General features: G+C 44.4%; 2 protein-coding genes across 2 annotated transcripts; one reads left to right on the top strand and one right to left on the bottom strand.

The window, feature by feature from the left end:
• Positions 1 to 20,353: 20,353 nt before the first annotated feature.
• On the bottom strand, positions 20,354 to 43,305 carry Nsfl1c (NSFL1 cofactor). Its single transcript, XM_075962441.1, has 9 exons — positions 43,124 to 43,305; positions 40,846 to 40,943; positions 34,691 to 34,765; positions 32,066 to 32,231; positions 30,736 to 30,828; positions 29,440 to 29,549; positions 28,463 to 28,600; positions 21,886 to 22,050; positions 20,354 to 20,748 (listed from the first exon to the last, which is right to left on the bottom strand). The coding sequence occupies exons 1-9, from the start codon at positions 43,226 to 43,228 to the stop codon at positions 20,586 to 20,588; spliced, it is 1,113 nt and encodes a 370-aa protein (XP_075818556.1). The 5' UTR covers positions 43,229 to 43,305; the 3' UTR covers positions 20,354 to 20,585.
• Positions 43,306 to 43,335: 30 nt separating this feature from the next.
• On the top strand, positions 43,336 to 54,009 carry LOC142844396 (sperm motility kinase X-like). Its single transcript, XM_075962818.1, is given in 8 exon segments — positions 43,336 to 43,444; positions 51,124 to 51,772; positions 51,775 to 51,881; positions 51,883 to 52,056; positions 52,058 to 52,174; positions 52,176 to 52,437; positions 52,440 to 52,816; positions 53,869 to 54,009. Coding segments are annotated over 7 exon segments (1,800 nt in total). The 5' UTR covers positions 43,336 to 43,444; positions 51,124 to 51,150.
• Positions 54,010 to 70,705: the final 16,696 nt, after the last annotated feature.

The raw sequence follows: 70,705 nt of genomic DNA, 5'->3' as shown, positions 1-70,705 counted from the left end.
TAGAAAGTTTGGCAGGGAGGTGGAAGAAAGGACATCATTAATATTTTAAGGCTTCATAACTAAATGGCTGGAAGACAGTTCAATGTGCTGAGTATACTTAATAAGTATACCCATTGTGTGAATACTTGAACACAACAGGTTTATTTCTCTGTCTTAGAGCACTGGGGCCAGTGCGCCATCCCGGCAGGTGGGTGCTACATTCTGTGTGACTACTCAGGGAGCCAGACTGCTTCTGAACGCATAGTCTTGTGACTTTGGGTTCAAGGACAGAAGAAAAGGGAACTTGGGAGGCTTTCCTGGCCAGGCCTGGCATGACATCAGCTCTTCCATTGGCCAACTAGCCATACTCAACTGCAAGGGAAGCTGGGAGGTGTGCCCAGCAAGGACAGGAGACCAGAGCTGAGTGGTCACGTGGTGGCCTCTGTTGTAGAAGGTGTGTTTAAGAGCCCCCCTCAACTAGACTTTTTTAGGGAACTTCAAGATTGTGTGGACAATCTTCAACTTGAAACCTTGTTTCCCGAGTCAGAGGCAGTAGCATACAGTGACAGTTGGCTACTACTGTTGACTGCTTGGTTCTGACTCAATATTTACAAAGAAACCTCACAGTTGGCATTCCATCCAGAGTCTTGTGGGACTTGTGGGAGAGAATTTGAGGCAGTGAGCAGGGCTGTTTGATTGGCTAGTCAGGGCTACAAGACACTGCCCTCTTCTCCGGAGCATCCTGCTTCTTCCTCACGACTAGTTTTTAAATTGTGTAGATGTGTGTTTGTATGTGTGGGTGTGTGTACAGGAGAAGTGCAGGGGCCTCTGGAGGCCAGAGGCCGGACACCCTGAAGCTGAAGCTAGAAGCAACTGTGGTCCACTCAGTGTGCATGTTAGAAATCAAAAGCAGTACTCTTTTACCTGCTGAGCCCTAGCTCCAGCCCCCAGAATCAGACTTTGCTCAAAGCACTGCACAGCTTGCAAAGTCCCCATCCAGGGCTTCTCCCCCTCCTCCTGTGTGTGGGCTCCTTTGCTGCTAGAGGTTGCCATGTGAACAGCTCCAGCTGACTGGGGCTCTGAAGAAAGCCATTGTATCCCTGTGTAAGGGAAAAGAGAAACCCAGGTGCAGGGGCTCACTCGTGTGCTCGGACTTGGAAATCAGAGGCAGGAAGGTTGCCTCAAATTCAGGCCTGTATGGCTACAGAGTGCGGCCTTGTCTCAAGAGAGATGGTGGAAGAGGGGAGAAAGGAAAGAACACAATAGGAAGAGAGGGTGGGAATTTGGTAGTCTGCTCAGCATTTCACCTGGTACCTTTTTCTTACCGAGGACATAGTCCCTGTGGAATGCAGCAGCCAGACTTGGGACTGTAGAAGGCCTCGCTCCTTAACAGTGTTACTGTCACTGCCCTAAACTGGATGGCCTCCTTCCAAATGTGTATAAGAAAATAAATCCCGGGCTGGAGAGATGGCTCAGTGGTTAAGAGCATTGCCTGCTCTTCCAAAGGTCCTGAGTTCAATTCCCGGCAACCACATGGTGGCTCACAACCATCTGGAATGAGGTCTGGTGCCCTCTTCTGGCCTGCAGACATACATACAGACAGAATATTGTATACATAATAAATAAATAAATAAATATTAAAAAAAAAAATCCCTTATCTGGCTATTCCACTGTCCCTTACTCAAACCTCAAGCAGCTGAAGAGTTTCGCTTTACAGCCTTGGCTGGCCTGGAACTCCCTCCGAAATCAGGCTGACCTTGAACTCACAGAGATCCACCTGCCCTGCCTCTCCCAAAGCCGCGGGCCAGTACCACCCGTCTGCTAAATAGACTTCTAACAGGTGCAGGTTCTTCCTGAAAATTAAACAGCACTGCCTTGGCTTATATGTTAGTCTCTGCTACATTTAATTTTGATGGATCTGTCTCCAAAGATGGTTCCTATTCCTGTTGAACAGTTGAATTTTTAAAAATTTTGTCTTCCTATCTGTATCAAGATTTGAGGGTAGAGGATACCTGAGACCTTGTCTCAAAATTAGTTAAAATTTTAATCCCGTCGTCGTAATTCTACATAGTCCGGGGTTCAGTGTGACGTTTCAGTAGGGGGGCACACGTACACGGATACGATCAAGGCCACGGCATATCCTGCTCAACGCTTTGTCCTCTCTCACCTTCTACCAGTCGCTTGGAAACGCACGGTTAATCACCGAGCTGTGAAACAGAACATCGGAAGTTGTTCCTCCGACCCAGTTGTTCCCCTGTGCCCACCCCCATCTTCATGTCCCCTCCCCTCCCCAAATCCTTCCTCTCCTCTTAGACTTTCTGCTTCTCAGAATCAATGCTTTTGGTTCTCATATTGGCATGAAAACACATGGTATTTGTATCTCTGTGCTTGGGTTATTTGACTTACCATAGTGCCCTCCAGGCTTGCGTGTGCTGCCACAGAAGACAGGATTGCATAGATTTAAACACACTGCACACCGTGTTTTCTCTACTCATCCACCAGTGGGCATTCACACGGCATCCACACTCCTGTTGTTGTGATCGGTGTCACATTACCCCTGGGACGCACACCTGTCTTTGACTTGTTGCTGGTAGGCCTGGAGGTGGGATGGCTGGCACACATGCCATTCTAGTTTTGGTTTTCTTAAGCGAATCCATGCTCTTTTCCACAGTGCCTGGTTTGCCTTCCCTCCAACAGAACTTGTGAGTGCTTCTCTCTCCCAGCTTCACCAACATTATTTCTCATCTTTTTAAATAATGGCTGTGCTAATCAGCTTTCCCTGCCACCACTCATAATAGTCAGGGTAATAGGAAGAGATATCTATTTTGGTTCATTGTTTCAGAAGTTGCTTTGGGCCTGTGACAAAACAGGACAGCATGGTGGGGAGCTCACGAGGAGGACATGGTCTGTGTAGTTTAGGGTGGCCAGAAAGCAGAGAAAGGAAGAGGCTGGGGTCCCAGTACCAATTCCAGGACAAGTTTCCAGTGGCCTTTTTTGTCCTCTGGCCCACCTTCTCATCCTCATAAGCTCCCAGCAGGCTGTAGCCTGGCACTAGGCTCCTAGCACATTTGCCTTGATGGGACGAGATCTAAAGCAGAGAATATTCATTTTAACTGAGATGGTCGCTGTCGTTTGATCTGTTTCTCTCTTGACTCTGACACTGAGCAGTTCTGCCATATACTTGTTGGCCACTTGTATATCTTCTTTTGAGAAATGCCTACTTAGATAGTTTGCCATTTTTAGATTGTATGATTTGTTTTTATGCTTTTTCTGCTGGGCTGTTTGAGATCCTTATATATCCCAAATATTAATCCACTTGCAGAGGATTAATTTACAAATATTTTTCTTATGCTGTAAGTTGTCCCTTAACTAAAATTCCCTTTGTTGTGCCAAAGATACATATGGCAACAGCACAGTGGGGCCCATTGCTTACATGCTAACATAAAATTTTCAAGCATCCTTATGGACCAAGCAAAGTAACTGTCACCCAGAGAGAGGAACATTCTAAAAACAGACTATACTTCTCAGAGCCCTGAGTAGAAATGAGGACTCTGACCTACTGGAAAGATTCCCAGTTCAAGGTCTTTCCAAAGTACACAAATGGCACTTCCTGAAAGGACAGTAACAACGGTGGATTGCAGCACTTCTCATCCCGTGTATGTAAGCCAGGGAACTGAAGGCACTCCTCAAAGCAACAGTGAAAATGAGCCGCATAGGCCTTCCTAACTCACTGGGAAACTAGGAAATTAGGGAATAAGGAATTAAAAATTCTTTTTATTTTCTTGGTTTTTCGAGACAGGGTTTCTCTGTGGCTTTGGAGCCTGTCCTGGAACTAGCTCTTGTAGACCAGGCTGGTCTTGAACTCACAGAGATCCGCCTGCCTCTGCCTCCCGAGTGCTGGGATTTAAAAATTCTTGTGTGTTTACTATCTGACCAGCTAATCAATTACTCCAGGTCACCAATGACGAAGAAATGATAAGATTAAAGCCACCATGCTGCATTGATTCAAAGCTTATATAACAAAGAAATGTTGCTAATTCTACATAATTGCCAGTGAAAACAGAAACACAAAATGTGACTGTCCACTGAAGTGCACAATGGCCTTGCCAAAAAAAAAACTATAAAACAAAAACAAAACAAAACAAAAACCTCAAAAGCCTAAACTTGAGCATGCTCGTTCCTCCTGGAAAATTCTGGAAAATCTGGCAGTCCTTTACAGTGCTTGCCTGTCTAGGCTCTACCTGCAGCCTGAGTTTTACATGCATTACAAGTTCATCACATGAAGTGTGCCTGTGGTCCCTGCTATTCAGAAAGTTGAGGCAAAAGAATCACTTGAGTTCAGTAGTTTAAGACCAACCTCAGAAACATAGCAAGAACCCCCTTCTAAAAAAAAATGTGAGTTTCTGGACAGATCCGAAAGCAAAAAAAAAAAAAAAAAAAGAAAAAAAAAGAAAAGAAAGAAAGAAAGACCCACCACCAACAACAACAACACAAAGTTCAAAAACCAAGAAAATTGGCAGTGTAAAATAAGTCCCCTCATATCTGACTCTCAGCTATCCAGGTGTTCCCTCCCGAAACCACAATTATTCTTTAATGTTTCTTTTCAGAATGCTACTTGCATAGCTAGAAGCAGATATAGCTTTATAAACATTTTGCTTTGTATAAACAGAAGTGACCACACAAATTTTTTCTGCCCCCTCATCCCTGTTGTGGAATATTAATTTAAGATGTGTTACATTTGTTTATGCTGTGGAACATGTTTTTAATGATGCAAAGATGTGTAGCATTCTCCTGTTACATTTAAGTCTGTAAAGCTGTGTTACTTTGCCTGTATAAAACACTTGATTGGTCTAATAAAGAGCTTGAATGGCCAATAGCAAGGCAGGAGAGAGAAGTAGGTGGGGCTGGCAGGCAGAATAAATAGGAGAAATATGGGAGGAGGAAGATGAAGGATCAAGAGGATTCCAGGGGCCAACGGCCCAGCTACAAAGCCACACACAGTAAGGAGTAAAGAAAAGATACACAGAAATAGAGAAAGGTAAAAGGCCCAGAGGCAAAAGGCAGAGGGGATAATTTAAGAAAAGCTGGCTGGAAACAAGCCAAAGCAGGGATTTATAAGTAAGACTAAGTCTCTATGTGTATTTATTTGGGAGCTGGGTGGCTGGCCCCCAAAGACCCAAAGAGTAAAAGAATAAAAACAAACAAAAAACAAAAACAAACAACAACAACAAAAAGCTGTTGGGGCTAGAGAGATGATGTCTCAATGGTTAAAAGCACTGGTTGCTTTTCCAGAGGACCTGGGTTCAATTCCCAGCACCCACGTGGCAGCTCACAAGTGTCTGTAACTGATGGAGGTGGGTCATATATCAATCTGTTGATTTCATTTGTTAAGCAATAAAGAAACTGCTTGGCCCTCATAGGTTAAAACATAGGTGGGAGGAGTAAACAGAATAGAAGGCTGGGAGAAAGAAGCTGAGTCAGAGAGTTGCCATGATTCTCCCACTCCAGGTTAAGGTCATTCCTGGTAAGCCAGCTCATGGGCTAAACAGATTATTAGAAATGGGTTAGATCGATATGTAAGAGCTAGCCAATAAGAAACTAGATATAATGGGTCAAGCAGTGTTTAAAAGAATACAGTTTCTGTGTAATTATTTCGGGCATAAGCTAGCAGGCAGCCAGGTGCCGGGGACGCAGCCCGCCGCTCTTATTACTACATGTAACTCCAGTCCAGAGAATCTGACACCTTTACACCAATGCACTTAAAGTAAGTTAAATACATTGAAAAAACAACAACATCCCCCGTACCCCCTACCCCACGAGAGGGAAGAATATCAAGCATTTGAGAACACAGGTCCTCAACTTTGCATCCACAACCCATGTCTAATTTCTTTAGTGGGTTTTAGTGTGAAAGAAACCAAGGAAAAGCTGAACAAACTCCAAGACCCTCCCCCATGCCCTCTTGGGAAGCAGGTGGGAGCTCGGGTCTCACATACTCTCACACCTCATGAATAAATCTTTTCTTTGGCCAAACTTGTCGTTTGTGACTGGCATACTGCAGGGCAGGCAAACAGCCCAGCTTTTGTTTCCTGAGGATTCTGAGGTACTATCCCTAAGGCACTTGAATAGACCATAACACAGGTCGGCTGGACTCCTAGTATCTCCTCACTACTGTAGGACAGCTTCCATATTCACACACCAAACCTCTGTCCTTTATGAATGGACGCACTGTATTCTACTGCAGATATGTATCCTATGTTGCGTAAGCACCTTGGATGACAGACATTTCAGTTTGGCTGGGATTTTTTTTATTACAGACCACAGCGGGACTCCTCTTCATGCAAGTCCCACTCAGCTCCCAGGTGTCTGACTCTCTCCACCCTCTTGGTCTTTGCACCTGCTCTTCCCAGAACATTCTTCCTCCATTCTTCAACTATCTGGCTCCCCTCCCAGGTCCTGACTCAGGGTCTTCTCCTTGGGGAGGTCATGCCTGCATATGAGGATCTTTCTCTTGCTCTCACTACCTTGCTGTTCCCACTATTGTCTCCCTGCAGATCATACAGAAATGGCTCATTGTGCACTCTTGGCTCTGGTACGGGACAGGAAGTCATCAACCCTTGTTGACTGATGGATACCCTGGAGTCCATTTCTCTTACTTGTTTTAGTATCCTAAGTCTTACAAGAGACCCTGATGTATGTGTCTGTCTGTCTGTCTGTCTGTCTCTCTCTCTCTCTCTCTCTCTCTCTCTCTCTCTCTCTCTCTCTGTGTGTGTGTGTGTGTGTGTGTGAGTTTGTGGGTGTATGCAAATGTGCAAGCTCATTCACGTGAGTAGAGCTGGAGGTCAAAAGTCAATCCCAATGTCTTCCTCTATCACTCCCCACTTTTTGTTTCTTTGAGACAGGGTCTCTCACTAAACCTGGAGTTCAATGTTTCGACTAGACTGGCAGGCCAGTGAGTGCCCAGGCTTGGCCTGTAGACTCTGCTCACCCCCAGCCCAGAGTACTGAGGGTCAGATGCATGCACTGTGTCAACCTTTGACATGAGTGCTGAGGATCAGGTCCCCATGCGGCAAGCAGTTTGCCCAATGAGCCCAGAAGAGAACTGCATTAGAAAAACTGTCTTTCTTTTGTGTCCAATCTCCCAGCTGCCTTGGGCAAGCTCTTTGAGCATCAGAGCCCACTCACCTCCTGTTCCCTTGGGGAATGCTCTGGTACAAGCTACTTTCTGTTTGGTTAAATTCTCACAGAAAAGCTCTGCATTGGAAATGAGGGCATAAAGGTTCAGAGAGGAGAGCTGCTTGTCTAAAGACAGCAGCCAGCAAGGTGGGGACAGATTTGGGGGTACTCAAATCCAGATGCGGCTGAGAAGCATGGGTTGTCTGCTTGTCACTTCTTTTTTTTTCGTTTTTCCGGACAGGGTTTCTCTGTAGCTTTGGAACTGTCCTGGAACTAGCTCTTGTAGACCAGGCTGACTTCAAACTTACAGAGATCCACCTGTCTCTCTGTCTCCCAAGTGCTGGGATTACAAGCATGCGCCATCACCACCCGGCCTACTGGTCACTTCTATCTGTACTCTTGGGGTCCTGTGTTGTTGGTTATTGTGATAACACTCTTGGACCTTCTCCCAAACTCCACTTCTACATCCCGCCCTCTGGTGGGGAAACTGAAGGAGCCCACATGGCCATTCTCTTTTGGTCACTGGTGAATACTGGTGACTTGGAGGTCTGTTAGCCTGCATTTATGTTTGGATCAAGAGGTTGCTGATCAACCAACTAGTAAGAGCTATGTGTGCCTCAGCTAGAAAGACTATACCCTCCGGTCCCTGATCCAAAATCATCTGGTAGAGAATGAAGCTCTGGCCCAGGGGTACAGGGTGCTGCTATGGGCTCCCTGAGTTGACTCAAACATTAGTATGTCCCTGAACACACCCCCACCCTACTCCCCCCCCCCCGCAACCTATGGGGTACTCAAGGCCTCCCTAGAGCTGGAATGTAATCACCAAAGCTGCCAGGCCTGGCTGATCTTGGCATACAGGAGCTGACAGACACAGAAAACTGTTACTGGGTGTTAAGGCAGGGTGCTGGAGGTTAAGCTTGTTGATCCCTTTAATTCCACTCAGAGCCCATTTTACAAATGGGCAGAGGATGTGAGGGATTGAGGCCTAAGGTTGCCCAGCTCCTTCCCTGAAGACTTTCTCACCAGCCCTGCTTCCTGGAAGTCATGCGAGAGCAGCAGGAATGCAGTTTTCATGAGTCATTACCCATGCTGGGTGGGCTATCAGCGATGCAGCTCCCTTTAAGTTCCCCATGCTCCTGTAAGTCCAATAAGCTCATTCATTCACTAACCTAGACTCAGGTAAAGACAGTTTCTTATCTGGGGCTACTAGACATTTGTTTGTAGTAAGAGGAGCAGGTTGCTTGTTTGTCCCGGCCACCCAACTATCATAACCCCCAAAATAATCATACAGAAACTATTCATTTAAACGCTGCCTGGCCCATTAGCTCTAACTTCTTATTAGCTAACTCTTACATCTTGATTTAGCCCATTTCTTTTAATCTGTGTACCACCACGAGGTCATGGCTTAATGGGAAAGAGTCTAATCAGCATCCATCTCAGGCAGGAGAATCATGGTGTCTGCCACACTGCCCTTCTTCCCAGCATTCAGTTCTGTCTTCTCCGCCTACCTAAGTTCTGACCTATCAGGCCCAAAGCAGTTTCTTTATTCATTAGCAAATGAAAGCAAGACATAAACAGAAGAACCTTCTACACCATTTGTTCTTGTCTCCCTAGGAAAAGCCACACAATATCAACTCTATTTGACAGATGAGAAGTTAAGGTTCAGAGAGGAAAGGTCACTTACCCAAGATCATACAGTGTGTCGGTGTTAGAATGAAAACCTGTTCACAGGACTTTTGAACCTGCTTTGTAATGTGGGTACCTATGGTGAGTAATTGCAGTCAGGAAAGGGGTTCAAGGTCAATAGGAGCCTCACTTGGAACTGGCTTACCCAGCTTTGCAGCCTTCTCACGTCTCCCTGACCATCTCCAACTGTCTGTAGAGTGTATGGTCACAGCCAAGGACTCAGTGAGGGCCAGAATCCACAACCTCCCTGTATCTCTCCCAGGAACTGTATTCCTAGCAGCCTAAAGGACATTCCTGGGTGCTCCAAATCCCCTAACCACATGGAAGCTTGCCTAGTTGGAGGCTCAAGCAGTGGGACTGGTGAATTTGTTGCTTTTTTAAATTTAGGGCTATCATCCACTCATCCCTGTGCAAACACTGAATCCCACAATTTGGGGCCAGTGTTAGGAAAAAATCCTAAGAGGCTCAGCTGGTGCAAAGAAATCCAATTAGGTCAGATCAAACCAAATTAAAATGCCCATTGTTTTATCAAATATGATGCTCTCAGTGGCTGAGTGCAGTTTGGGGAGACAGGAAAACAGGGAGCACATGCAAACCCGGAACCATGTGTCTCTCCTCTGGGAGCCCACTTAAATTACCCTGTGGGAATGGTCAGGACTCGCCGCCCCCCCCCCAGGGGGAGGGTCAGGACCTGGCATACTGGGATTTGGAGTCCAGACCAATGCAACTCCCAGGCCAGGGGGCTGGGATGGATGCCAGGGGTTGGGGCTACAGCTCCAGACTTAACAGTCAGTTCAAAGCTTTGTGGGCAGTTGACTTCAGGTTCCCTGGGACCTTAGACCATACAGCCTCCTCTCAGACCTAGTTCAGTGATTCACCAACATGACTGTCTAGCCATAAGTGAATACTTGTGGGGCCATCACACACTCACCCACACACCTCCTGCATCTCGAGTGCACTATGGTACCATAGCAGTGCCTGGCTGAGAACCAACAGTAACATGTTGGGTGGAAGGATGAGGCTTGGAGAGGGTGATGTCATGCTAGGAGGCAACTCACTGGGCCTAACCAGTTCAGGAGTCTGTCCTGGAGGGTTCTGATCCTGACAGGGTTCATGGGAGGAAATGGAGAAGCAGAACTCTATCTCAATTTGTTGAAGCCCTTGTGCCTGACCCGATTGATGGCCATTGCTTCCTCACTGCTGCCCTAGTTCTTCCAGGGCTGGCCTCCAGCTCATATGTCTTGTTCTGTGATATTGGTTCCTCGTCTGGGCTCTGTTCCCAGGTGTTCCTGACTTCTGACCTAGATTGTTGTCTCTGAGCCACAGCTGGGGGCCAGGTGCTGTGTTCAGCACTTATAATGACCCCTCAGGACTTCATAGAGTTTGGAATGTTAGATGCTGCTACCCCACCCCCATTCGATTTGAACCCAGGAAACAGACAGTTTACTCACAACTTGCAAAGCAGTGAGAGTTTGACATCTTTTCCAATTTGTATCCCCTTGATCTCCCTTTGGTGTCTTATCGCTCTAGGTAGGACCTCAAGAACTATATTGAATAGATATGGAGACAGGGGACAACCTTGTCTTGTTCCTGATTTCAGTGAAATCGCTGGGAGTTTCTCTTCATTTAGTTTGATGTTGGCTGTTAGCTTGCTGTATATTGCCTTAATTATGTTTAGGTATGTTCCTTTTATCCCTGCTGTCTCCAAGACCTTTTTCATGAAGGGATGTTGTATTTTGTCAAATGCTTTTTTGGCATCTAATGAGATGATCATGTGGTTTTTATTTTTCAGTTTGTTTATATGGTGACAGATTTTCGTAAGTTGAATCATCCCTGCATCTGTGGGATGAAGCCGACTTGGTCATGGTGGATGATGGTTCTGGTGTGTTCTTGGATTTGATTTGCTAGTATTTTATTTAGTATTTTTGCATCAATGTTCATGAGTGAGATTGGTCTGTAATTCTCTTTCTTAGTATTGTCTTTCTTTGGTTTGGGTATCAGGATAATTGTAGCCTCATAAAAAGAGTGGAAATGTTCCCTCTGTTTCTATCATGTGGAATAATTTGAGGAGTATTGGTATTAGTTCTTCTTTGAAAGTCTTGTAGAATTCTGAGCTGAAACCATCTGGTCCTGGACTTTTTTTGGTTGGGAGACTTTTGATGACTGTTTCTGTTTCTTCAGCAGTTATAGGTCTGTTTAATTTGCTTATCTGGTCTTGATTTAATTTTGTTTTTTTTTTTTTTTTTTTTTTTTTGGTTTTTCGAGACAGGGTTTCTCTGTGGTTTTGGAGCCTGTCCTGGAACTAGCTCTGTAGACCAGGCTGGTCTCGAACTCACAGAGATCCGCCTACCTCTGCCTCCCGAGTGCTGGGATTAAAGGCGTGCGCCACCACCGCCCGGCTTGATTTAATTTTGTTAAGTGATATTTATCCAGAAAGTTGTCCATTTCCTTTAAGTTTCCCAATTTTGTGGAGTACAGGTTTTCAAAATATGACATGATGATCCTCTGGATTTCCTCCGTGTCTGTTATGTCCTCCTTTTCATTTCTGATTTTGTTAATTTGGATATTCTCTCTCTGCCCTTTGGTTAGTTTGGATAAAGGTTTGTCTATTTTGTTGATTTTCTCGAAGAACCAACTCTTTGTCTCATTGATTTTTTGTATTGTTTTCTTTGTCTCTATTTTGTTTTCAGCTTTCAATTTGATTATTTCCTGCCATCTAGTTCTCTTAGGTGAGTTTGCTTCTTTTTGTTCTAAAGATTTCAAATGTTCTGTTAATTCACTAGTGTGGGATTTTTCCAGCTTCTTTATGTAGGCATTTAGTGCTATGAACTTGCCTCTTGGCACTGCTTTCACCGTGTCCCATAAATTTGGGTATGTTGTGTAGTCATTTTCACTGAATTTTAGGAAGTCTTTAATTTCCCCCTTTATTTCTTCCTTGACCCATGGATGATTCATGTGAGCATTGTTTAGTTTCCATGTGTTTGTGGGTTTTCTGGAATTAGTATTGCTGTTGACTTCTAGTTTTATACCATGGTGATCTGACAAGGAACATTGGGTTATTCCGATTTTTTTTTGTATTTGTTGAGTTTTGTTTTGTTACCAAGTATGTGGTCAATTTTTGAGAAGGTTCCATGAGGTGCTGAGAAGACAGTATATTCTTTTCTGTTTGGGTGGAATATTCTATAGATGTCTGTTAAGTCCATTTGGGTCATAACATCTGTTAGTTCTCTTATTTCTCTGTTCTTTTTTTATCTGATTAACCTGTCCAGTGGTGAGAGGGGAGCATTGAAGTCTCCCACTATTAGTCTGTGGGGTTTAATGTATGATTTAAGCTTTTGAAGTGTTTCTTTGACATATGAGGGTGCCCTTGTATTTGGGACATAGATATTCAGTACTGAAATTTCCTCTTGATGGATTTTTCCTGTGACTAATATGAAATGTCCTTCTTTGTCTCTTTTGACTGATTTGTTAGATATTAGGATAGCTACAGTAACTTGTTTCTTAGGTCCATTTGATTGGTATATTTTTCCCAATCTTTTACTCTGAGACGATGTCTGTCTTTGAGGTTGAGATGCGTTTCTTGTATGCAGAAGAAAGATGGATTCTGTTTTCTTATCCAGTCTGTTAGCCTGTGCCTTTTTATAGGTGAGTTGAGTCCATTTACATTAAGGGATATTAATGATCAGTGGTTGCTATCTCCTGTTAATTTAGTTTTCATCGTTGGTGATGTTAATTTACGATTTTTTTCCTTTTTTTGGGATTTGCTGTAATGAGATCATCAATTGTCTATGTTTTTGTTGGTGTAGCCATCTCCCTTGGGTTGGAATTTTCCTTCTAGTATTTTGTGTAGGGCTGGGTTTGTGGCTAGGTATTGGTGAAATCTAGATTTGTCATGGAATATCTTGTTTTGTCCTTGTATGGTGATTGACAGTTTTGCTGGGTATAGTAGTCTGGGCTGGCATCCGTGGTTTCTTAATATCTGCATAATGCTTGACCATGATATTCTGGCTTTCATTGTCTCCACTGAGAAGTCAGGTGTAATTCTGATAGGTCTACCTTTATATGTTACTTGGCCTTTTTCTTTCGCAGCTCTTAATATTCTTTCTTTACTCTGTATGTTTAGTGTTTTGATTATTATGTGGTGAGAGGAGGACTTTTTTTTTGGATACAGTCTATTTGGTGTTCTGTAAGCTTCTTGTATCTTCATATGCATATCTTTCTTTAGGTAGGAAAAGTTTTCTTCTATGATTTTCTGTGCCTTTGAGTTGAACTTCTTCTTCTATTCCTATTATTCTAAGATTTGGCCTTTTTATGGTGTCCCGTATTTCATGGATATTTTGGGTTAAGCTTTTGTTAGATTTAATGTTTTCTTTAACTGATGAGTCTATTTCCTCTATTGTATCTTCGGCGCTTGAGATTCTCTCTTCCATTTCTTATATTCTGCTGTTCATGCTTGCATTTGTGGTTCCTGATCTTTCTCTCATAATTTCTGTTTCTATAATTCCTTCGGCTTGTGTTTTCTTTAGCATTTCTCAGTTTTCAAGTCCTGAATAGTTTATGTTTTATTTCTTTTCTTTTCTTTTTTTTGGGGGGGGGTTCTTGAAGTGATTTGCTGATATCTTCCAATTTTTTGTTTGTTTTTTTCCTCCATTTCTTTAAGGGAATTTCTCATTTCATATTTAAAAATTTCAAACATTCTCTTGAGGTTATTTTTTAGATAATTTTCTTCTGGTTCATGCATATTTGGCTGTTCAGGTCTTGCTGTTGTAGAGTCTTTAGGTTTTACTGGTATTGTGTTGTAGCATGTGATCGTACCTTTTCTACTCATCTTTTCCTCTAATAGGTGTGGTTGGGGCTGTCTGAGACTCTGTTGAGTAATCTAGGTGCCAGTGAATCTAGGTGCAGATATAAGACTTCTAGAGGAAGCTTTCTACGTAGAGACTAGCCAAATCAGTGAGGAATTGCTCTACCCTACAGTATATGGCTCATTTCATAGTTACTCCATGATGATATGAATAATCTAGGAGATCTTTTTGAAAAAAGGATAGCACATGCTATAAAAGCTGCAAATTTTGTAGTTGGGAGGATAATTCAACAGGAAAAAGAATCTGGCAGAGAGATTTCCTGGGAGCAACATGACCAACAGAGCTTACCACTGATCTAAGTCACCCCTATCAATCATAGAATATATGTAGATTTGCTACATTTGTGTCTTACAGATTGTTTTGGAATCAATTCTAATTGCTGGGATTATGACTTATCCTATTGGGGAAATATACTCTTTTTCTCCCCATTTCCTGGGACTCACTAGCATAGAATCCAGGACAGTTGAGGGACACTGGACCATTTCCTTAGTGAATCAGCATGTTAACTTCACCACCAGTATGAGTACATCAAACAGCAGACAGCTTGCCACAAATATAACTAAGACACTAATGACAAGTGTTTTATATGTATATATGTATATATACACACACCCCCCACACATACACATGCATATATAGAGAGAGGATGTTATATCATCCTTTCTGTAACAGTGAGCTGTTTCCCGTTACATGTGTAAATACCAGATAAGTCTCGTTTTCCTGTATGTAGCATCCCTCTGGATATTTGGAGTTAGTTACTGTATTGTGAGGTTGAAAACATCCTTACTTCATTTATTTGTATTTGTTCCAGAAATATTTAATAATTCTAAAAGAAAAAGTTCTTTGTCACAGGTTTGGTCTGAGGATGGGATAAGATCATGTAGGGGAGGAATGGGCTTATGGAATGCACGGAAGACTGCAACAAATGGCTTCTTTATTGTGTTTATCTGCACAAGCAAAACTACCGGAGGAGTGCACTTTCACCTACTAGACTGTCCCGAACCACAGCGCACCCTGCTGGTACATTTGTGGGAAACATTCTCCACCCACTGCCTCTGGCCTTAGCTCTTGTCTGCACTGGCAAATACACACTGTCCACTGCAGCACTGTTTGCAATAGAAAAAACACCAGGGATACCAACAAGTCCGTCACAAGGAGTGCTCTACCAAATCTAGTGTTCAATGGAAAGAGACGCAATGGGCAGGCTGTCATTTGTAAACTAGAACCACTGCAGATTCACTCACGACATCGTCAACTTATGTAACATTATAAAAGACAGACCATTGTTTATTAACTGGCACACAGATTAAAATTTTATACTTGAGAGCTTGTTTATTCTGGCAAGAATTTGTCTATCAATTTTGGGGACAGACAAAAAAGGAAAAATATGGGTGGAATAAGTAGGGTAAGGTTTTTGGTGACACCATGACTTCCTGATTGCATAATGCATTCTAATTTCATAGGTTTGTTAAGATGTACAAAGTTTTCTATCTTAGGGTGGACAGTGGGTATTGGTTTGTACTTAGCAAGTCTAGAAAAATAAATAAAAAGCCTTGTGGTGAGGAGGAAAAGATTATCTCAAATAGGAGATCAGGTAGAGAGGAGGGATGTGTGTGTGTGTGTGTGTGTGTAATTTTCTAAAAAAAAAGTTTATGAATATATGCCTGATTAAAGAAACAAAACAGCTGGACAGTGGTGGCATACACCTTTAATGCCTGGGGCAGCGGCAGGCGGATCTCTTAAATTCTGGGCCATCCTGGCATACAGAGTTCTAGGACAGCCAGGGACACATAAAGAAATCCTGTCTCAAACAAACACATAAATAAATAAATAAATAAATAAATAAATAAATAAATAAATAAATAAATAAATAAATAAGATAAAATAAAACCAACCAACAAAACAGAATCTGGAGATTGGCTCAGTTAAGTCTCTTCCATTCCTAGCAGCCAATGGCTCCCAGCTATTACCTCCATTTCCAGATGATCCAACACCTTCTCCTGGCCTCTGTGGGCACTGCACATATGTGGAGCGCACACACACAGGCAAAACACCTACACACAGTAAATAAAAAAAATAAATTAAAAAATAGAATGAAAACATTCATCAATGAAAAGAGAAAACTTCCAGGTCATAGTCAAGAGCGCACAGGTTCGCTCTGTCAGTGCCCTGGTCACAGGAAAGGTGAGGGGCAGGAAGGGCTTACTGGCTCCCAGAAATAGGCCAGTGCTCTGAACTCCTCTTCAGAGACACAGGGCTCTTTGGGTCTTGATCTGGGAACATGTGCCTATAGACCTTGGAGAAGGCTGATTGTTTCTCCTTTATTCTTCAGTCCAAGGTCAGTCTTTCACACAGGCCTCTCAGTCCCTACAGCAGTTCCCTGGGGTCCAGCCCAGCTGTCTATGGACCACCTCCTAGCCCTCGGGAGGCCCCATAGACGCCTGCAATCTCACTCACACTAACTGTGTGAGGCAGACACCTATCACTAACATCACCTCGAAGTTCTCCAGCTGTCTCTTGGAGATCCTACTTCCTGGCAGAGGGGAAGAAAGCTTGTTCCCCTTATTTGGAGACTTAATGCATTTCCACAACTTTGTTTAAAGAAGATTCTTCAACAATTTAACCTTTGTTATTGCGGGATAAGAAAATCACATAACTCTTTTGATCTCTCTGCATGTTTCATGTGTAAACAGAATCTTACCTTGGGCTGTAGGGAGGCTGGGCCCCCTATTGTCTCAGGGACCCAGTTTTATCAGTTTACCATCGTGGGGCATCACACTGAGCAGCTCCCGCAGTCTGCTCAGCTGATACTTTCCTTGAGGCATGAAAGTCTGCTCAGGGCAGACACAGGGATGGATGTGTCTGATCCTTGGTTTGAGTCTTAGCTCTGCTATTACAGATGGGTCCTTGGAAAGCTTTCACTTTTCTGACTCGCCTGCCCAGCGCTCTCAGGGCCTGGCTCTAGTAAGGGCATAACAGATGGTGGCTGTACTCTTCAGAAAGTTCTTCCTAGAATCAAACGCTTCAGATACCACTGGTCCCCACAGCATGCGATGAAGGACTACTACTTCTCTAATGGGTGAGAAACAAAGACTCAGAGAAGCTTAGGTGACTGCTTTAAGGTCACACCTAGCAGAAAATGGAACCTAAGCTCAAAGGCAGATCTGCCTGTCCATACTACCTGTCTGCTAGATCTGGCTCTTGAGGAAACAGTCCCCCTACCATCCTTCTTTTTTGAGACAGGGTCTCTTTACATAGCCCTCGCTGACTTGGAACTCACTATGTAGACCAAACTGGCCTCAAACTTAAAAGAGACCCGCCTGTCTGTGCCTCAGAGTGCTGGATTAAAGGTGAGCACCACCAAGCCTGGTGGTTTCACCTCTTTCAAAGAACCAATCCCCAGTCATCCTTCATCACCCAACTCACAGGTGCTCTCTTCTGCTGACTTCTACACATTCTTGCCATCCCTACCACCTCTGTTCTTGGGTCTTTTTCACAGCAGAAAAGCCTTGAGGTCAAGGGCCATGGTTTTTGCAGTCCAGCAGTGAGTGGCTCAAATGTAGTTTTTCATTGGCATCATCTTCCATAAAAGGGTCACCATGGTTGGTACCTCTGAGTGCTGACAAACTAAACGAGGTAAAGTACAAAGTTAGTGCTCAAATAGTAGCAAGAGCTGGCATTATTGGTGATGGCTAAAGTCCTGGTCCTGGCACCAACCCCACGTTCTCAGTAGGCAGTGACTGGCAGGCCACATGCTAGAGTGTTCTCTTTACAGCATGCCCCATCTCATGAGTACATTTGGTTCTGATCTGCACAGGAAGAAGCAAAAGAGACCAATGTCCTGCAAAAAGCTACCTTTTCAGGCCGAGAGCCTACTGGGGAGATTGGGGTAGGGGTAGGAACTGTAGCTACCATGTACTTGCATCCTTCAGGTAAGAATCTCAACTCCACTTCAGTTTCATCTGCCCTACTATTGCTGAACAGTGGGTGAAGAACACAGAACACCCTGCCCTGGTAGAACTTAGGATCTAGTAAGGGCCAAAGTAAACACACACACACACACACACACACACACACACACACACACACACACAAATGAAGAGCATATGCTGTACCAGACAGGAAGTAAAAAACAAGGCCAAAAATGACAGAGAACAGTGGGCAGGGGCCAATCTTACAAGGTTCCTTAGTTGCCAGGCAGAATCAAAAGCACCAGAGGGTGTTAGGGAGCAAGTCTGCAACAAACAGTTTACGTGGCGAAAGGAGCTCTCTGCTGGCTGGCTGTGACAACACTGCTGGTCAAGGGGCAAAATCAGGGAGCCGTGGAATTACTGCAGACTGCATGTGAGGGATGGAAGCTGGCCAGGCAGCTATGGGGGAGGGATGGCACTGAGGGATAAAACTGCTGAGACTGATCATATGCTGGAGCTGGCCCAGACCCGGGGAGCAGGTTAGATGCTTTAACCATGTGCTCTACCCTGCTTCTCAGGCTTGACCCTCCAAGGAGTGTGGCTGGAAGGAGATGGAGGTCAGAGTCAGACCCTAAGACAGAGCCACATGTGTCTGCAAGAAGACCTTTTATTTGGGCCCCAAGACAGCAGATGTCTTGAATCTGGTGGTTAGAACAGAGAGGGCAGCAGGGAGCCTGAAAGTCTGCACCAACTGCTTCTCATGAATTCCAAGTCACAGTGAAAGGTCTGGCAGGGGAAGGGCATCTCTGTAGTGTTGGTGGCAGGAAATAGCTTATGACACTCTGGAAGAACTGTGCAGTATCATCTAAAGCCAAGAATGTGCCCGATCCCTGCCCATACGTTCCGTCCTTCCATCATCTCTAAGGAAGCAATCAGGTGCACCCCACCCCACCTGTAAGTCGTCTGATGCAGTCAGGAAGACCAAGTGTGTTCCAGTGGACAAGCTTGAACTGCATTTGTTAGAAAAGGCACCATGGAGCCTGTTATCCCTAGGCGAAATCTAAGTTCAACGGTAGCCTAGTTTGCATAGTAACTTCTAGAACAGACAGATGTGACATTGGAACCCTGACACAAAAAAAGAAAATAACAACAAAAACAGGCATCATAATGAACTTACCTTTACTCTGGTGAATATGAGGTATCCTTCAACAGATCAAGACACGTCCAGGCATTGTAACAAATGCTTTGCACGGCCCATTTAATTTTAAGTCATTCCCCTACTTTCCATGCAATGTTGGTGATGACCCAAAATGCTCCAGTTGAGAACAACTGCCCTGAGTTCAACAGCCCAGGATTCATGGCTGGAGTGTCCTATAAAAGTCCATCTGGGTGGACAGATGTTTCCATCTGAGCCTCCACAACAAAAGTCTGAAGCTGCTTCGAAGCAGCCTTCCTGGGCATGGAGCCCATTTTATGTGATCCCTCTGGCCTTTGACTGATACAGGACTGGGGCAAGTTCAAGCAGCTGCCACCTATACTCACTTCATGGGTGGGGGAGAGTGGAGGGTGGGGGGAGACGGCGACCAAGGACCCCCCCACCCCACAAACCACTCGAGGATGCAGGCTGTAACCAGGTGTTGGAAGAGGCCTGAATGAAGCAGAAAGGTCTGGGCATTAGAGCATGATCTTTGGAATTTTGCCCATGGCACTCCAAGACCTGGTCCCCATGAGGCGCTAATAGGGGTACTGCTAACTTCCTTCCAAGTGCCTCAATAGAAAGAACAAACTCTGTTGTCCTCATTCTGGTTTTAAATGGCCAATTTTGTTTTCCAGACCTTTGTTTGTGGTTACCTTCACATGCTAGAGACCATACCATGGTAGATGCAGCAGCCACAGCAGGGCATTGTTTGCCAAGGCCCTGGCTCAGGGCAAGGCACAGCAGGAAAGAACATAGTATAGTCAGGGAGGCAGAAGAGTTCTAGCCAAGGTCCCTACTATCCTCCTTACACCTTCAAGGGTAGAGGCCTTTGTCAAGGCTGGGATGTAGCTCAGGCTGCTGTAAGTCGTGGTCAACAGGGCAAAGAATAAGTGTGAAACAGAACTTATGATCCAAAGCCATATGCTGACATTAACTACATATAACCAAAGAAAATTTGCTTAAGACTCTTGCAGTTACCACCACAGTTAAAGGCACTCCAGACACGAGACACTTATCCCCATACCTGGATCTGCCATTAACATTAATAACACTTTGATTTTGTTTTTCTCTTTAGACAAAGACATCCTAACTAAATCACTTAGACTGGCATGCACCATATCCCAATAGGAAAAAAATGGACCACACAAGACCGCTGATAAGAAGCAGGCCTCTCCAAGGAGACCAGTGTGGGTGATGAGGGTGCTGAGAAAGTACTCATCTCCAGTGGAAGTAGTTTCGTGCATCCAGCTCTAGCCCCAGATGCTGACTCCTACCTAGTTTCTCCGGGACAAGTGAGATGTCCTCATGGAAGGGAGTGGCTGCAGTCTCTTCCTGCATGTCCCCTTCCTTCTCTATGAAGAAGAAATCCTTCACACAACCATCTGCAGCAGGAGGAACACACCAGATGACTAGTGTGTCACAGTGACTTTATGCAGAGGATAAAAGCAAAGTCCCCTTACTATGCCCCATGATAAGATTTTCTAACAATCAAATACAGCTCAATGGGAGTTTCTGGACAATAGGATTGGTGGTATTCCATCGACTTTTTTGGTTGTTTTTATTTTTTTTCTTTAAAGTCCATTGATCACCACAAAAACCCAGGAAATACAACTAAAGAGAAAACAAATGTCCAACTGAAGTCTAAGAGCCCAGAGCTACGGATGAGACGTGGCACTGGAAGGGGTGGGTGTGTACAGGGGCAGGAGGGTGATCCCCATGGGCATGGCTGCAGTCATGGGAGACACAAAGGGAGGTGTGGCAGCAGCTGGGCGGTTATGTTAACCGCTGCACGATGACAGCATTGAGAAGGTTGGCTTCCTTCAGGGTCTGGTTCTCATCAGCCAACTCTTTGTTAGGGAAGGTAGTCATAAGGACAAAGCTGGTGGCAGCCATGGCTGGCCGGGCATCCACGATGAAGAGCCGGATGTCGCTGATCCTAGAGGAGTAGGGTAAATGAGAGGTGATGAGTAGGGTTCTTGGCTGATGCCCCTGACTCTTGGGAAGAGGGTCTGGAGGCTCCTTCTCACCATGCCTGCCTCCTTTCTCTACAGACCAAAGCTATCACCTGGAAGCACATCCATCAGTCCTTCCCCTTTCCACCTAAAGCTCTCTGTTCATGAAGTCCTAAAGCCTGCACTATTCTGCTCTCCTTCCTTGTCCTTATTTCTCTTTTCTTCTCTCCCCACCTCCCTCACACACTCTGCCTTTTTTCATTATCCTATTCCATTTCAGAACTCTTCGTAAGGCTGCCTCCTATTGGCCCCAATCTTGCCATAGCACTGGCTGTAAGCACACACTTCTGAGACTATCATCTGACTACTGCCTACAGACTGTGAATCCCAGCAGGGCAGACATGTCACAGAAGGCACTTCTCAACCATGTCAGCAACTCCTTAGTCTTAGGAATTTCTCCTCCAGGCACCATCCTGCGCCTTGGAGTCAATGGAACCAGCATTTTTTTCTCTAGATGCCATCAACAGAAGCTTCTTTCTGCCACTATGCAGTGGTGACCCATGAGAGTACATCACACGAGATGAGCCAAGACCTCCTCATCCACACTCCACAGGTTGTCACCCGGGTGGGGCTAATCAGTGAGGTAACACTAAAGTAGTAACTGGTTGGTGAAACAGATCCCAACTCTCTCAGAGGAAAACACCAACATTAGGCACATCTTGGAAGAATCCAGGAAGATCTTTGGGCTTGCTTTATACCTTTATCCTATAGACACATCGGGTTAGACTCAAGGATTGCTAGACTACTCACTGGCCCACACCTGGCTTAGCTGACCCACCACAGATGAATCTTGGAGAAAGGAGCTGCCAAGTATCTTCACTATTAACAGCCCCTGGCACCTCTCCTGATAGTCTCTTCTTCATTCTATGGTGCCTCAGTTTCCCTATCTTTAAAACCACAGCGGTACTTCCTTTGAATACAGAGCCTGGTGGTTTAAACCTGATGATGAGGAATGAGACCTACAGATGGCAGAAATAGACAGACCCCACTGCCTGCTTCCCATAAGTCTATGCTGGACTCAAGGACATGCTCGCAAAAAGTAGTCCACATAGTGCAAGTACCTGTGGCTGTGGTTAAATTTCTGCACCAGCCTCCCACCATCTGCAAGCCGGATTTGGATGTTCGTGGTAGGTTCTGCCTCATTGATTAAGATGGAGGAGCTGGCTTTGGCTTCATTTTCTGCTTGCTGGGCTGGAGAGCTGGTGTTCAATACCTGGGGAGCAGTGCTGAAGAGAATGGAGCACATTAGGGCAGTGCAGAAACAAAGCCTTCAGAGGCAGAAATCTCTGCATTCTCACTGAGCAACTGTTATGCCCAGAGCCTGTTCCTGATGCTGTTGTCAGTGGCTAAGAAAGGCAGAATCCTGCCACCTTGGACCTAATATATTTACCTCAGACTCCAGCCAACAACTACTCAGGTCAGGTGCTCAACGTTGGTGTCCTATTTGACAAAGGCTAGAAAGAGGACAGCCTGTGGTAGCAGAGAAGAGACTGCTGAGAGGCTAACGAACCCACAATCAGGGTGTCTCCGTGAAGTGGTACTTGGAGGACTCAGTACGAGACTGTGACTAAGGCAGTCTTGGCATAGCCTGACAAGCAACTGGTTGTGTTATGTTTTTCAGGCAGGCATCCTCTAATATGAACTCACAAGTACATTTCATATGTTCCAGCTATGATGGTGGAGGAGTAAGGACTCCTAAAGGTCAGCTACAAGCTAGGTACTGTGTAGATTAATTATATAGTAACAGAAAGAGCATCTGCCAGTTATTAGTACTCATCCTAAGAAAGAGATCCAGGGTCCAAATTCACCCACTAGCTATGTGGCCTTGGGCAAATCAAATTTCATTTCTTGTTTTTATTGAGACAGGCTCTCACTACATAGCTCAGGCTGGCCTGGAACTCACTATGTAGTCTGGGCGGGCCTGGGGCACGTGGCAATCTTCCTGCCACAGCCTCCATAGTGGTAGGATTACAAGAATGTACTACCATGCCCAGCTTTCAATACAGGACTTTTAACAGGACTTCCAGTAGCAAGGACTTTTAACAAGAATCACACATGCTTGCCTTGCTAAGTTTTATTGGGGATTAAAGAGAGAATTACATAATGTACTCAATGTGACTAACAAATACAACACACATAGGGTTTCCACTTCTCCACAACCATCTGGAGCTCTCCTGCTTTCTGAATTGCCCACCAGCTCAGCCTTTCTCTTAGATGACTTAGCCTGATCTCTGCAAAGAAGAAAGACCACTAGGTAAAAGCTTATTGATCTCAGCACAAAGCTTCCAATTAGTCAGTTCTCAAACCTTACCCTCCCTCTCCTCTTTATAGCCTAAAAAACAAATAAGAGGGGGCTCGAGAGACAGCTCAGAAGTTAAAAGCACATACTGCTCTTGCAAAGCACTTGAGCTCAGTTCCTAGCTCACAATCACCCTTAACTCCAGGGGATCCAACACCTCTGGCTTCCATAGGCATTCACACACACATGCCCCCACACAGATACACACAAGTACACATAACTAAAAATAATCAAGAGTACCCACAGAAAGTCTAACTGAAAGTACTCTCCAATATTCCTGTGACAGATCTGTGAAGTTCAGGAAATGCAACATTCCTGGCCACTAACCTATGAAAGATGCTGAGACTGAGCAAAGGCAAAGACACTCAGTTTCAGGACCTTCTACATGTTACACTTGTCAACTTCTTACAGGAAAAAAAGCACTATTTAGGAAACATCACCCAGACACAAACATAGCAAAAATGACCAAGAAGTGAGCATCCTCTTCTGTGAAGAGATAGGGGCTAAGAGAATTAAAGGTGGATTTCAGAGAGTATCAACCATGCTTACATGGGAGAGAGGAGCTGCTTTTATGTCAGATTCCTGGCCTTAACAGCCACGCCTGGGACAGTGGCATCATGCCACCTGTCCAGTAGCCCTTCTCTGACTGCTATGAGCAATATCTCTGCCTGACATTCCTACAGAGGATGCTGCTCACTAGAAGCTGCAGTCATATCTAAACCTGACATAAAGAGAGTGCTATTCCAGAAGCTGGTGTCTATTTACTTGCCTGGGGCCATTGAAAATGGCACCTCCACTCACTCTATGCTGCTGTTGCCTATGCACTGGGCTGTGCAGCCACAACTTCCCTGAATCATTTTAAATACAGTTTGAGATAGAAAACCTCCATCTTCTAGAAAGAAAAGAGAAACATGTGCTGCAGACTAGGCTACAAAGCTTTCTCCCTCAAAACTATGTGTATCACACCAGCCAAGCTTACAGAAGTAACAGTCACTAAAAATCCTTTCTCAGGCTGACCAGATGGTAATATCTCAAGGCTAGCTTGTGCTAAAGTCATAACTTGCTTTAAAAACTAAAACAAAGGGGCTGGAGAGATGGCTCAAAGGTTAAGAGCACTGACTATTCTTCCGGAGGTCCTGAGTTCAATTCCCAGCAACCACATGGTGGCTCACAACCATCTGTAATGAGATCTGGTGCCCTCTTCTGGCCTGCAGGCACACATGGAGGCTGAACACTGCGCACATACTAAATAAATAAATAAATAAACAAACAAACAAATAAATAAATCTTAAAAAAAAAAACTAAAACAAAACCTTCAAAAGGACTTGGGGGTGGGAATGGGAGTCATCCTTTGATCTTCTTTCCAAATCTTTTCTGCCTTCCATTAAAAAAAAAAAAAGACAAAAGAAAAATGAAAGCGGTTGCGTGAACTGAGGTAAAAAAAATCTCAAGCTGGGCGGTGGTGGCGCACGCCTTTAATCACAGCACTCGGAAGGCAGAGGCAGGCAGATCTTTGTGAGTTCGAGGCCAGCCTGGTCTAGAAGAGCTAGTTCCAGGACAGGAACCAAAAGCTAAGGAGAAACCCTGTCTCGAAAATTAAAAAAAACAAAAAACAAAACAAAAAAAAAAACAAACTCAAGCACTGATCTGAGTCAGAAGACCCAAGGTATAATTCTAGCATCTGGGTCTAGCCTGTTCTCTTAATACGGAGCCAGGCCTTGGGTTTGATGGTTTAAGAGAGAAAACAAGAATGAAAGATAAAGTTATGTAGGTAAGTAGGGGTGAAGTTGGGAGAGGAAAGATGAGTATGATCAAAATATAAGATGTAAAATTTTCAAATTAATAAAAACTGTTGGGGGACAAAGAGTAAACAGGCATGGTATTTCATGACCCAGGAGTCTGAGGCCACCCTGGGTGACAAAGTGAGACCCTATCTTAAAAAGTTGAAAAAAAAAAAAAAGAGAAAACAATTGGTGTGGGAGAATTGTCTGTAATGTGTCAATCATATTATAAATAAACGTTGAAATATAGGTGGGAAAGCCAGACAGAAAGAAGAAATGATGTAATGAGAGCAGGAGAATTCTGGGAAGGAGGAAGTCGATTCTTCCCACTCCTGCCCAGACCACCGAAGCAGCCAGGATGTGATCTGCCCCACTGAAAAAAGGTACAGAGCCACATGGCTAACATAGATCAGAAAAATGGGTTAATCAAGATGTGAGAGTTAGCCAGTGAGAGGCTAGAGCAAATGGGCCAATCAGCTTATAATTTATAGAGATCTTTGTGTGATTTTCTTTGGACTAAACAGTTGTGGGGTACTGGGCGGGACAAAAACAACAAACAAGCAGGCCTGACCCGTTCATGTTATAAACAATAAAACAAAAAAGATTTAAGTAAGATTTCCCAGAACACTGAGAAAGCAGCTCAAAAGACATATTGCACTTGGCATATACTAGTGGTACAAACACCTATGTGCCTGTAAAAAACTATCTAGGACTCTATAGTATCCCCCATAAGAACAGACACTAGAAGGAGCCCAGTCTGGCACTGGCTAGCACTGTGGCTTTAGGGAAGGCCTGACTCTCCAAGCAATGGTTCTTTGTTTTTCGAGACAGGGTTTCTCTGTCTTGTAACTAGCTCTTGTAGACCAGGCTGGCCTCAAACTTACAGAGATCCAACTGCCTCTGCCTCCCGAGGGCTGGGATTAAAGGCGTGTGCCACCACCACCCAGCAAGCAATGGTTCTTTTATGTAGACTAGGCACCAAAGGATGGTTAAAGTCACTAAGTATGAAAATGCTTAATACAACACACACCAAACACTGCATGCTACTATTATTCAAGGTCACCAGAATCCTGGACCAAAATCACTTAAGAGACACTATGGTCTAGTCATGAGCTTTTCCAGTAAAGATGGGAGAAAAGCAGACACTCTAACCCCGAGCCTCACATGATTCTTTAAGGAGAGCGACATGCTCCGAGAATGTTAGCTCCACCCACACCATGAACTAGCAGAGCAGCTATGAACCTCCCCTCACTGGATAGGCCTGCTGCCTGATCCTCCCAGGACAGCTGTTCACTTATGCAGCGGAACTTCAGACAGGGCAGAGAAGGTAAGTGATGACCTCTCTAACCAGCTTTTTAATTAAGAGTTAAGTCCTTCAACTGCCTATCACCTTCTCACTGGATGGACTGGTACTAAGTACTTCCTCTGACAACTACAACCTGAGACTCAGTCCTGTCCCTCAGACTCATCACTGTTGAAGGGAGTGGCAAGACTCCTCAGACTCATCTCCAGCCACAGCGCTAGGCACTCTTGGTGTTCACAACTCACGCTGAAATATGTGCAGTCTTTACTAAACTGTGAGGTAAACGGCTCAAATGAATGGATGAAAAGCCTAAAATCTCCACAATTAGGGCAGGAGATAGAGGACCCGGGTTCAATTCCCAGCATCCACATGACAGCTAACAACTGTCTACTACTTCAAGATCTGATACTCTCACACAGACATACATTCAGGCAAAACACCAATGCACATAAAATAAAAATAAATTATCAAAAAACCCACAAATATTCAGCACAACTCAAAATTTTTTCAGTGCCTTCAAACTGAGAAAAATGACCCATTTACTATACAATTTCATTTTTTATATATAACCAGAAAAACAAAACACCCAAATCTCAGATCTGTTTTATTTTTGAGGTAAACTTGAAAAAAAAATTTCTTGAGCCTATGGCTTCTAATTATTTTGTGTCGAGGTGGCACATGCTTCTAATCTCAGCACTTTGAAGAGGCAGGATGATCCTGAATTTGAGGTCAGTTGGGAGAACAGAGTTTCAGTCTTATCTGGGCTACACATTAAAAACTTCATTTCCAAAGGGAGATAGTGGGAAATTGAGTAGCACCTATGGGAGAAACAACTAAAGCTGTCCACTTGCACCTGACTCAATCTCAGAAAATGAACTCCCACGTAACTTGGCTACATAAAACCTTTTGTCTTTTTTTGAAGTTTAGTCTTCATACGCAAGTTAAAAATGAAGATGTACTTACAGAGACTTGCACTGCAATCTCCTAAATGTTAAATTACAGGATAGCAAATCATACAAGCATTAGAAATTAAAGAGTAAAAATACATGCAACCACACTCCACTGATTAGGCCAAAAGCATTAGGCCAGAAGTAGAAGGAAAATGGTATGTATGGACATTACCTTAATGTATATCCCTACTTTAACCTAACCAGTGAAGTACGGCTATCATTATGTATCATTTCTGTATTTTTATTTCAAACATAATTTTCTGTCGGGGTGAGGTTAGGTACAGGTCATGAAACTTGAAAGGAGAACATGAGAGGGGTAAAGGTGTTGAGGAAAAGTAGGGAGGGCAATAGGACACAAATGACATGAAAATTGCAAGGTGGCTATGGGTGAGTGAGTGGGAGGGTTTGGGGTGGGGAAGAAAAGTAGGGATAAAGAGCATACGTACTAGTCAGTCTCTCATCACTGTAACAGTACTTGAGGTAATGAACTCACAAAGACTTTATGCACCTCAGTTTTAGAGAGTCTGTTTCCAGAGCAGGAATGGCAAATGGCAGAGCAAACTGCTTGCATCTCATGGTCAAGAAGTAAAAGATAGGAAGTGAAAAGGTTTCAGAGTCCTTTCTAAAGGGCATGTCTCCAATGAACTAAGGAGCATCCATGAGCGTGTGCAAACACATTATACAAATATCTAAGAGTAGAATGGCATATTTTTTCTGATACTAATTGGATATTTCTCGATGTTAGTGTTAGGCAGTACCAAAAAACTCCTAAGAGCTGCCAGGACATGGAATAGCAGCCTTTCCAAGGGAAATAATGTCCAAGGGCTTCTGTGCATACTGAGAAATACTCCTGGGAGGCCATGCTGGATAAGTAAGTTAGAAGTTCCTTAACCCCAGCATGCTCATTCTAGGCTTAGCAACCAGGAGATCACAGTTTCCCCAACACTCCGACTCTGCGTCAAAGCAGCAGTTTTATATACTACACTTACTGCTCATGCCAGGCAGTTCTACATGCATCGGCTCCTTTATTCCTCCCAACAATAATCCTGTGGAATAAGGACTCTTATCAATCCTAATTTATAGCTGAGGAAACTGAGGCTATGCAATCTAAGGACCACACAACTATAAAGTGAAATAGGATAGAGACTTAACTTGGGTCTTTAGACTCCACAACCCACACTCTCCTTTCTCTTACTCTCCTGAAACAAACTCAACTACTCTGTAAGCAACGAGGAGTCTTCACAGTGAGCACACAGGATTGGCTGGTGGAACTGACAGCCTAGTCCCCGAGACACCACTTCTCACCTGCCCAGTTTCTGGCCCTCGCCAGTGAAGGCTTTGAAAGCTCCCTTGGGCTTCACAAAGTCCTCGTCCCGATGGTCCTCCATATCCAAGTTCACCTGCCCACCGTGAGCTAACCTCCGAAGCTCTGCAGGCACCTCCCTGAGGGAAAAGGCAATGTTGAGGTTCACTGCGAGCAGGATGAACATACTAGCAACGGGGATGTCCTGGTTAAGTTTTTATTGTCAACTTGATACGACCTAGAGTCATGTGGGAAGAGGAAACCTCAAATAAAGAACTGCTTTGCCCAGCTTGGCCTGTGGCCATGTCTCTCTCTGAGAGATGGTCTTCACTGGCAAGTGATGTGGGAGGGCGCAGCCCAGTGAGGACCACACCATCTCTAGGCAGGTGAATCTGGCTATATAAGAAAAATAGCCAAGCAGGAGTCAGTGAGCAGACTAATAAGTAGTTTATTACCTGAGGGTGTAAGCTGAAACAAGCCCCTTTCTCCCTTAAGTTGCCTTTAGTTATGTTTATCCATAGCAACAGAAAGCAAAATAGAACAGTGCACAAAGTAAGAACAAACTTTCAGTCCCTTTGCTTTCTCAAGACCTTCTCTCTCCTCTTTGTCTCTCCAGCTCTGTCTACCTTCTACTTCCCTCAGAGCTTTCATGAGGAGAGGAACTGGGACCCCACCCCAACAGCTGCCACAGCACCTCACACCCAACAGCCTGAGGGAGACATCATGGTAGTCACCAGGGTCTGGCTATGTAAGTGACTACCTGCCTGCCTTGACTTTCCCCACCTGCTCAATCACAGCACAGTCCACTTAGCTCTACCTCAGAGCAAAGGCAAAAAAAATGGACAAAAGTTCTTAAAGTAACCTTTACATCAACTGTGAAAAATCTGCTTCAATAATTTTACTTTTCAAATGCTGTTTCTTCTTTCCCACCTGACATCTCATTCACTAAAGTGAGACTAACGTGGACTTTTCTACTTACCCTCTACGGATAGACTCTAGAAACTGGGCATTGGATGGGTCTTGGTAACTTCTGAGTTCACCATTGTCAAGGCTAAATCCAGTTTTCCAGAGCTTTAGCACTACATGAACCTGTGACAAGAAGAGATGAGAAGTTAGTTACATTGGCAGAAACCTAGAAAATGCACTTTGAACTTGCAAATGACTGGGCTTTCCTATTTCACCACATTACTATAAAAACAGCAACAGTCAGACAGAATGAATGAATGAAAAGGAGCACCAACCTAAATGAGGAACATGTAATGACACAGATTAAAATGGACACCGTTTTAAGGAGACTTGGCTCGCATGGGGACTGTGCAGTGGATGACTCAACCACACCTGGGCTCCCTAACTGCAGGGCTGCCAATGCGCTTCATGTATAGCCTGTGCTACATTCAACTCCAGTCCCACATCTACTCCTGACCTATTTTGCAGTTATTAAAAAATGATACCTGGGGTTGGAGCGATGGCTCAGTGGTCAAGAGCATGCTGTGCTCTTGCAGAGGACCCAAGTTTGGTTCCCAGTTCCATGCCAGGTAGCTCACAAATTCAGCTTCTGAAGATCAAACACCCTCTTCTGGCCTCTGTACTCAACGTACCTATCCCATGCCCCCACCACATAAGTATCAAGAAAAAAGAAATGTACAATTTATCAACAACGCCCTATCAATCACACTTAGAAAAAGGGTCTGGAAGGCTGACAACCAGTGCACTGGTGACTTTGGTCACAAGTCTATAAAAGTTCTATTCTCTTCCTGCTTGACTTTATTTTGGAATAATACTTAAATTATTTAAATTAAAAAATGGACACAAAGCTACACTGAAGTATTTTGTAGCATGTTTAAAAAATTTAAAAAACTCAAAATTATATAGTATCATCAGATGGAGTATGTGTGTGAATGTACATGGAAAATATAACTCAAACAAAATGAAACAGAACAAAGGCCATCTATATTTCAGGCCTTCTCTGGCATTTTTTTTCAAACATGCCCCAATGACCAGAGGCACCCACACACTGCCCCTCTGCCTGTGATCCAGAGTGTTCAGAAACCTTCCTATGTTCATCCTCTTCCCTACCCTTGGCCCTAGGCCTCTGCCCACCAAGAGAAAACTGTTTCATTTTTATGGTAAGTCCCTGTCTAGACCACAGAAAGAACACTGTTTCTGCAGGCGCCTCTTTCAGAGGTTGCCTGTTCATATACTTGTGACCAATCCCTACTAAAAATGGGCCCAATGAACAGCTCACACGTAGCTACTAAGGAAAACAGACACTTACATCTTGGCCCGAATGTCGCCTCCTTTCTCCTGCCACATATGCAGACTCTTCCTCTGGTGCTGCTCCAAGGCGGTAGCCCCCTCCTGCAAATGGCTGTAAAGGACAAGTTCATAAACACTTGGTGGTGAAGTTACTCAAGTACAAAGACACACTGGGATGAGGCAGAGGGGTAAGACTCTGATTAAGCTTGTTAACTTCTGGCCATTGATAAGAAATGAAAGCTGGAATTTCCAGCTAAAGGGAACAGCCACCACTAACCTCTCAGTAACAATGGCTATGCAGGAATTTTGGTATATCATAACACCAATGATTTTTTGATTTTCCTAAGGACAAAAATTTTTACATAAACTGGCAGTGAATTTAATTACAGTGAAATAAAGGAAAACATTAAGTTGGTAAAATTGGATAGGTGTTTCTAAGATCTGATATAAAACACAGGTAACATTAGTCTTTGACATAAGAGAATAAGTAGCTAAGAAGAAAAGAAAAAAAAAGCCATAACAGCAAAGAAGCAGATACATTAGCAAGCGAGTGCAAGCTAAAGTGTTACGCCTGTAACTGTAGGCAAGATTTTCTGGCCTTTTATCTAAATTGATGATTCCTACAAGCTCGAGGCCTTTTTCATATATGTAGAATCATCTTTTCAGTTGTCACAACTCTGAGTGGGGGAGGGCAGTGTTATTGCCATCTAATGGGTACAAGCCAGGGTGTTCTAAACATCTTACAAAGCACAGGACAGCTCTCCAGCAGAGAATCCCACAACTCCAAATCCTAATTCCTATTGAAATCCAGGAAGAGGTGGGAGAAATGGCTCAGTGCACTTCTTATGGAAGACCTGAGTTTGAACTCCCAGAACCACATGAAGCAAGGTGCCATAGTGCTCTCTGTCATCCCACTGAGAGATGGGAGGCAGAGACGGGAGAATCTCCATACACTTGCGAACCTGCTGGCCTGGTGTGAGCAGAAAGTAACAATGAAGAAGAGACTGTGGTGCTGTAGGAGGACCTGCAGCTTGTGATTACCCGCCTACTGGGGCGTGGCCTCTTATACTTTATATGCTGCTGTAGAACCTGCCTCTGTCCCTTTCTTCCTTCCTCCTTTCCACTGGCTGCTCATTTGGATTGTGGGATTCAAACGGTCAAGCAGAGGATTCTGATTTGTGAGTTTACCCCTAAATAAATATCTATTTCTCATTTCTGAGAAAGAGAGAGAGAGAAAAAGAATAAGTAGCTAAGTGAGAAAAAAAAAACTAGTCACTGCTGGAGGGAAACAGGTCTCATTCGCGACTGTGGCACTCAATTCCTTCAGGCACAAGAATGCTGATGCTCACTCTCGGTTTACTGGTCTCTCCAGGGCTCTTGGTCACTCGCTCCACAGCTACAGCCCCATGCTCTTTGGCACCCTTAAATAGATCATCCACCAGCTCGTTGGGACTCTTCTTCCGGGGAGGGCCAACAATCTGCTGTCCACTTCTCTCTGAGCCCCCAGCATAAAACCTATGTAGAAAATACAAACATACCAGAAAATGAACAGAAGACGCACCAGGTTATGGGCCCACTAAAGCAAAGGGTACAATGCCTCTTGTCTTTAAGGGCCTTATTGGCTAGCAATGAACATTAGGTAAGGATGCAGGCAGGTATGATGCAATGTGAGCAGCGATGAAGTCAGTAAGGGTCTCTAACACAATCGGGGAGGGGGAAATAGGGATGACAGCCAAGGCTGCCTAGATATTTCCTGGATCCTTTTGAGGATGACATTATCAGGTGAAGAGATGGGGAAAGAACATTCCAGGCATGCACAACGACACGTCAGCACAGGAGAGTTTCAGCAGGGATCATTCATCTGGAGGCCCCTTTCCAGAAGGCAGCAGCTATGGTCCAAGTCAGAAGCATCTAACTCTAAGAGCTCTGGATTAATAGTAGTGATGTAGTTAAGTTAGTACAAGCAGCTAGGATCCAGTCCTGGCTTGACAACTGTGTGACCTAAGTAATAAGCCAGTGCATTGCTTGCACATTTTTTTGCTTTGAAATGAGACAAGGATTCCATGCCCTACCTACCTGCTCCTTAAGTCAGGGTCGTGAGGTTCAAATCAGCAGATGTATGCAAAAGAACAAGCAGAGCAATGCACACATGTGAGGCAGACTGACACCACACCAACAACTCCCCCAAGACTCGTTCGTTTCACCCGCCAAGTTTATGACGTATACTGGGAGCCTCAGGAGACAAGTGAAAACCCAGGGGAGCTCCAATCTCAAAAATAAGCTTCCAGATACCTACATCAAGTATTCTAGTGGTTCAAGACCAGCTTGAGATTAAGTTAGTACTTTTCGACTAATCTGGATCTAAGCATGAGTTGTCATGTAGCTGATTCTTCTTCTTCTTTTTTTTTTTTTTGGTTTTTCTCTGTGTAGCCCTGCCTGTTCTGGAACTTGCTTTGTAGATCAGGTTGGCCTCAATCTAACTCACAGTGATCTGCCTGCCTCTGCCTCCCAAGTGCTGGGATTAAAAGCGTGCGCCACCACCACCTGTCCTTATCATTCTTAAACTAATTCAGCTGTATGTCTCTAAAAGGGGCCAGTGGAATTTGTAAAAATTAATCTTGGTCTTCTAATTCCTCACAATTACTCTAGAATGGGAAACAGCTTAGGCTCTGGCAGGGAATGTTGTTTCATGTGTGAGTGTCCAGGGGCCAGAGAAGTTACATGGATGTGAATTAATGGAAGGTCAAAATGACATATGTGACCCCAGGCTGGAAAAGGCAGAGGTGGTATTTGGGAACTAGGCAGTCAGATAGGTGATGATAGTCGGTGCCTTCTACTTGAGGGGCATAAAACCTTGAAATTAACAACATCCCGGAGTCTCCAGTATATTTAAAAGCAAAGTTCTGAGGTAGAGTGAAGCACCACTCCACAATGGTTATCCTCTACTCTCTGAGGAATGCTTGGCAGACCAAAGCAGACCCATGAAGAATAAACACTTGAAAAATGAGGCTACAACCAGTTTATTCTTGTTCAATCCAGGTAAACACAGTTCTACCTGAACTGAAAGATCTCAGTTAAGGAATCTTTAAGTCTTGGATTAAGTACTGAGAGCCTATGATCAACAGCCTTAAAAGTATTTATGTTCTTGCCCTGGTATTTCTGTTGGAAGAATTACTGTAAAAAACAAAACAAAACAAACAAACTCAAGAGTGGTTAAAGATGACTATACAAAAGGCTCAAAGCACGGATATTTACAGCAGTACAGAAAACTATAACCACTGGACACATGGGCTAGCAAAGTTCTGGAAAACACAAAAATTTCAGTGTCAGCAGAGAAGTGTCTATTAGACCTTGAGCAATACAACCCAAGAAAACAAAATCATCTTTACCATGTAAAACACAAAGTCTACTTATACGCAAACAAGAACTGCATGGGAACATACCAAAATATTAAAGATAATTATCAAACTCTAAATGCTATACTCTTCATTCTGTCTCATATTTTCCCTAATGAAACAGTAATTCCATTATAACATTCTAAATGTGAAAACATGACTGTGTTGGGACGATACATACTTATAACCCCCTTTTACTACATATTGTGTGATTTATTTATATGGATAGAAATATATCACAAGTATATACTTGGTATTTTCTGCATTATGATACTATGGAGTAACTTATCCATTCTTTGAGCTTCTGTTTTCCTTTCCACAATATTCTTTGACAAATACCTGATTGTAACAATTAGAAATAAATAAATAAACCAAAGCCCAGCACATGACTAAGGAGGTGCAGCAATGAGATAGAGGTTACTTCTAAACTACACAGAGCAGAGTGTTTTTAGGATATTACACCCCCTACACACAGCAGTGATGGTTGGCAATAGTGAACATGTGTCCCACGCCTTATCCTAGGAGATTTATGCACCACTGTATACTTCCTATAAACTGTGCTCCTTTTCAAAACCTTACCTCTGTCCCTCTTCTTCCTCCTCTTCCTCATCTTGGTCATGAATAAGGTCTCTGAAGGATGTCACCCTATTATCACTGGAGACAGAAAGGAGCAAAATAACTTTAGGAATAGTTAAAGAAAGGCAACACCTATGGTCAGTTGGGGAATTGGACAGTAGGATTAGATGTTGTGGTGTGAGGACAACACAGACGGAAGACTGACCTAAATTCAAATAACGAAAGATTTGTTGTTAAGGTCACAATTGTCTGTTAAGGTCACACAGAACTGAGAATAACTTAGCAAGTACTACTGTGAGGTAAAGCGGAATCCAATTTAAGCTGTTCTGGGAATGGGGGGTGAGGTATTTTAAATCTTACTATTGAGGGCTGGAAAGATGGCTCAGTGGTTAAGAGCACTTGATGCTCTTGTAGAGGACCCAGGTTTAGTTCCCAGCACACAGACGGTGGCTCACACCACCATCTGTAACTCCAGTTCTCAGGATTCCCAACACCCTCTTCTGACCTCTGCAGGCACCAGGTATGTACATGGTGCACATACACACACATACGCAATACACTCATACACATAAAATTGAAAAAAATAATTTTACTATTAAATAGTTCTATCATTTTATTTTTAACATGCCAGGCACCAACTAAATGTTGAATTTATAAAGATAACTAGACATAGTTCTTACAGGCTATTGGCACAGATAAATCAAGCAACTATCCACTGTCACACGGCACAACGGCAGCTGTGACCGTACACATGACCTTATAAACACAAAGCCTCTTGTCCAGTGTTGGGGAGACAGAACACCAAGAAGGCTTTCCAGAAAAAAAGACACATCTGGACCATTACCAAAGACTGAGTGGAAAAAGGATGGTGGAAATGGTGGGAAAGAAGAACTGGACCAGCATTATGGAAACACATGTGAGCGCAGAAGCAGAGAGTAACATACTACAGAGAGGTCAAGGAGTAGTGGAGAATGAATGTGTGGGTAGCAGGCAGCACTGGAGAAGCTCACTGCCTGTTTCCACTGCAGGATAAGTAAAAAAAAGAAAGGTTCTGTTGTTTAGATCATCATGCCTCAGTCTCCCAGGCACCTCACCTGGGCAAGAACAGTATTATTAGTAATATTCGGGGGGATAAAACAGAGTCCGAAGGCTGCGAGGGGTTAGCTCTGCTAACACTGTTTTCAATTGCCAATTTCTTCCTTGTTTGAATCTATCCTCAGTGAACAAAGGTTTAAGAATCATAAGCTATGCATTTCATTTATAAAGATGAAAAAAAATTCCATTATTCCTTGGGAAAAGCAACTTTCCTAGAATGTAGAAAGGGAAAGAGGTAATTCAGATTCATGAGGCCAGACAGAGAGGAATAGCTGTTTACTTGAAAGGAAGTTAATGCTATGTCTAAGATTTGTTTCAAGGAAGCAATCAGTGGACAAGAGAAACGCTGAAGTTTCACCAGCTAGAAACAAAAATATAAAACCCAGAGCAAATACAGTTCCTGCTTGAGGTGGCTGAGAGAAACCTCCCAGGCATTCCTTAAGGGGCATACGACACAGAACAAAGGATCCCAGTGATGATGACGACATTAATACCTGGAGAGGCAATCCCAGTCGCTTTCCCAGGTCTCTTTAAATGAATGATGGGTTAGGACTGAGAATCCACCGGAAAACACGCCACTCCTTTGCTGTTAAACACATTCATACACACAGATATACCTGCTTGAGCAAACAACATACTCTCCATATGGATTTTTCCCTTTCTCCTAAACCTACATACCCAAATCCAGCATCTGACATATTTTGGCGTTAGTACAGACGGTTCCCATCCTAATTCTCCCACTTTGGAATTTTGGACATGTTACTTAAATTCTCTAAGCCTTCACTTTCTCATATGTCAATGGACATAATGCCAGCACTACCCTCTTGGGCTTTCTGGGTACTGCTGGGGTGCTGGTACAGGTAGAGACCTCTGCATGTTATGTTGTACTTAGGAACTACTTTTCTGAAGCAATTCTCAAATGTAGTACTTAGATGAGAAGTGCCAAGGGCTCCTGAAGTGAATCTGTGAGTCCTCAACCTAACCTTAAATCTTCTCCAGACTCAGAACTCTGGAAGTGGTGCCCTGCACAGTCCCTGCTGAGGATGGGAAGGGACCTCAGATTTGAGAATAATTGCTCTGGGGTAAAGTTCTGGAGAATCACCTTATGGCACAAATGTGCTGGGGACATTATCAACGTCAGAATCCTCTATTCAGTGATCTTTATTTGGAGGCATTAAATTACCTTCCAGGGTCCCTGGTACTCTCAAGTGGTACAAAAGTCCAAGGCCCTTAGTATACTCTCTGTTTTAAAGCTGGGCATCTTAGTTCTGTGGTAGCTTCTTTCTGCGACTATGGAAATGTTTTATCTGTATGTCCAACTAGGAAGACACAGGATTATGGCCATTCAGCATCTGAAATGTGGTTAGGCCCAAGCATGGTGGTATACACCTATCTCAGTATTTAGGAGGCTGAGGCAGGAGGACATACTTTATATGTAGCCAGCATGGGTTACATGTCTGAAAAGATAAAATGCAGTTAAGTACAAATAAGTAACTGAACACTTGCTTTACTTACCTCTAATTAATTAATTTAAATAGCTAGAAGAAGCTAGTAGTAGCCTATTAAACAGTGTAGTCTTAGGAAAGGGGATAATACAGGCCCTGAAACTTTAACAAGTACAGATTCTGTTAGATCAAAGAGGGATTAAAAAATAAACTGTCTGTTGTATTCTGTGAGATTCAGTGACAGGGGTGGGAAGTGCTGGGCAGGAAGGCAGCAAGTGAGAGCTTTGGATTTAGATGGACCTGGCGTAAGTACGATGGGGCGGCAGCTGTGACTCTCCATCCTGACTTGAGAATGGCGGGCGAGAACACGGGTGAGGGTATCTGGCACCACCAGACAGACGGTGAGTAAAATACTCCCTCTCTCTCTTACTCCTAATTTTATTAGAAAATTTTCAAAACTAAAATTTCCAGGTGTAAAACTTCAGTTGTCAGAACAAGGGTTCCAGACAACATGAACAGATGCGACTTAATACACGGGTGTGGCCAGAGTGAGCGGGTGAGAGTTGCAATCAGAGTTCTGAGGAACAGGGCTGTGTATGCTGCTCAGCAGAGGAACAAGGATGGAGGCAAACATGGGGTTGGCAGTGCACTGAGACTGACACAAGGGAGCCAGCATCCCTACTTAGAGAAGAGACATCAACAAGGACAGAACCATACATATGACAGGGATGGGTCATCAAAGAACTTAGTTTGGTTGGAACAAAGGATTTAAGAAAGGAAAAGGTTAAAATGAGGAAGGCAGAACCAGGGAAAACTCTGGAGGACTTCTGAGCATCCATGAGAAGTAGCACGCTGTGGCTCAGAGCTGAGATTCAGGAAGCAGAACAGCTGTGATCTTTTTCATCTTCGTTTGATTGGCTTGTGTGATCTGGGGACGATGCCCAGCTCTTGTGTGCCCTCATCTCTACAAGGGGGACAGCAGTAATCTCACCTCACAAAGTGGTTGACAACTAAAAAGTAATGTATAAAGGCTTAACTCAGGGATTGGCACTTGCTAAGTGCTCAGTAACGACCGCAATTTATAGTAAGCTTAGATTTCCTCCCATAGTAACAGTTATGCAAAACACCTTGTGCCTTGAGAATCTATTAGACTGTCTTGCCAGGTTAATCCTGTACAAACAGTGATTTCGATCTAAAGACTTTCTTCTGCCCCTTTCTACAGACTCCTAGAGTCCACCAGGGTTCCACACTAAATGCCCCATTCTAGAGTCAAAGGAGGAGCACAGTGACTGATTGTTCTTGCTTGGCATCAGATAGAACATAAAAGGTATCTCACAGGTGAACAGGGATAAGTCAGCAGCAGGCTAAGTGTCCTGTAACAGCTAGGTCAAAGGTTGGAGAGCAGAACTCCCCCAGCCCTCTGTACATCAAATTCCTTTGGGGTGCTATCACAGTTTAGTTTCTCCTGAGAAAATTCCATCAACATTTTCCTCCTAAACAAAGTCAATGACATAAACAAACCACATCCCATTTCCTTCCTTTTCATTGCGTCACTGAAGCCCACTATCAAGTTTAGGCCTTAAGCAAAACAGTAAGGTAAAGTCAATGGGCCTGTCCAGTCTTTCATTCTCAGGCTTAATGCTAAGTTACGCTGTAGTTTCTTGGTTGTTTTACTTTTAAAGCACACACATATATACTTTTCCACACGCTTGTGTCTGCCTGTTTTGGAATAAGGTAGGGCACAGTGTCAGTAATAGCAGGCAATATATTATGCTCAATATAATATGCGCTACATAAAGTTGCTGGGTTTTTGTTTTTGCTTTTTGAGACAGGGTTTCTGCCTCAAGTGTTGGGATTAAAGGAGTGTGCCACCATGTCTGGCTTTTTGGGGGTTTTGTTTTGTTTTTGTGTCAAAGTCTCTTTACATAGTTGTGGCTGTCCTGGAACTCACTATACAGACCAAGCTAGTCTTGAACTCACAGAGATCCGCCTCCCAAATGCTAGGATTAAAGGTATGTGCCACCATGCCTGGCTTGTTATGTAAGTAGTAATTCACTGACTCTGCCAAGAGGCAGACACTATTAGCATTTCCATTTGACAGTGATGAAAACTGAAGGGCTGAGATAAATAAACAGTTCAAAGTCACAAGCCTCTGCGCTGGGGCTCTGAACCTGGCAGTCAGTCTCTTTGGGCCCTACTCTAATAAGCCCTTGCTACGCTAAGACTTTTGGACTGCAGGAGAAGAAAGGAGGAGCAAATGACTGGCATTAGAGGCTCCATTTCAACTTCTCCTTCACGGTACTTCTGACACATCAAGAGCCCAACAGTAGGGTTGGATCAACCTTTGCCTGTAGCCTGGACCCTTACAATACTCATGCCGCATTAACATTATGATGTTTTATCAGCACCTCACAGCCTAGCACTTTCCTATGACCTCTCTTCCATGGAAACCAAAGGCAGGAAAGGTCTGAAGGACCAATGAGATTTGGTGTGTTTCTCAAAGGGAAGAAATGTACTTTAAAGCTCAGAGGCCCACCAAGACAGAATTCACCACTTCATGGCAGAGACATTCTTTCTGCATTCTGCAGTTAGAAAAAGTACAATTAGACTAAAAGCACTGGAGTTCTGGGAGTTCAAACACTTTTGTGAGAAGAATCCCCACTGCATCTGATCAATGTTCTCCTCCTGTGTAGATCATAACTGTGATTGGCCACTGGAGTGAGAGGTCTAGGACAGGTGATACAACACAAAATGCTAAGTTTATCTTCCCTAATCAATTTCAGCAAAGGTGGGTCACACAGGTTTTTCTCCACAATCATCTTAATAGGGTGTTATCTAACCTTGTCAATATTGCAGCAGCCACATAGGAATGAGACAGTTATAAACACAAAGTCCTTAAAGACTTAAGCAGAAGCTAGAGAAAAGGCCTGGTGGTTAGGAGTACTGAATGCTCTCCTAGACTGATGTGGGATTTCCCTCTGTATGCTGTGATTACCACTGATAAATAAAGAAACTGCTTTGGGCCTATAGCAGACCTATAGGGGAACAGAGCTAGGCAGGGAAAACAGCTGAATGCTGGGAGAAAGGAGGTGGAGTCAGAGAGAAGCCATGTAGCCCTGCAGGAGACAGATGCTGGAACTTTGTCGGTAAGCCACTGCCACATGGCAATTCACAGATTAATAGAAACAGGTTAAATTAATATGTAAGAGTTAGCCAATAAGAAGCCGGAGCTAAAAGGCCAAGCAGTTATTTAATTAATACAGTTTCTGTGCGATTATTTTGGTGCTGAGCAGCAAGGAATGAACAGCAGCCTTCCTTTTCCAACACTAGATGACCCCAGTTCAAGTTCCAGTAACCACATGGTAGCCCACAACCATCCATTAACTCCAGTTCCAGGGAACCCAATGGCCTCTTCTGGCCTCCACAGTGCACAGGTATACATGTAGGCAGAATACTCACAAACATTAAAAACAAAAAACACTTAAGTAGACCCTTGAACCCCTCTGTTCTCATATGTAGATCCTCAAACCCCTTCACACATCCAGCCCTGAACCCTCTGTCAAGTCAGAAAGTCCCTCTTCTGTAAACACTCAGGTAGCAACTGAAGTTGGTCCTTACCTGGGTGCTGTGCCTCTGGACACTGAACTTGGGGTAGCCTGTGAAATGGTCACAATGTCTTCATCCCCTCCGTCCTCATAAAAGCTTGCTAGTGCAATCTGAAACAGAGAGAGTACCTTGGGACCTTCTAGTCTTTCACCTGACACATATCTGACAATGGAACAAAAACACAAAGACATAGTTTACTCTTAGAAAAGATGTCCCAGACCTGGAACCAAAGAAAATTAGACAGAAAAGCAATAGACAATCCATATTGCCTGAAAAAAAAAAATCTACCCACTAAAGGGGAAGAAGATAACAAATAAGATTAGCATGGAAAACAAAGTAAGACCACCATCTATTTATTACTTGTGTGTCAGTTTGTCTGCATACTATATATGTGTTAATCCATTTAGAACTCCATAGTTAGTATTATTATCATCATCTCATTTATAGCTGGTATAGAACTGAGAAATGAGAGAATTTCTGGAGGTAAGAAGTGGGGTCAAGTTCAACCCCACGCATATGCTTGGGCTCTCCCTCTTATGTTTTCATAGACGTGATGCAGTAGAGAGACAGATGCTGTATTTCCTTTCTTTGTGAAGCCCAATTTCCTATTGTGTGAAATAGGGATGTCATCCCACCAACCCTGTAACACTACATGAGATAATCATTAAGATTAATGCACCGTCATCTTAGCTTTCTTTACACATGAGTCCTTTGGCCATTGGTGACTGCCACCAGCTCAATGAGCAGGCGTTTATTTACAACATATTCTCTACACAAAGAGACAAGACAGAGCAATGAGGTCCCACACAGATGAAGGAGGCAGATCCGACCCATAAGGTGACAAACCATATAGGAGGAAACAAGCTGTCATGGGACAGCCAGTCTGAAGGTATCTTCATGTAAGAGAACCAGTCTGCTGGGAAGGTGTGTGCCATCTTAGGACTTGATCTGAACTGACATTTAGAGAACCTGCATTCAAATCCTGGCACTGGGAGCCAAGTTCCCCACAGGAAAGAGCCTCGGTTTAGATGGTCTATTAGGGCAGAAGCTAGTCCAGTTTGTGTTTCTGTTCAGGTTTTAGGAGTGTCTGTAAGAGCATGAGAGCTCTCTCGGTTTGTTTTATTTTTTTGAAACAGGGTCTTTCTATTTATTCCTGACTATTCTGAAACTCACTATGTAGACCAGGCTGGCCTAGAACTCGAGATCTTCTGCCTCCAAAGATTGTTCTGCCATGCCATCAAAGAGAGACTTTATCTCTACCGCTTGGGAAGCAGCTTCAATGCTGCAGTCAGCAGACACCGTCAAGTCACACAGCTCACACACTGAGCACATTCTTTGTCCCTTTGAGGGTCCAATTCTTTATCCGTAAAATAGGGTTAGTCTTTACCTGTTTAATTAGTAGTTAGTGAGGTCTTCAACAAGTTATTTATCCTCCAAAGTCTCAGCTGCAAAATGTGAGACACGTAAATGAGACACCGTGGAATGCTGAGCAGCATCAGGCTCGGAGCAGGGAGTCAAGAAATATTAGTCATCATCACCTACCTAAGACGTAGCTGGCCAAGGACATTTATGCAACCAGTTCTTTCTAACACTAAATACTGAATGTTTCTGAGCACGAGAGATGGGCACTGCTCTAGGGAGCAGAAGTACAACACTCGCTGCCTGGTGAGGCTTATCCCTTCTTCTAAATTAATCAAGCACTTAGTGGCCATTTACCACATGTCAGTGAACAAGTCCTAAATCCCAAGAGGTCCCCAAACTACAGCCAAATTAACTAGGAAAAGTGAGGAGGCTCCAATTTGTGCCACAATCCCACAGGTAGTTTCTCCCAGCAATTAGGCAGGAGGGGGGCGTGGGCCGACTACGGGGTAGGGTTCCTCCCTCACGGCTGCCGACGCGGAACTGGACGACCACCACACCTAAATGGGGCTCCATTTGGCCGCCGGTCTCCGGTCTCCCGAACCCACCTGGCCACCCGCAGGCACTGCCCGCGGCAGCCACGCCCCCAGGCGACTCCTCCACGCGGACTGCGGCAGCGCCCAAAGTCTCGCCGACCCTGCGAGTCCGCGCAATAACCAAGGCCCTGCAAAGCAGGCCGGGGCCCGCCGGAGTTCCCAACTCCCAAGCCGAGCCGGCGACGCGTGGCGAGCGGGCCCAGGGACCATGAGGCCTGGACTAGGGCCCCGGCCCGCAGGGATGACTGTGCGCTTCGGCCGCGTAGGCATCAGAGCGCGGACTTCGCGCTCCGCATTCCCCCGCCCGCCCGTTGCGGCCCGCTTCGCGGAGCTACCTGCAGGTCCCAGCCGGCTGACTCCAGGAAGAAACGGGCCCGGTCCTCCTCAGCGCCCGTCACCGCCACGAACTCTCTCAGCGCGTCCTGCCGCTCCGCCGCCATCTTCGCCCGGTGCACTTCCCAAACCGCTCCGGCCGACACTGCAACAGACCCAACCCCACTGCAGCGTTCCGGCCTCCGTTCTACTCCGCCCGGCCACTGGGTGCCTGCCTGTAGGCTCCGCCCCTCGCGGTGCCTCACGCAAAGTCCTCCGTGTGGGAAACCCAACCGCTTTCCGCCCTCTGGTGGCTGCTATGCGAAGCGCACCCTAGGGCGAAGGTAGGAGGTTGGTGGATGTAAGGAGGGGCTGGTTTTCCCACAGGCCTGAGGGATGTAGGATTCTTGAAGAAGTCAGATCCTGCAATTATTCATGGTCTCATCCTTTTATTTCGTTAACTTATTTACTTGTTCATTCATTTCCTTCCTGAAGCATTACCTAGTGCTGTCTATGGCTTGATGTTCTTCCAAGGGCTGTGGATATAACAGAGCAAAACGAAGTACCTTGTCTTCTTGTTGCTTTTATTCTTTGAACCTAACAGTCCAATGCTCACAACCTCTCCTTGGTTTCCTCTCTTACCTTAATAGAAGTCTCCTGGCTTGCCACTTTTGTATGAAATAGGCCAGTCTTTCCAATTTTTTTGTTTGTTTATTTTCTGAGACAGGGTTTCTCTGTAGCTTTGGAGCCTGTCCTGGAACTAGCTCTTTTTTAAGTTTTTTTTTTCAAGATTTATTTATTATATATACATACAGTACTACATCTGCATTTATGCTGCTGGCCAGAAGAGGGCACCAGAACTCATTATAGATCTGGTATGTGAACCATCATGGGCTTGCTGGGAATTGAACCCAAAAGCTCTGGAAGAACAGTCAGTGCTCTTAACCTCTGAGCCTTAACCTCTGAACCATCTCTCCAGCTGCCTCTGCCTCCCGAGTGCTGGGATTAAAGGTGTGCACCACCATAGCTTCTTCTGCTTCAGGCCCCTTCCCCTTGATGGTCCTGAAATTGACTAAGTAGACATTGGTGCTTCCTCACTTCTCTTTACCTCTGCTCCAAGGGTTTTGTCGCAAACATACTCTGCCTTTTAGGTCCTTAAATTCTATGCTTTACCCTGCCTAGGATGTTTTTCCTTTCTGCTTTACTTTGTTAACTCTTGCCCATTTTCAGGTTTTACTTGCTAAGGGGCCTTGAGGAATTCCTCAGCTCAAATTCTGTTCCCTTTTGAGAGAGGGTCTTTCTTGCTTTGTTGACCAGGCTGGTCTCTAACTCACTGAGATCTACTTGTTTCTGCCTCCCAAATGCTGGGATCAAAGGTGTGCACCACCACCATCCGGCCTGACTCCACTTTTTTTTGTTTGTTTCTTTGTTTTTGAGACAGGGTCTCTCTCTCTCTCTCTCTCTCTCTCTCTCTCTCTCTCTCTCTCTCTCTCTCTCTCTCTCTCTTCTCTCTCTCTCTTTAGTCATGACTGTCCCCTAGAATTTAATATGTAGCCAAGACTGGCCTCGAACTCAGAGATATACCTGCCTCTGCCTTCCAAGCTGCTGTGATTAAAGGTTTACTCCAAGCTGGGTAGTGGTGGCACAGTCCTTCAATCCCAGCTACCCAGGGGAGGCCTGTCTCAAAGGACCATAATGAAGCCAGGAGGTGGTGGTGCCTGCCTTTAATCCCAGCACTCAGGAGGCAGAGGCAGGAGGATCTCTGTGAGTTTGAGGCCAGCCTGGTCTGCAAGAGCTAGTTCCAGGACAGGCTCCAAAGCTACAGAGAAACCCTGTCTTAAAAAACCTAAAAAAAAAAGGGGACCAAAATGAATAATAGATACCAGACAGAGAGACAGACAGACAGACAGACAGACAGACAGACAGACAGATAGATGATGTGCACCACCACACCTAGTATCTGGAGCCCAGTCTTGAAGGACCAAAACAGACAGACAGACAGACAGACAGACAGACAGACAGATAAACAAGCAAAGGTGTGCACCACTCCACCTAGTCTCCCAACTCACATTCTGAATTCTAAATTTAAAGTGTGTTCCACCACGCCTGGCTTCCAACCCTCTTACTAAAATTGTTAATAAACAAAGTCCAGTTTCTATTAGCACTGTATTAGCACTGTAGGTATCTTTCTTGGATATTGGGAGGTATGTATACCTCACCCTGCCATTCAGTCCACTTCATCCCCTGTTTCTCCCCTATCCCCTGCTCATTCTAAGCTCCTTCCCTCTCTAGCTCCACCTCCAGCCCTTCCCTCACCCAGTCCCACCCAGCCTTCCTTTGACACTCCATCTGCTGTTGCTTCTTGCCTGGTGGTTCCACTGTGGTATAGACTGGAGTTTCCTGTGCTGACGAGTCTACAGACTGAGGATGGAGATGGAAGATTGACAGCCAAAATGATCGCGGGGCCATTTCTATTTTCCTTAATATCTGCTCACCACCTACTTCTGCATATGACCTAAGATCCTAGTTGATGTGTTTGTTGTTGTTGTTTTGTTCTTGTTTGTTTGTTTGGTTTGGTTCTTCTGAGAGCCATGGAGCCTTCCTTGTTTCTTGGTAGTCTTTATTTGGGGAGGTAGGGTGCTTGGTGGACAATGGTCCCCAAAGCCACCCCATGCCAGTGGCTTCCCAGTTCATTGTTTCACTCTCAAGATGAACAAGAAAACACAGATAACTAGAAGAGAGAACTCCCCAAATGGGGCAGGGTCTCAGGGAAGGAATCCTGCAGGGCTGCCTGCCAGGTGATATTTTGTGGATCTAGGGTGGGAACTGAATGGAGACTGAGATCATCTTTATTGGGATTGGCCAGTTTTGGATGCCTGGAAGGAGCAGAATAAACTCCATTTTGAGAAAGAACTCTATTTTAGACAGGACCAACTAAGGGAGTGAAAGCAGATCAGCAAAGTCATAAACATTCCCAAGAAACTGTGCTAGCCCTGGTCAAAGTGACCCCACCAGGGTGCCCAAACAACATCTGTTTGCATCTGCTTGCTTCAAACGTTCTTGTAGGTACCTGATTAACTGCTGTTCTGAAATTCCTCTATACCCCAACCAAGGAGCTCAAAAGTTGTATACTTTTACCCAATTCCAAAACGCCAAGACTTGTGCCACCCCCTTCACCCTCCATCCCCACTTTGTGGGTTTTCCCCTTTAAACCCCTCTTTCCCTGAAGCCTCAGGGCTGTTGTCCCTCACCCACTGCAGGGGCCTGTAGGATTACGGTTCAAGCTAGCTTGTTTTCATCGGATGCTGATTGCATGGAGGTCTTATTTGGGGGTTCTGTGACATAGGCATAACAGCCTCACAGGGTGAGCTGATGCGGGGTGACAGACATATGTGGTTTCAGCAGCTCATGACACATTATGATCTCTGCCTTGCTGCCTAAGGGAAGCTAACTCTCATCTCTTTATGAAGATTGAGATATCAAAAGCGTGGGCTGTATTAACTTAGCAGACCACTAGCCTGCATGAACTTTAAGACTGTTCACAGATAGCATCTGAGCTCTATAGGCAGATGCCTCCCTGCTTTGCTCTAACCCACTTTTCTGGATCCCCACTAATATATTTGCTAACTGCATATATTTCTGACTTTCTTCTGTCAAATGACCACAGAAGTCCACATGGACCTCTTCCATAGGGGAACATATCATTATGGGCAATCTGAAACATTGTTCCTGGGACATGGTCGCTCATATTTAGCTCAGAATATATTGTCTCCTGTGCCATTTGGAATAAGAGCTGTGCTTTTAAATTTAAAGAATTGTGATGCCAGTTGTGGTGGTGCACGCCAGTAGGATTTGTTGAAGGAGGCAGAGGCAGGAGGGTCATGAGTTCAAGGCCAGTCTGGGCTACACATTTAAAAATATTTGTTGTTGTTGTATGTAAATGGGCTCCTGTGCCAATACACAGGATGGAGTTGTTTCTTTGCACAGTGGTTGGCTGTCATGTGAGAATTCTGAGTGCTTGTGAGAAAACTCCAAGAAACAAGACAAGATTCTTGTGACCTCAGTTTCTTCAAAAACACAGACTTGTTCTTGGAATGTGTTTTCGTGTTCCTCCTAGGTGTAGTTGCCAGGAGTGGGTTCATTTTAGATTACTTGCTGCGGCTGGCTAGTGTTACTTGTTTATATGCCTCTATGAAAAGCATGCTTCTTCCACAGGCGGCTTGTCCTTGTGATGTACGCTTTACTTGGGTGACTCTTGTTAGCCCTCAGAGTATGAACTGTCTGATGCTCTGAGGAAAGTTGGCTATTGTACAAGACGCTTCTCCTTCTACCGGCTCCGTTCTTCCAGGTCTCACCAATTCAAGAGCATTAGCATTGGGGTTCTGCATTGGGTGAAAAGGCTTTTGTTGTTGTTGCTGTTCATGGTTCCTCAGGAAAAGTCACTCAACAACCAAGCTGGTCTTGAACTCACGCAATACAAGGAAAGCCTTGGACATCCCATCTTTCTTTGTCAGCCTCTCAGGCAGCAGGTACTGAAAGGCTTGACCCACCAGAGCTGACTTTAAGGTGTGACAACCATTCTGCCTCCCAGCCTAAATCTCTGCTTGACAAACACTATTTAACCATCAAAGTAAAGCTCTGCTCCAGGCTTGGTGCTGCTCTGTTCTCTGTTTGTGGGAAGCTGTGCTCAAACTCTTCCTCTTAGTCCCACAGACATTGGTAACTTGGGAAACAGAACATTTTGTTATAGGAGCACAGTGCCAGCGAGGGGCTACCATACTTTCGATACCAATCCAGCTTTGAAGAGAGGAATGAAAACGTTGAATGTGGATGTGTTGAGGTTGGCAGCTCACAGTGACTCAGTTTTCATCTGGCGTTCACTCTGGCTCAAAAGTCATTTGAGTTCAAGCTTGCCTGCCTTGTTTGCTCCAGCATCTCTGAGGGCTGTGAGAAAGTTCTGATTAAGCCCATGGGAAAGAGCATTTTGCCCATGAGAAAAGAACACACTATCTAGTAGGAAGAATACTGCTGATGTCAAACCTGCACATCCAGACAGAAGAGCTGCTTGCTCGAGGACAAGAGTGGTCTTGTGGTTAGATTTCGGCTGTGCTGTGCTGTGCTTTGTTCTGCTTTTCTGTATCAGCCGGCTCTGAAATAAACTTGCTGCCGTCCAGAGTAAGCTGGCAGTCCCCCGAATCTATCCTGTGTTTTCTGCCTCAGTTTCTCTCAATCTCACATTTCTTTAGCCTCGGCGCCCCCTTCCAGACAGCCTGACTTTGCTGGAGCAGGCTCTGTGACTGAGGTCTGTAACAGCCGGATATTCCCACCGTGGTTTTGTTCCTACTTTCACACACTGTTGGAACATCCTCTGAGCTCGCTTTCTTATGGTGGATGTCAGAGTCTATACCCAGGAAAGCATAGAGCTTTGGGGGCCTATGTTATCGCTGTTACCATTTCTGTTGTCATCACTGTTGAAGTGGAGCTGGTTCTTGCTTTGGTTTACATGTGTAAGCAGCCACATGCTAACACCCACCCCTCCTGTTCCATGCTTTCCTTGTTCCCTCAATGTGTGAGCCAAAATAAACCCTTCCTTCTGCTGCTCCCTGTTGGGTACTCGGTAGCAGTGACTGCAGAGTGGCTAACACAGTCCTTTTGGAGAGGAATGCATCCATGGCTCCTTGGTCCATGTCTTGTTCTGATGTCACAAGGAGCCGCTGTGAGGAATGACTGACACCCATGCGTATAATGCACTGCATAGGACTGGCTTTTGTCCTTCTTATGCACAGAGCTCTTTGGTGGTGATCTGTGGGACCTGGATGCTGGTGAATGATTTGGACTCGGATATTGGTGAAGTTGGGACGTGGATGCTGGTGACCTGTTGTGCTGATGCTGTGAGTCTCCTCTCACCTTGCTGCTTGTGCTTTTGGGGTGTTGGTTTTAGTTTTCATCTTATTTTTGTAATTTATGTTTCTGGTTTTAGATTTTAATTTTTACGTATTGTAAATCTTCCTTGTTAACGATCCTCCAGTGTTCTAATTATTCTATTTTTTGTCTTTTATTTATTTATTTATTTATTTATTTTTTACTTTTCAAAGTTTCTGTTAGTAAGTATTAAGTGTAAGAAGTAAAGAAGTGGGGCTGGAGAGATGGCTCAGAGGATAAGAGCACTGACTGCTCTTCCAGAGGTCCTGAGTTCAATCCCAGCAACCACATGGTGGCTCATAACCATCTGTAATGGGGTCTGGTGCTCTCTTCTGGCCTGCAGGTATACATGCAGGGAGAACACTGTATACATGATAAATAAATAAATCTTTAACAACAACAAAAAAAAAGAAGTGCAGAAGTCCACGGTGACATTTCTATATATGCACATGATGTACTTTGATAATATTTTCCTACTCTAATATACATGCCCCTTCCTCTTTCCCCCTCACATCCCTAATCATTTTACTATCAGGTTCCCTCCCCAGCCTGTGATTCCAGCTTTGAAGCAAATGTCTTTGTGTGACTGGCTTGTATACACAGCATGATGATTTCCAGTTCTATGCATTTTTCCCCTGAAAAATGAGTTTCACTCTTTCCAGCTGAGAGTGGGACTGTGGCCCTCCTGTTTCTGCACAGTGCTGTTATTCAGTTGGCGTAGGTTGCAGCCCTCGCGTGATGAATTTTGTGCGAAGCAATAAGTGCCTTACTAAGGACTGTTGCATCTGTGTTCACTAAGGATGTTGGTTCTACCTTTCTTTTGTTCCTGTATTCTTCCTGGTTTTGGTACCTGGTAATACAGGCTCATAGGATGATTCTGAAAGTATTCTTCCCCTTTTTATTCCATGGAATAGTCAGTATAAATTCTTCTTTAAAGATCTGATAGAAATCACCAGAGTTTCTCTGGTCCTGGGCCTCTTTTATCTTCACCAAGAGATTATTTTAAATTACTATTTCAATTTTGTTGCTCTTTTCTTCTTTAAATTAGTTCTTTGAGAATTTCATACACTATATTTTGGTCACATTTATCCCTTTCTGCAACTCCTCCCAGATCCTCCTGCTCCCTTCCTACCACCCATATTTCTGTCTTTTTGGTTTGGACCATAAGTGCAGTTTCTGTTGTCCGTACACTCTTGGATATATGGCCTTCTGCTGGAGAGTGGTCTGTCCACCTTACCAGCGGCCACACCATTAAGAGCTGTTCTCCCTCCCCAGGAAACTATCACTTATCAATAGCTCATCAGGAGTGTGACTTCTTCCCCTGCCTTCCCTCCTCATGCTGAGAGTTTTGTCTGGAGTGAGCTCAAGCAGGTCACAATGCTGTCGGGCAGATGGGAAAGTGCCCTGCTTGGTTCAGAAAATGTTTCTGTGTTGCCATGCACTGCGTCTGGCTCTGACCGTCTTTTAGTTCAGGTGTTTTCTATCTCCTTAGTTGAGTTTTGGTAGCTAATGTGTGTCTAGAAGTTTATCTATTCTAGATTTTCCCAGTTCCCTGGAACAGATTGTTGTCGTTGATTTTTGAGACAAGAGTTTCTCTGTCGCTTTGGAGCCTGTCCTGAAACTCGCTCTGTAGACCAGGCTGGCCTCGAATTCAGAGATCTGCCCACTTCTGTCTCCCAGTGCTGAGATTAAAGGCATTCACCACTACCGCCTGGCTCACTGGGACATTTAAAGACATTCCCTAGTGGTTATCTGGATTTCAGTTGTGTCTCTGGTAATGCTACCTTATTTTATCTCTAACACTATCAACTTGTATCTTACATTTTTCTATTAGTTATTTTGGCTAAGATTGCATCTGTTATATTTACCCCTTGCATTGGTCTTTTTATTATTTTGTTTCCATTTCATCAATTTCTGCTCTGAACTCGAGCGTTGCTGCTATTTCTTCTGAGATTGGCCTGCTCCTGCTTTCCTATGACCTTAACATGTATCATTGGGTTATTTGGGACAGGTATCACTTTTTCTTTTTACTGCAGGAATTTATAGCTATAAATGTTTCTCCCAGACCCACTTTTAATTAAGTTTTATCTTGTATCACTAGTTCACATTGATACTACCATCAACAAAGATGAGGAGGTGGCAAAGAATTCAAGAGCTAAAGTCCCACCCGTTTGGTGAAAAGGCTTTAACAGAACACTATGAAATACTGACAACACTTGGCTGTGGAGGATTCGGGGAAGTAAAACTGGCTAGCCATCTACTCACCCAGACAAGGGTAGCAGTAAAAATTCTTCCAAAAGGCATAAAGAACACCTTCATCAAATCAGAAATTGAAATTATGAAAAACCTTGACCACCCAAACATTATTAAACTTTTGCACATACTCGACACCACAAATAACATTTACATGGTTATGGAACATGCCACGGGTGGAGGGCGAATGCACAGGATTGTGGAATTCGGCCTCCTACCAGAAGAAGAGTCCAGGAGGCTAATTAAACAGATGCTATTTGCCCTCAAGTACTGTCACCAAAAAGGGATCACCCACAGGGATTTAAAACCACAAAATATTCTGGTGGACCACAAAAGAAATATAAAACTTAGTGATTTCGGTTTAGGCACCAAACTTCTCATGGGACAGAGGTTGGCAGCTTTCTGTGGGACCCTCCCTTATTGTGCCCCAGAACTGTTTGAAGGTCAAGGCTACAATGGCCTTGCAGTTGACATCTGGAGTCTAGGTGTTGTGCTCTACTTATGTCCACAGGGTGCCTGCCTTTCCAGGGAAGTACTTATACCGGACTGAAGCAGAAGATCACGGCAGGGAAGTATTCTCTTCAACTCAAGATGTCACCAGAGCTTTTGGGACATGATTGCCAAGTTATTAACTGTAAACCCGGGACAAAGACCAAGAATAGATGACGTTGTGAGCTTTCCATGGCTAAAGCATGGCAGTGAAGGTTCTCCCAATTCCTTCAGAGAGAGCGCCGACAGCCTCCCAGACCCCACTGTAATGGTCATCACGGGTGTAATGGGATAATAAGCAATGGGAGATAAAGGAAGCTTTACAGGAGAAGAAGTTTGATCAGGTGATGGCTACCTATTTGATACTTAGGCAACAGTCACCCTGGGGGAACAACTTTATAAAAAAAACTTAAGCCAAGGCATTCAGATCGATCTTTAAATCTTACAGGGCTTCCCTCGATGCCTAAAGTGCCCATAAAGAGGGTGTCTAGTGTCCCTACACTTGCCACCTTCAATTTGCCCCCTCTATGTGAAAACCGTGAGAATGGCAGAAAGTATAGAAGGAGGTACAGTATGCCTCCCACCCTGAACTGCCCGAGTGAGAAGCCAGCCCTCATTTGCAGAATCTGCCCCCACCATGTCCTTGAGGCTCACTTCATGAGCAGCTCCTGGGGGATACAGAGAGCAGCAACACCTCAGATGGAATATGTACCCTAATGTCTTCAGTGTACGCACCACCGGGAACTCACTGCAGTCAGTCATCCCTGGATGTGTCCAAAGCTGACACCAACAATCCAGAGATCAAGGTGTCCTCACGGGATGTTTTATCTCATCACGCCTTTACGGAGAAAGTCCAGTGTGAGAACACCAACTTGGCAAGTGAAAAGACGAGCCCATCTCTCCCACAAATCTCACCTCAGGAGGAGCTCAGGGGACAGCCCCACAGAATGACTGCAGCTGGTTCAAAGAACAACATGACCTTACAGGAGAGACCACCTCCATTCTCCAGCAAGGTGGCCCTGAATGAAGGTCCCACAAGAAAAAGACCTCAGGTCATCCTCTCCAGAAACACCCCACCTGGGGGGAGGGTTGAAGGGGGGAGGGGAGAGGCAATGAGGGAGCAGAGAAAAATGTAAAGGTCAATAAATATCAATAAAAATGTATAAAAAATAAAAGACTGATTTGGAAGCACCTACAGAGTAGGATTATTAAAGGACTGAAGTTTATGTCGTTGCCTGCCAACTGAAAAGAGGGAGCACCTAGGCAACAATAAAATTCTGCCTATGAGCTATAAGTGCTCTGGAGGCAGCCATGGTAACAGGTAGGTGGAGAGGCTACAATGCACTTCTGCATCTAGCCCCCCCTTTAAATGATGTCTTTTTCTTTAAAGAAAAAATATTTACTGTATATGTGTGGAAGTTAACTTGCAGGAGTCAGTTCTGTCTTTATACCATGTGAGTCCTGGGGAATGGACTGAGGTCCCCCCCAGGCTTGGTGTCAAGTGCCTTTACCCACTAAGCTGTTTCCTGGACTAAATATGCTTTTAAATAAGCAGGTTATAAACATAGCCATTTTAGGGATTTGTCGATAATATATTATCACACAAATCCCACGGTATCCTTCCTAAAAAGCTTGCCCTAGATGTAGACAGACAGCAGAGGATAGTGGCCCAAGGCTGGGCAAGGATGTGGGAGAAGGGTTGGTGGAGGGAACAATGGGGGCAGGCTCTCAGGAGGAATCAGACTGAGGGCCCAGCACAGCCCACAGCCAGCACAGTCAAAGGGAAGTCCTGCATGTTTCTCCTAAGAGGCCACTTTCTTGTGTCTGTTTCAAGTGCTGTTGGGGGCACTGTGCTCCCTGGAAGCTGATACCAGGGAGTGGAGAGCAGCGTGCTGAGGATGCTTGCAGGCGCAGGAGAGAGCCAGGTAAGAAGTTCAGATGGTGTGTGCCAGGGGGAAGCTGGGTCCACAGCAAGGCTGAAATTAGGGGCAAAGCATTCCTGTGTCTGCAGATGCAGACGGGGGAGGACAGGGCATGTCATGCCCTTCTCAGGTCCCCTGGGAGGCAGGTCTGAGCTCATGACCATCCTGACTGTCCCGTCTAGGTAGTTCACGATGGCCAGTGGTGCTACAGTTGTGCCAACAAAGTCAAGTGCTCCGTGGAACTCGGAAATCCTGTAAACAGGGATCCACGGAGTACTGGTGACCATCAGGAGGACAAGCCTCAGAAGACCTTCCATGCGTAGATGGTCAGCCCAGTTCCCTGTTTCCAGGGGTACCTGTCAGTCATTAGAAGAGGAAGTGGCACAGAAGCCGAGGACCCCAGAGGTCATGACTAGTTTGTATGTGTTCAAGATGAATATTGCTGACCAGCTTGGAGACAGAAACAGAAGAATGAGATTACAGGAAGTGTCCATCTTGTGCTCCTAGGGAAGGTAGAATGCACGGGAGCAGGTGGGTCCATTGGTTATGGCGCAGCTCTCAGCCCCACCCTGGCTCACTAGACAGCTTGCTTCTTACACCCACCAAGATCAGAAACCTCCACAACTCACCCCGGCACCAATAATATGGTGCTTATTGCTTTGCAACCTGAGTCATATGGATGCATTCTTCTGTACTATGTATCTGGACAGACAGGGACACACACACACACACACACACACACACACACACACACACGCTTCCCCAATGTACCTCGTGCACAGTTGACACTAGTGAAGTTTGCTTGAACTAGAGATGACTTCCATTCCAAACAAGGTAGTTTTCATACTTCATGTGATTTCCCTCCTGGAAATGCCTCAAAATTCCTCTAACTCACCTTGTGCCTGTCTCCATCCCAACCCCAAAGACTTACCACCCTGTTCTACTGCTTCACAGGAGCCATGTGCATCCAGCATATGCCATGGTGTGCACATTGCCCCAGGGCATCCGGTCCTGTGCAAGGTGAGGCCCAGCAGCTGTGTGTTGAGTGGAAGCAAGGTGAAGACTGGAATGTGTGATGGTTGAACTCAGATGGAGTTGGTTCCAAGAATGGTCATGGATAAGAATCTGTTGATGGGAAAACAATGGAGACCCCCTTTCTGACAGCGAGGCTGTCCATTTGGGTGGTCCACAGTCTCCTGTCACATTCTCACCTTCTGGGAAAAGTCAGAAACACTCAAGGGGTCAGATTCATACCCCTCCTTAGACCCACACTCTAGTACACCCCAAGATACCATTTTCAACATTATCTCACACAAAGATCCAAGGTGTTTTCCTTCTGACACTCCGTTAGGACATTGATGCTGGTGACACATTATGGTCCCAGGTCAGCAAAGACTGGTGCCTTTGCTGCCTGTCTGACCCTATGCTGGGTACCAAAGAGACTCTTAGGACTGCACTCAGCAAGGGATGGAGCCTGGGTCCGCTTCACCTGCATGGTCCTTGGGGCAGGAGATGCCACTCAAGCCCTAACACATTGGATGGAAGAGGGACACACAGGTGATGTTCCCTTCCATGGGGAAGGCGTGATTGGTCCCAGGGTGATGGACAACTGAACACTTGGTAATCTTACCAAAATGCCTTGTTTTTAGATCTCCTAGATGGAAGAGGCTCCTTCTTTTTTTTTAAATTTATTTATTTATTAAGGATTTCTGCCTCCTCCCCGAAACCGCCTCCCATTTCCCTCCCCCTCCCCCGATCAAGTCACCCTCCCTCATCTGCTCGAAGAGCAATCAGGGTTCCCTGACCTGTGGGAAGCCCAAGGACCACCCACCTCTGTAGTAATATGAGCGGCGGCGGGGCTACGTCCCCAAAACCCCAGCCGCCTGCCCGGCTAGCTTATGCCCCGAAATAATTACACACAAACTGTATTCATTTAAACACTGCTTTGGCCCATTTCTATCTAGCCTCTTCTAGGCTAATTCTCACATATTAATTTAGCCCATTTCTAATCATCTGTGTAGCACCCCTAGGTGCGCTTACCGGGAAGATTCTAGCCTATATCCATCCTGGGTCAGAGCTTCATAGCGTGCGTCTTCCCTGGAGCAGGTAGCATGGCGTCTCTCCTGCGTCTGCTCCGGAGAGGAGAGCTGCGGAGTCTGACCTCACTTCCTCTTCCTCCCGGCATTCTGTTCTGTTTACTCCTCCCACCTATCTCCTAACCAATGAGAGCCAAGCAGCTTCTTTTATTTTAACCAGTGACCTTCCTCCATCACACCTCTATCCAGGTCTCCTAAGGTGAGCATCCAAACTGCCTAGGCTCCCCCAAAGCCAGTATGTGCAGTAGGATCAAAAACCCACTGCGATTGTTCTTGAGTTCTCAGTATTCCTCATTGTCCTCTATGTTCAGCTAGTCCGGATTTATCCCATGCTTTTTCAGACCCAGGCCAGCTGGCCTTGGTGAGTTCCCGATAGAACATCCCCATTGTCTCAGTGTGTGGGTGCGCCCCTCGCGGTCCTGAGTTCCTTGCTCGTGCTCCGTCTCCTTCTGCTCCTGATTTGGACATTGAGATTTCTGTCCCGTGCTCCTCTGTCTCTGTCTCCTTTCATCGCCTGATGAAGGTTAATATTCATGAGGATGCCTATGTGTTTGTCTTTGGGTTCACCTTCTTACTTAGCTTCTCTAGGAACATGCATTATGAGCCCAATGTCCTTTATTTATGGCTAGAAACCAAATATGAGTGAGTACATCCCATGTTCCTCTTTTTGGGTCTGGCTTACCTCACTCAGGATAGTGTTTTCTATTTCCATCCATTTGTATGCAAAATTCAAGAAGTCCTTGTTTTTTACTGCTGAGTAATACTCTAATATGTATATATTCCATACTTTCTTCATCCATTCTTCCGTTGAAGGGCATCTAGGTTGTTTCCAGGTTCTGGCTATTACAAACAATGCTGCCATGAACATCGTAGAGCATATACTTTTGTTGTATGATAGGGCCTCTCTTGGGTATATTCCCAAGAGTGGTATTGCTGGATCCAGGGGTAGGTTGATCCCGAATTTCCTGAGAAACCGAAACACTGCTTTCCAGAGTGGTTGCACAAGTTTGCATTCCCACCAGCAATGGGTGAGTGTCCCCCTTTCTCCACAACCTCTCCAGCAAAGGCTATCATTGGTGTTTTTTATTTTAGCCATTCTGACAGGTATAAGATGGTATCTTAAAGTTGTCTTGATTTGCATTTCCCTGATCGCTAAGGAAGTTGAGCATGACCTTAAGTGTCTTTTGGCCATTTGAAGTTCTTCTGTTGAGAATTCTCTGTTCAGCTCAGTGCCCCATTTTATAATTGGATTGATTAGCCTTTTACGGTCTAGTTTCTTGATTTTTTTATATATTTTGGAGATCAGACCTTTGTCAGTTGCGGGGTTGTGAAAATCTTCTCCCAGTAAGTGGGTTGCCTTTTTGTCTTAGTGACAGTGTCCTTTGCTTTACAGAAGCTTCTCAGCCTCAGGAGGTCCCATTTATTCAATGATGCCCTTAGTGTCTGTGCTGCTGGGGTTATACTTAGGAAGTGGTCTCCTGTGCCCATGTGCTGTAGAGTACTTCCCACTTCCTCTTCTATCAGGTTTAGTGTGTTCGGACTGATATTGAGGTCTTTAATCCATTTGGACTTGAGTTTTGTGCATGGTGATAGATATGGATCTATTTTCATTCTTTTACAGATTGACATCCAGTTTTGCCAGCACAATTTGTTGAAAATGCTGTCTTTTTTCCATTGTATACTTTTAGCTCCTTTATCGAAAATCAGGTGCTCAAAGGTTTGTGGGTTAAAGTCAGGGTCTTCTATTCGATTCCATTAGTCGACTTCTCTGTTTTTATGCCAATACCAGGCTGTTTTCAATACTGTAGCTCTATAATAGAGTTTGAAGTCAGGGATGGTAATGAAGAGGCTCCTTCTGATTGAAAGAGAAGTTGGGCCTGGGCCGGAGACTTACAAGAAGATAGGCTGAGATGAAAAAGAGAAAAGATCTGCTGGCCCAGACAGCACCCAGGCCCTTGTACCAACCCCTTGTTGTGGGGAAACAGTGTCTGACCAGTAGCTTGTGTGTCTTAACTATCTCTAATAGTTTACGAGTTGGTACCTTTAATAAGATTATGATTTTTTTAAATAAATAAAATTAAAAAAAGATTAGGATTTTTTCATTGAATATCCTTTATTATCAAAATAAACTTTAAACTATTAATACTGTCCATGGAGAAACTGGGAACTTTTATTTTTTTTAGTTCTTCCATTGTGTAATTTTATAAAATATCACAAAATTTATTTATTTATTATGTATACAATATTCTGTCTGTGTGTATGTCTGCAGGCCAGAAGAGGGCACCAGACCTCATTACAGATGGTTGTGAGCCACCATGTGGTTGCCGGGAATTGAACTCAGGACCTTTGGAAGAGCAGGCAATGCTCTTAACCACTGAGCTATCTCTCCAGCCTCCAAAAATATCACAACTTTATATGACTCAGTTTATCCAAACAACTAAAGCTGAACATAGTTTTAGCAAAATCATAAGTGGTTAAAAAAATGTATCTTTAATTCAGCTTTTGCCAACTCAAATAGATCTTAGAAATTTATATATTGTTCCTTATCCAAAAAATCTTAGAGGCCTCTTGATTCCTCCTTAGTTAAAAAAAAATCTATATTTCTAAACAACAGTTGAATTCAAGTCTATATATACATACACACACATACATACATATATGTACGGTGTGCTGTAGCAAATTAAGATTACCTATACATTTATCAGCCCCCCCACCGTTTGGTTTTTTGAGACAGGGTTTCTCTGTCTAACTCTGGATGACATGTAACTCACTCTGTAGACCAGGCTGGCCTCAAACTCATAGAAATCCAGTTGCCTCTGCCCAACTGGACTGGGACTAGAGGTGTATATCACCACTGTCCAGCAGTGTGATCAGCTGTTTTGTTACAGATTTTAAGCTAACTTTTTGCTCAGGATCTTACAGATTTTTTTTAAAAAAACAAATGAACTATAAAATCCTGGGATAAAGTAAAAATTTCAGCAAAAGTGTCAAAAATAGAAAGAAAAAAAACCAAGAAAAAGAGGGGGGTATTCAGTAAGTTAAACAAGTGTGATTTTGCTTGGTCATTTGTAACCTCTGTTGGGAATAGTTTACCTCTTAGCTGTCTCAAGCACGTGGTCTTTATTCGGTGGCTCTGTTTTGTTCTTCTCCCGGTCACAGAGTCAGGGGCAGTCTGACCCAGGACAGGGGCTTTGGAGGAAACCTTTAAACAAACACGCTTGGGTCTAGAGTGAGCAGGCCAAATCCCATCTCCAGAGCCAGACTTGGTTGAGTAGACCTGCATGTGTCTTCTTTGGAATCTATGGTGAAGCTTTGTCCATCTCAGCCCCATTAATGTTAATAAAACACTCTGATACTATACTTTTTCCTTTCTATCAATAAATAAAAGTTTAGAAATGGTAATTGAATAGCTTAGTGATATGATACCAAAAGAATTCCTAGAGAATAGTAGAAACAGTTTGAAAAGTCTACTATAGCGTCATACATGTCTACTACCTAACTAGAATATAACACAATGAAGTATAATCATTATCCTCATTACTGTCATTATTATCTTAAGTCCTTGTTATGGGTTGGATGTGGAACGTCAAGGACAGGCTCGTGTGTTTGACCAGGAGTTGCTCTTTTCAGGAGTTGTGGGACCCTCAGGAAGTGTGGCCCAGATATACAAACAGGGTCAATGAGGGCATAAGTGGTGTTATGCGACTTTTCCTGGGGAATCACAAGCAAATGTCTACTCAGATACAGAACCAATGACAGACCAAAGTAACAATTCTACCAAAGTCCATCATGATAAACCAACGTGTTTATTGGGTTTATTTACAAGAATCTGGGGCTAATTGCAAGCGCATCAGTGACTCATAAGAAACTACAACACTGAAATGCCCATGCTTCAAACTCACAAGGGCCACAAACCTGGAGCTTTCTACATGGTTTGCAAACATCTCCATAGGTCGGAGGATCTCTCCCCTAGCAGTTGAATCTTATATTTGTAATCTTGGGGAGGGGTTTTGTGAATCCTTTTAGCTTCAGGGACTTCCTTGGATTTGTGAACTTTATTTCTTAAGTTTGTTGAGCCTCTCAGCTCCCTCGTAGAGGTAACACTTCCATTCTGGGAAAAACAAACAAATGGTACACAGTATTCTACCTCCTCCTCTGGCTCTTACAATCTTCCCGTCCCCTCTTCCGCAATGTTCCCTGAGCCTTGGAGAGGGTGATGCACATGCGTGCCTTTGATTAAGTATTCAGTCCCTATGACACAGTAATAGTCACTCTTTCTCAGGATCTTCACCAGTGGTTATGAGTCTCCGTCACACACTATCATTTCCAAAAAGGAAGTTTCCTTCTGTGATTGATTGCAGCTGACAGCAACAGTGGTCTATGGGGTAAGGAAGCACAAGTATTTAGAAGGCAGTTTAGGAGACAGACTTATCATGATCATCCATTTAACCAAACAATTAGAGTCGCTTCCCTATTGGGGCTTTGACTTTGCAGCCACAGGGTTCTGCTTTGGCTTACAGTACTAGGCATGAATTCCTTCTGGTCAAGCAAGTCTTAAATTTAATCAGAAAGCTGCGGTTGTATCCATAATAGTCATGCCAAATTGTGCCAGAAGGCAGATACTGGTATTGTAGCATACAGGGTCCATAAATGAACAGACACTTCTTCCCCAAGCACCTCTCAACACTATGAAGGCCAGCCACTGAGGACGGAACTTCCAGGTCAGTCTCAGCTTTCTTTCTCTATGACCTATAACCAAAACATATGGCATCTTCAAGAACGGGGCCTTATCAAATAGTTCTGGCATGTACTCAATAACAGTGCCAGAATCCTATGTAATTTGTGTACCACAGCAACCTCCAGGTCAACAACCCATAAAGAGGTAGTCTACTCCTAGCACAGGAATTCATTCAAAATTCTATAACATCTGAGTTTAATTTTCTTCATCTGCCTTCTTTAGCTATTGCCGCTACTAAATATTTCTGCCAAGGGGAAGGGTGGTGATGGAGGAGGACCTTAAGGCCAACGTCTCTAATGACCACACCCTTGAAAAATATCATCTTCACTGTGCCTGGGAGCAATGGATAACTCGTCTGACTACAGATCAGAAGATTCTAGGTTTGATCCCTTACTGGTTTGATATGTGCAGATTACTTTCTGGGCAGTGGAGGTGCACACCTTTAATCCCAGCACTTGTGAGGGAGAGGCAGGCAGACCTCTGTGAGTTCGAGGCCAACTTGTCTACAAAGGGAGTTCCAGGACAGGCTCCAAAATTACACAGAAAAACCCTGTCTTAAAAAAACAAAACAAAACAAAAAAACCCAACACTGTTATCACAAAACTTGCTTGGCCCAGGTGCCTTTGAAGGGGTGAAGTTGGCCTGGTCTTCCTCATAGATACATGGGTAGCGGTGTGTTGAAACATGGTCATAGGAATGACTCATGGTGAACAATGACTTTGGGAACTGCTAGAGAGGTTCCAGGAAAAAGGCAGAGGGCATTATTACCTCAGATACATTTTGTTTTGGATGTGATTTTGTTCCTCCTGTGTTAAACATTTACATCCAATTTACAAGACAAGTTTATTCTTGTTGGATGTCGGAACATAGCTATGGAACCCAATCTGGTGAAAGGATATGCTGGGTGTCGTCCTCAGGATACCCTGAATCTGGATACGGCCTTCAGTCTTTCTTTCATGCTGTCCCAGATATAATCTATAGTACACGCCAGGCAAATCGTGTTTAAATTGGTCTGTCCTGGGAATGTTCTGGGAAAGGGCTGCTCTATTAATATTTAGTATCTGCTTCCTGACATCTTTGCATGTCTTTTAAATCAAACAACCTTCCCTGGATCATTGCATTCTTTGCTATATTTGTGTATAAAAGTACACTGGAAATGAAGTAAGGTCTGCCCCATTCTTTCAGGTCCTCAGGCCCCAGGTTCAGCAGACAAGATCTGCGCAGGCCAACATAAGTTGACAGCAGTAAAATCCTGAAGTGGGAAAGAAGAAAGCCTGGTTTACCATGTCTGAGGTTGAGATAATAAAAGCTTTAGACCATCCCAATGTTATCACACTCTACCACACCACTGACCTTACACAACACCTGTATCATCATGGCGCAAGCCTAGTAGGTGAGCCAGGTTACAGAGAGTCATGGCGTCAATGCAGAGTGCCACAGCGGATGAACTATGTCATCGTTTGGATTCTGCAGAAGGATGCTCATAAACTATTCTTAAACTATTCAAGCAGGTAGTATGCGTTCTCCAGTATTGTCACGAAAAAAGGAAATAGACACAGGTAATTAACAACAGAAAACATCATGGTGGACAACCAGGGGGCATGAAATAAGTAATTTTGGTGCTCGCTTCAGCAGCACATATACTAAATCTGGAACAATTCAAAACCTGTGGAAGGATGACGCTCAAATTTGCGAAGTGTTTCTGGGTTTTTTAAAAAATAAATGATTTTGGCCTGAGTAACAAACCGAGCACTAAGGAGAAGTTCATGGCCTTCTGCGGTACCATTGCATGTTGTGCACCTGAATTCTTTAGGAACGGTGTATGATAGGCTTGCTGTGGACATCTGGGATACGGGAGAAATACTCTTTTGTGGTTACTATGTCTTGTCTCCCTTACTTAAAAATAAAGGAAATGCATGTGTAGGTAGAAAATATTATAAAATATTGTATTATCCCTTCTTAACTTTCTCTAGAACTTTATGACATGATCAGTCCATGGCTGGCCACTGACCCTGGGCAGAGTCCCAACTAGGCCACATAATAAGACACCCGTGTATGAACCATGGTGATCAACTTTCCCTGGGTTCTTTAACAAATTCCCAACCAACTAGAACCCTACATGAATTTACAAATAGGTTTTTGGTGCAGCCTTCAAAAAACCCAACCTCTTTAAGACAGAGAAGCAGGAGGAGATAGCACTTAACTGTGCAGCAGTTGTCTCCATGGAGAGGACAAACTGACAAGCATTTTAAGACTTGGAAGCCGGGTAGCACCATCACCTCTGCACATCCTCCCACCTTCCTTCTCTGCCTGACGGGACCCAGTTTCCCTGCCATTCCACTCCCACCTCGCCCACTAACGGCAAGCTTCCATCATGGCGGGAAGGGTGAAACAGTGCACAGCATATCTGCAACTCTGTGCTGCCAGAGAGGAGCCAGTGGCATCAGACTCTAACAGAACATACCCTAGGCTAGCCAGGAGGCCTCGCGGTGTGAGCAGCAGCTGGAGAAAGATGGAGAGCACCATCATGCTTAAGGATGTACTATGGACCTGCCCATCTTCAGAGAGTTCATTATCAGAAACTTCCTTCATCAAGCCACCCCAGAAAGTGACCAGAGCTGGGGCTTAACACCCAAAGAGTAACACAAACTCCTAGGATACAACACCTCCCATCTCCAGGAAGGAAGCCCAGAATAGAACATGAGCCCACAAGACAAAGACAGCAGTTCTCCTCACAACCCTCTGCAGATATCACCCCAGGCAAAACTCCATGGCCAGCCCCAAGGAGTGATAGAGTCTCACTATAAATGCAGAAGGTCTAAAGAATCAAATTGTAAATTGCTTGCACAGATTATGTCACTGCCCTCTGACCCCAAAGAGGCAGCGCTGACCAGGAAGAGACACCTGTCAGTGAATCAGAAAAACAGTGGAGGCGGGGGTGGGAACAAATAGGTAGAGTGGCCACATGAACGTCTGCATTTTCTCTGGACACTTTTAATATTCTTTTCAAATATGCATATTTTGGGAATGGTTCACTTAACATACCTGTCACCTAAGAAGGCAGTTCTCACAGCATCTCCCTTCTGAGGACTGTGAAGTAGACTAGACAACAGAAAACGGTGATTGGAGGCTAAGCAAGAATGGTAGAGAAGGGCTGGTGAGAGAAAAGGCCACCCAGGAAGAGTCAGCCAAGGAAACCATCCTACTGCAGGGCCTGCACAGTCAAAGAGAAAGTCCACGTATTTCAATGTCACCCAAACTGTTTTTCCCATATCTCTCTGCTTTTAAGTGTTGATGGATTGGCTGGGCCCCCTGATGGCTGAACCCTGGTCGAGAGGATTCTGTCTAGCACAAAAGGGATATAAACTACCATATGCTTGTCCGCACAGAATCCCACTCACAAAATCATTGCCTCAGTGCTGGACCTCTTCAGAGTAGAGGTTAAGTCAAAAGGATGTCCACAGACATCTGGTCCAAACAACCCTCGTGAATCCCTTCTGTATTAGTCGGGGCTCTCTCTGTAGGGGAGCAGAATTAACAGACTGAATACATAGACTCAATCTATTAGAGTGGCTTACTGACTGTAGGTCAACTTATTCAACAAAGGCTGTCTACAAAAGAAAAAAAAAACAAACAAACAAAAAAAACAAAGGCTGTCTACCAACTGAACGTTCAAGAATCCAAGCAGTTGGTCAGTCCATGAGGCTGGTCTTCTGTAGATCCAGATCCCAAAGAAGTAGGTTTTCAACATCAGTGAAATGAGAGTAAGGGCAAGTAGGCAGGGAGCACAAACTTTCTTCTTCATTTTATTTAAACACAGGCTGCCACCGGGACATATGATTCAAGTATAAGGTGGGTCTTCTGACTTCAAATGAACCAGATTTATAGTGAGTCTTCCCACCTCTAGTGATCTGAATTTAAGGTGAGTCTTCATACCTCAAATGATCAAATTAACTAAAACTCCCTCACAGATATGCCCAGTGATTTGAGCTTTTAGCTAATTCCAGATGTTGTCGAGTTGACAACTAAGAATAACCATCACACCTTCCTTCAAGGACACAGTGGGGTCTGAGGTTAAGTGGTCTTGATCTCCTGATGTTCTAGAGAATCCTAGCCCTATCCCCTCTCATGTCAAACAATCCCTGTGGAAAAAAACATATGTCACTCTGCCTGGAATACTCCCTTATTACCAGTCCAGAAACCTGGGACTCAAGATCATAGAGTGGTCCAAGCTTTAAGGGAGGTGAATAAATAGGTAGAAAGCATCCCCCCAATTTCCCAACTCCCTATATCATACTCAGTCTTTACCACCAGGATGTAAGGCTTACATAGGACTGGACTTGAAGGACACGTTTTCCCCCCATCCTTTTTATCAAAATTAAGTCGGACCATCTTTGTATTTGAATGGGTTGATCCTGAAATGGGGATATCGAGGCAACTAACCTGGATCTGATTATCTCAGAGGTTCAAGAATTCCTCTACCATCTTTGATGAAGCTCTCAACAAGAAATTCAGCCATTTTCACAGTAAGTACCTAAGTTCCCAGAAGTTACCCTACTTCAATGTGTGGATGATTTCCTGTTAGTAGTCAAGGAAAAGGAAGACAATTTAAGAGCTACTCAGGGTTTCTTAGAAACTCTGGCTCAATTACAGAGTGTCCACAAACAAAGCTCGGATTTGTTGACTCCAGATTACTTATTTGGCTTATAATTTTAGAGAAAGAAAAAGGCTTTAATCTAAAACATGCCTAGAAACCATATTAAAAATCTCAATTCCAACCACTAAGAAAGGAATTCCTGGGGGCTGCTGGATATTGCCACTTCTAGATCCCCAGGTTTGCTGAAATCGCCAAGTCTACACCTGAGAACAAAGGCAACACCCACTTGAAATGGACTGAGGAACACGAACAGGCCTTTTAAGAACTTGAAAGAGGCTCTTGTAGAGAACCTCTGCCTTACCCTCCCTGACATCACAAAGCCCCTCCATCTTTACGTACATGGAAGAAAAGGCATTGCTAAGGGAGTCTTGACCCAAACCTTGGGTCCCTGAAAAGGACCGATAGATCTATCTCAAAAAGACAGATCCTGTGACCTCAGCATGGCCTCCTTGTTTACAAGCCATAGAAACAACTATAATCCTGTTGAAAGAGGCAGACAAACTTATCTTGGAATAGACTCTAACCACAATGGCCCCACATCCTACAAAGACCCTATTAAGAGATGCCACTAACTGTTGGATGTCTAATGCCCACCTAACCCAATACCAGGCCCTTCACTTGGATAAAGACAGATTGACTTTTGACGAATGCATGACCATCAATCCCGCCACCCTGTTCCTGGACAACTACCCTGAGGAACGCATCCATAACTGGAGATGCCTGAAGATGCTAGATGTCATCCAAGAGACCTGACCAGACCTGACAGAAATTCCCTTCTCCACCAGAGACCCTGACCTCTTCACTGATAGCAGCTTCATCTGTGAATGAATAAGGTACACAGGAGCAGTGATATTTACAAGTTAAAAGGAAATAATTTGGGAACAAACCCTACCCAGAGACACATCGTACCAAAACGCAGAAACAATAGCTTTAACTTAGGCACTGAATGGGCCAAGAGATAGGAAGTAAACACTTACACAGATAGCCAATACCATTTTCCATGGCTCATGTTCATGGGCAAATAAACAAAGGGGACTGCTAAACTCAGAAAGAAAAAAACATTAAAAATAAACAGGAAATCACCTAACTGCTGGAGGCCATCTCACTGCCCCCTGACCTGGCTTATTATACACTGGCTGGGACATCAGATGGATAGTAGCCTTCAGACCCAGGGAAACAATTTTACTGTAAAGCAGCAAAAGAGGCAGCTCTTGGGAACCTTTGTCCCCAAACCATCTTGGAGCTGTCAGGTGTCCCTGAGACCCCACTCCACTTCCATAAATATAACCCCAACATCACTGTAAAACTTATGCCTCGCCGGGCGGTGGTGGCGCACGCCTTTAATCCCAGCACTCGGGAGGCAGAGGCAGGCGGATCTCTGTGAGTTCGAGACCAGCCTGGTCTACAAGAGCTAGTTCCAGGACAGGCTCCAAAAAAAACCACAGAGAAACCCTGTCTCGAAAAACCAAAAAAAAAAAAAAAAAAAAAAAAAAAACAACTTATGCCTCAAGCCAAGGAAGGATGCCCAGTACTGTTCAGGTCTCTGGTATTCCTGCCTGCATCCATCACTCTCATCTCAAGAAAGTACCTGAGGATCCCTCAGATAGACAAACGGGCCACCAGAGATGGAAAGTGACTGAACAAAGTCCCCTCAAGGTTTAATATTTTATTAGTAGCCTTGTTCATTTGATACTGTAGAAGCCATGATATTAGCATATTGAATTATAGTCACGCCCTTAAACTTTAGCTATTCCAATTCACATAAACCACCCACCTAGAAATGAGGACTTAGGGTCTCTGATACAGGTCAGACATTGGACACTGTTACAAATTCTAATTGACCCAACTTGAAAGCAGAATACTGCAAGCTCTTTCCCCTCCATTCTGGGATGGCGTGGGGATACTTACAATTGCAGAAGAACCTACAAGGTATCCTGATCTATGCATGACCAGTCCAAGGAGGCAAATCTCGCCAGGGTGTTAATTCACATCATTGTGCCTTTTAGAACTGTGTAACTATTATCCACTAGGAAAAGTCCAACAAAGATCTTCTTACCATCTCCCCAAACCTCTGTCAGCTTGGGTCATGCAACCTTGCAAGTTTCCAACCTAAACTCTGGGACATCTATGACTACTCTAGCAAATCACCTTGGGATGCCAAAAGAACTTGGGCAATTAGGCTATATGCAGTTGAGTCAGACTCTGATTTCTCAATCATAATTCAAAGATATAGGGTAAAACAAGAACCCAAACCCATAGGCCCCAACAGAGACCTCCCCCTGGTGCCTCAGGTTTTCCCAGTACACCCACATCCTAAGAGTCCACTAACTAACTATCTCACCTCTTCTAACCTCTGTTAGAGCCCCCTCCACCCACTTCTCCAATGGAAGTCCCTCTCCCAACTAAGCTAACAGCAACCTTTTCTTTCCCCAACCACTCTACACCTAACCTGACACAGGACTGTTGGCTCTGACTTGACCCCAAACCCCCTTATTATTTAGGAATGGTCTACAACCTGTCACTTGCACAACTGCCACAAGCACTGTTGATGCCTGTTCCTGGTCCCAGCCCCAAATAACCCTATGTGACTTATAAGGACAAGGACTATGTGTCATGTCAAAGGTATCAGGTTACTTGGATTCTCCCTATTTGGATAATTGTGCAACTATTACATGGAACCTAACTGCCACAGGTACCAACAGTCAACAGCTGTTCCTTCTTGCCCTCTCTGACACCTGATGGGCTTGTATCAAAAGTATCAGACAATGTCTATTGGTGTCCCACAATGTTCATGGGACACATCCTCTCTTTTGTGTCCTTACTCACATCCTTCCACAACTTTATAACTATGATGAGGACACAGGCCACCTACATCTAGCCAAGATTCCAGACCACTCTCAACCAAAACGAGCAATCCCCATACTAATTCCTTTCTTAGTGAGTTCAGGGATTGGAGGATCTGCTGCACTAGGAATGTCAGCCCTGATACTATAAGATCAAACAAGGGTTCAGAACCTTGAATGCCCGGGCTAAGGAAGATTTAGAGTTCTTAGAAGACTCGATATCCAGGCTGGAAAACCAAGTAGACCCCTTGATAGAAGTAGTCTTGCAGAATTGGAGAGGTCTCAACTTGCTCTCTATGAAACAGTGTAGCCTTAGGAGAAACCAGCTGTTTGATGCCAACCAGTCAGGAATAATAAGCAGGGCCACCTTGGCCATGGTAAGAAGCAATATTAAAACTTAAATACTGGGGAGGCAGAGGCACGCAGATCTCCTGTGAGTTCAAGAGCAGCCTGGTCTATAAAAGCTAATTCCAGGACAGCCAGGACTGTTATACAGAAAAAACTGAAAAACAAACAAACAAAATTTAAATACTTAGACCAACAGGAGTGAAACAATTGTTATCAATCACTGTTCTCCTGACCCATCCAGTTACTGCTTGTTTCAGCCACCGCAGGTGCCCTAATCCTCCTGGCGATGTCCTCACAATCGCTCCATGTATCTTTCCGTGTCACATAAATTTTGTTTCCCACCAGAAAGAAAATGTTAAAACACTTGTCCTCTGTCCTATACTAACAACAACTAGAAATGGAAATCCCTATCAAGGATTTGGAAAGGACACATAAGGAAAGGGAAGAATTCTGGGCAGTGGTGGTGCACGCCTTTAATTCCAGCACTCAGGACGCAGAGGCAGGCGGATCTCTGAGTTCAAGGCCAGCTGGTCCACAGAGTGAGTTCCAGGACAGCCAAGGCTACACGGCGGAACCCTGTTTCAACACACACACACACACACTCCAAACAAACTTGGTCGGGGAGATTAGGAAGAGTCACTTGATACTCTACTTCTTCTTCTTCTTTTTTTTTTTTTGGTTTTTCGAGACAGGGTTTCTCTGTAGCTTTGGAGCCTGTCCTGGACCTAGCTCTTGTAGAATAGGCTGGCCTTGAACTCACAAAGATCAGCCTGCCTCTGCCTCCTGAGTGCTGATATTAAAGACATGCGCCATTATCACCCGGCAATACTCCTTAACAAGAACTTGTCATAAATGGATGCACAATATAAACTCAGGTTGAGAGAGAAAACACACAGCAGGTGTAGCTTTAGTGCTATCCAGTTTGACCCAAAAAATGGCCTGCTCTGGTACAGACCTCCAGATTTCAAACAATGACACATCCAGTAACTATCACACAGGTATACATGCCAACAGCAGAAGCAAAAGCGGATGCCATCAACAGTTTCGACACAGATCTGCAGAACACGGTTAGCAGGGAGCACAAGAACGACATACTAGTCATCATGCAAGAGTGTGATCCAGAGAAGAAATGGACTGTTACAGTGTCAGGAGAACACATGGATTCGGAGGACAAAGGAACGATAGACAGAAACAACAGCTTGACCTCTGCTATGCAAACGATTTGCACAGATCCAATGCAAAATTCAAGCAGGACAAACCATCAAGATGCTGATGTGGGAATCCCCTGACAAATGCACACACGATCGAACTGACTGCATGACTACATTCAGGTCAGCAGGAAACTCTTAGCTAGCATCCAAAACAGCCAATCATTTCCTAGTGCTGACTTAGGGTCAGATCACCAACTTTGTTATGGCCAACATTCAGCTGAAACAGTGATTAGATTTCCTTCTAATCTGTTGCTTTCATTGGTTAATTAATAAAGAAACTGCCTAGGCCCATTTGATAGGCCAACCCTTAGGTGGGCGGAGTAGACAGAACAGAATGTTGGGAGAAAGAAGCCGAGTCAGTGAGTCGCCATGATTTTCCCACTCCAGACAGACGCAGGTTAAGATCTTCCCTGGTAAGCCACCAGCTCGTGGGCTACACAGATTATTAGAAATGGGTTAGATCAATATGTAAGAGCTAGCCAATAAGAGGCTAAACTAATGGGCCAGGCAGTGTTTAAAAGAATACAGTTTCCATGTAATTATTTCAGGGTAAAGCTAGCCGTGAGGGCGGCCGGGTGCCAGGAAAGTAGCCCGCCGCTCATATTACTACAACTTAGGAGAGGAACACCAGGCAAGATGAACCAGAAGATCAATCCTTAACAACTGATGAGTCCAGCTGTAGGGACAGAGTATAAGAGAACCGCTGAAAAAAAAGATGAGTGAAATCATTAAACAACCCTTTACAAATATAGAAAGGAAATGGGAGAAAGTCAAAAGAGCTACACAGGAGGCTTCAAAGGAGATGTTTGGTTATGCAAAAAGGGCAACACCAGTAGAATGCTTACTGCAGAGATAGATGATCAACCTGGCAGAAGAAAGAAGGAAGCTAAAGAGCAAATGAAGAGGCAATCTGCAGGCAGCAAAACACCACGACTATCTGTGCAGGGTGGTCAAACGAAGAGCAAAGAAAGATGGAGAGCTGTACGTTCAAGGCATATGCAAGGAGGTCGAAGAGGCTCGACTCCATAATAAACCACATCTTGTCTATGAAGCCATCAGATGGACACCTGCCAGATATGCTCCTCAGATTCGGGTGATTATCGATGGGCAAGGTCATTTATTAACA

The sequence above is a fragment of the Microtus pennsylvanicus genome, chromosome 2 (genome assembly GCF_037038515.1).
Source record: "Microtus pennsylvanicus isolate mMicPen1 chromosome 2, mMicPen1.hap1, whole genome shotgun sequence".
Classification (NCBI taxonomy): domain Eukaryota; kingdom Metazoa; phylum Chordata; class Mammalia; order Rodentia; family Cricetidae; genus Microtus; species Microtus pennsylvanicus.
The sequence above is the reverse complement of the archived record's forward strand: the minus strand, read 5'-3'. Positions and strand labels throughout refer to the sequence as shown.

Coding starts and splice junctions, on each gene's coding strand:
- Nsfl1c (XM_075962441.1), bottom strand. CDS start 43,228: ATGGCGGCGGAGCGGCAGGACGCGCTGAGAGAGTTCGTGGCGGTGACG. Junction 34,766..40,845: donor TCCAGAGGCACAGCACCCAG/GTAAGGACCAAC, acceptor TTCTGTCTCCAG/TGATAATAGGGTGACATCCT. Junction 29,550..30,735: donor GGCGACATTCGGGCCAAGAT/GTAAGTGTCTGT, acceptor TTCTTGTCACAG/GTTCATGTAGTGCTAAAGCT.